Here is a 54,032-nt window from a genome sequence, read left to right on the forward strand (position 1 = left end):
ATTACAAATTTGAAATCTAATACATAATTTCTAGATGCAGATTTAATATGTAATTATACATTTGAAGAAATTGGGTATTTTTATATAGTTGATTTTTCTGTTGCTGTAGTCTCTTGCAATGATCCCTTCAGCATTTGATTTCCTAGTTGCACTCCACAGAAAAGGCTTTGAATGAATGTTGCTTGACAGTGTGTCCTTCAATGATGAAGGCAGGAAGGTAGCAATGAGGAAAAAAACGGATGCTACAAATAGGCTCAAGGGGATTGCAAGCCCCTAGGATCCCCCAGGATCTCTTTGCATTCTTTGTTAACGTCATGTTGGCAAGTTGCTTTTGTGCCATGCAGGAGCTAATGCAATCTCTGTGATATGTGCTCCCAAGCAGTTCAGCAAACTGAAGTGGCAAGAATCAACAACCCCTTGCTGAAATGACAGTAAACAATGAATTAACAGCCTGCTAGGGCACCCTTGAATCTGTGACTCCTGTACCGTATGAATTCCTGCCCTACAAATGAAACATCAGTTTGCTTCCATTGCCAATAAAAATATAATTAGGAAGTAGCCGGTACAGAGTGGCTGTACTTAGCCATATACTTACTTGTTTGTGTCATGTTATGCACTGCTCAATCCTGAGAGCCCTAAAACACATACATGTATAGAGCTACCTGTGGAACAAGAATCAAATCTATAGCTATTTGCCCCAACATTTATTATAAGTTGCATCTGACGGAAAGGCTGTCAGTGATGCTTGGAAACACATTTTAAGCTTGGGGTTTCAAACAGATCTCAACAGAAATGTAAAACTTAAGCAAGTCGTACTCTCTACTTCTTATGCCATTCTCCTTCTCTCAGCGCTTGATTTTGAGAAGAACATGGTAGCAAAAGCTCGCCAATTTTACTTTAAACTCAGTCAAAATGAGGTAACTCCTGGGCAGGCAGCTGTAGCTCTGCACACTTGCACATGAGCCCAACAGCCAGAGAGGAGCCCTCACACACTGCCTCTGCTCTTTGCACTGGGCTAGGAGAAGAAACACCTGTTTTTGTCTTTGAAGGTACCAGAGGTGCCATATGATCCACACGCCTTTGCTGTGCTGGTTTTTTTCTGTCAAACTGACACAGCACAGCAGACAAGACACGGGCTGTTACCATTACAGTGGCTGGTTCCACTTCTGCATAGAAATATCAGTCATGACCCCTTCTGCTATTTGTGAAATTGGGAGACAAAGACATATGGCAAAATGGGCTGTTGGAATTGTCATTTTGTCTTTATTTAACAGAGAACTTTTCTCATCCACTTTCTAAACAGGCAGTGTTATTTCAAAAAATCAGAAACAAAGTCATGATCAAAACCACACATAGAATAACTTAAATAAACATTTCTCCTTTTCAAGATTGAAGTATAGGATAAATAAAACTTATTATTTTGGACATTCTCTGTAAACAGTTCATATGTAATAGTTTCTCCATTAAGTATTCAGAAAATCAATATATATTGATATATTGATATATATCTGTCACTGACTGCTTCTTTAGAGGAACAAATTGGCTGGAAAAAAAGAGATTTCACTGAAGAATAAACCTATAGAAATTAGGTTTCTTAATGTTTATGCATCCTTAATCCTCTCTTCTCTCTTGAACTCAACCTACAGCAAATTGGTTTTATCTGAGTGGGACTGGAAGCTGTTGGTGCCACTGCTTAGTTTAGCTAAGGGACCAAGCAGCAGTGGAAAACATTAGGGATCATCCGCAAAGCTAACACTGAGGCTGAGCTCCTGAGAAACTATCCTCTGCAGAGTTGCTCTTTGTTCCTATAGAGGAAGGTATTCACTTCATTCAGCCCAGCATTCACTTCACAGCCCAGCATTAGCTTCAACCAGCTAAACCTAACATACACCCACTGCTTGCACAAGGAGAGGCTTTTGCTGTACTGAAGACACTGATCTAGGTCAACAGCCCAGATGCCAGTCATGCACAGACACTTATCACACAATTCCTATAGGTCCTGTCTTGCCCCAGTGGTTACTGCTCAGACTGACTTGGCACCTAAGGGAGCCCCCTGTACAGCACTGCATGGACCAGAGGAGCAAAATGTAGCTTCAACTCCAAGAACTCACAGCCTAGGATCATGTAATAAACAGTGGTCCTTCCCCACAACAGAGCAAGACTGCCACAGCTGGAGCTGTTTCCTCTCTTCGTGCCACATCCCAGCATAACCCCGATGTCACAGAAGGATATAGCTGGAACTCATAATATCTAACATTAACTAGAAGAGCAAATTTTAGTTCACTGCATTAGACATTAGCTTTTTGTTTTTAAACATTGAGTTGAAGAACTGGTTTCCTTCTGGTCTTTCTCATTAACACCACTTGTCTACAGAATTACTACAAAACACTGCAACAATCTAGTATCTGCCTAAAATAACTGAGCAGCTTTGATGATGATCTACTCCATCCTAACCTGAACCTTAATCCAGTCAATCTTTGTATTTTTTTCTTGTCACTGAAATATTGCCCACTCTATTTCACCTCACATCTTGTTTAGTGTCTACCCTAAAACCTCAGTTCCTATAGGCAAATAGTTAAAACAAAATCTTGTTTCACTTTGCAGAGTTTCTAGGTCTCATAATTGCACCAAAAGGCTTGAAAACATGAATCATATCAGCTTAAAGAAAGCAAATAAAAACCACTCAAAGGCACTTTTTAAACAAAATTCTCATCAGTTTTACAAGAAGCTCATAATCTGAAGAGGTGAGGTGGGTGCCTGAGTCACAGAAATTTCTTGGGGTTCAAATGTAAAGATTCCTCTTCTTCACCTTCCTTTTCCTCTTCTGCTTTTCTACTCTTGTATTTGGTATGAGGAACGAAGATGCCCAAATTTCTGGTAGAAATCATCTTCAGCACGATTCAGAGCTTCCTCGTCTATGTAGACAGCTGGTCTCCGGGAAACCAAAAAGTACTGCACTTTCCGCAGGCTCCATCCCATCACGTACTTCAGCCAGCCACTGACAGCAGCTGTAGACCTGCCAACACCAGCATTGCAATGGACATAGACAGTGTGTCCATTCTCCAGTAGCCCGTGCAGGAGGCAGACAGCTTGTGGCAACATCTGTATTCTTCCTAAGATTAAAAACAAGACACGTTCATTTGCACTGGACAAAGTCAGTTCATGGCTGAGATTCTGCACAGCCTGATGAACTGTGAAATGTAATGGCAAACCTGACATATATGACTTTTTTCTTTTTTCAAATGACCTTCTAGGCTATCTTGGTGTTTTCTTGCAACGTAGATCACACAAAACTGTAAAATGCCCCTAGGCTTCTCTAAATATATATTCTGATTAACATCTGGTGTGTGTGGCATATTCATTTTCAAAGGAACTGAGACAAGGCAGCACATTATAGAGAACAGCACAACTTACATAGCGTTAAAGTTAGCAGGCCAAAAATGAAATGTTTTTTTTTTAATACCAGAGTTTTGTGAAGGTACCTACATACTGCCGATTTCCAAAACATTGTAATGAAGGCCATAAAGTGAGGGAGGGAGAGCAGAAGAACATTTTACTGTACAATTTAAAATTGCTATGATTTCATTGTATACTAAGAATACAGTTAAACAACACAGAATAGCCTTTCTCACTCCCAAAGGGATGAATATACTGTATTTTCTGACACTTTTCTTCCTGCTATCCTGGGAACCACAGCTGCAAACAGCAGAGCCCAAATTCTCCTCATGGCACATATGAGGACTGACATTAAACCCTTTCAAATCCCTGTTTTAAGGTCTCCTGTCTTCCCTGATGTCCTATTGCTGATATGACAGATCTCTATTTGGGGCAGCAGTATTTAACTGAGTTGAAAGCACTCTCTTCTGCTGGCAGGCTGCTCTCTTGAAAACACACTCACTTTCTAACCTTCTGGTTGGAAACAAGACTTTGAACTGAGCATTCCAACCAAGGACTTAAAAGTACTAGTAATTGATGTTACGGATCAGGTGCTATGAGTATTTTAAATTAATTGCAAATTATTATATAAATGTCTCTATGGAGTTTCATCAGACTGGGATACTACAGTTGAAGTATTTGTTGGGAAGGGAACAGCAGACACACAACACTGTTGCTCCATTTTTAATTTGCTAGGGTGGCAAGCTGCCCTGCTGTGCAAACTTGCAGTCTTCCACCTACACAGCATATTTATATAGGCTGAATTCAAGCTGAAAGCAAAAACAGGCAAGCAGTTACTGACGTCAGATGGCTTTAAACTCAGACACACATAATACTGCCAGACACAAAGTAATTCAGATGGCCTCTCTGCCTACAAGAAAATATGAGTAATTTGTTAAAGACAGCACACAAAGAAATCATGCCTTGTATGCTGGCTATATTTTAATGCAAAATGTACACAGAAACCACCCCCCCCCCAAACTGTCATGAAAGTGACAGATTAGTAACTCCAAGTGTTTGCTATAATTTACTGCAAGAGTGACATGAGCATTACCTTCAGTACTCATGTCTGCAGTTGGCAGCCAGACATAGGCAAGGCCTTCTTCCTTATACAGTTTCATTAGGATTTCGGGGCTCATGGGTTCTGGGTAGCGGTTGCAGCCCCAGGAATTTTGAACAATGTCAGATTCAGTCTGGAAGTTCATCACAGCTGTAACACCCAGCTCATGCTTCAGCTTGATGGTCACATGCTCCAGCTGCCGAGGGCAACTTCCCAGCCAGATGTTTGGCAGAATCCTAGCATGGAGAAAACACTGCAGTGGGATTGATTACAGTATCTTAACAAGGAAACTGCCAAGTACATCGGTGTTCCAGTTCCAAACCTGCTCGACATCATCACACAAACACTGCTAAGCACAGTCTTTTCATGTCAGGCAGTAAGAAACTTCTGGTTTCATTACAGGTTCTTATTTTGTTACAGTTGAGTTGGTGATGTCTGATGCTGTGGATCAAGTTCCTAGCCTACCACAAAGAGCCAGATGAACTGAGAAAAAAATTCAGAGCATAGTGATAGCACAGGTCTCCAAGGCATCATTCATCACTAAGCTTGCAGTAGAAGCTTACTAATATCATAGATTAAAAAAGAAATCCCTGAAGATCCATGCAATTTGCACACAGACCAAAAAAAAAAAAAAAAAAAAGAAAGAATTCACATGATCAAGATCTGAATTACTTTAGTAATAGGTCAAACATAAAGAACTCTTCCAACTCTTTAGCTACCACCGTAATGAGGGAAGTAGGGAAAAAAAAACCAATTTGATCTATCCTTCTGTGATGAAACTTAAAAATTAATGAGTAATTTTCTTCTAATTTTCCTCTGATCTCTTGGAGTCTAGTGGGAATCAAATACAGAATTACAATATATGTCTAGCTATCCTCAAGGCTTGAAGGGTCAGAAATTTTTCAGGAAAACAAGAGGTTTATGTAGGATGTGTAAGTACCAGAAATAAGGTTGCTTATCTAAATCAAACTTCAAGACTTCTATGGTTTTCCCATTGCTAATTATCATGAAACTATTGTATACTTCAACAGATTTTGACATTATAAACTGGATATTAAGAAGATTGTTTTCAAATGCGGAGTTTTAATATGCACATGCAATTAAATTGGTGGTATCCACAATGAATTATCTAGATGGTCAAATTATTAGTGATCTACTTTCTTTTTTTTTTTGCTTCCATAAACTTCGATTTTGAAGGTGCAATCCACAAACTACACAAAATATCCCTGCATGTAACATTTAACAACTTTGCAAACATTAACAGCAACAAATCTGTAACACTATTAACTGAAAATTTAGCAAACACTATTAAATGCAAATCTATAGCAAAAGCAAGATCCTCAAAAATAAAATGTCTGCCATGCCTGTCTTACGATCTTTCCCAATTTTAACCTCAGTAACAAATAAGGAAAGTTTTATGTTTTTTCAGGAGCCTATAAACCACTCCTAAATTATCAGGTAGCCATTTCCATTTCACTATCACAGTAGTAAGTGCTTACTGGCATTTAATTAAGACCTGTAATTGACTGTAATTATTAAATCCTGCTATATTAGTACTGAAATATTATCAAAAAGAAAAATTCAGATCCAGGAAGCATTAATTATTATTGTTTCCCGTTTATCAGCTGCATCCATGGTGAGTTGCATACCAGCCACAAAGACACAGTCTTTGGCCTTAACAACCCCTGTTCCAGTGGGACAACACCCTTCATCTCAATATATGGTAACTGAGACCAATTTAAACAAATATATTACACAGCAAATAACCATTTCAACCATCTTCCAAGTGAGACCACTTGAAAAGATTTGACTTAGTTGTTGTTTCACATACATGTTCAAGAATTGCCCAAAATGCGACACAACCAGCTCAAGCATTCTCACTGATCTGAGGGATGCGTGAAGGTCCACTGCAACAACTGCTTCACCGGCTCCCTTCCCATGTGCCAGCCCCACAGCAACCCCCATCCCAACCTGAACGAGTGACCGCTGTCAGGATTCTACCACAGGAATCTGCCACAATGATTAGAGCATTTCAAGGTGGCAAATGTGAGTTAGAGTGCCCTAGCAGATGCTGACAAATGGCTGGAGATGAGCAATGCCCACAAAACTCCATTCCTAGGAAAGAAAAATGGCAACTTCACTAATACCTTGTCAAATTAAGAGGATATTATTTCAAGAACAAGAACATTAGTACCCTTCCTTCAAAGGCTTTCCTGAAGACTCATACATATGTAATTCACTTGATACTCTGTGAAACATCTAATGCACTGAATTACCTTGATGTGAGAAAAGAAGTGTGTTTTCTAGGATTTGATCGAATTAACAGTGACTAAAGCATTCCTGAGAGAAATAAAATTCTGGGTAGTACTCTTGCTTACTGATAAACCAATGCTTTATAACTTTTTCCCCCAATGATTTTTTAATGGGAAGACATCACAGCTGTGCTATTATCTGCAAGCCCCTGCGATACAGACCATTTGTTTATTTCATTCTTGTAGACTAACACGTCTTGTACATGACAAGACCCCCTATATTGCACAACGCTAATTGCATTTACTGAACAATCTGAAGAGTTTACCAAGTTTTTACCACTGTCTTTCCCTGTAATTACCCAAACTAGTGGAAGCATTCAGAGAATGACCTAAAAAATGTATTTAGGACAGGCAGCAACTCTTGTGAACTAATTTTATGATCAGGTCCTAAAGTTTAGCCTTTGAGAGGATCAAGATGTAGCCTTGACCTTGGTCTCCAAGCCCCTTATCTATCCACTTGCAAATAACTGTAATTAATGGTCTTGCTGGACAAGGCTTAACCACCCTTTTATCACACAGAAAACAGTACTCAGAGCTGTCCTATCAGCCAATTTATGTAATAGTTCTAGGATAATCCTACTGCATAGTACCTATATTTCTATTTATCTAATTCATACCTCACCTTTTTCTGACATCAGAAGGAAGGAATAAAAGGGGTTTGTACATGTGCAAGTACAGAGACTAATGGAGAGTTTAGCAGCTATATTTTATATATTGATTTTTTTGATAGCCCTACTGAGGGTTTCCTTATGCTGAGGACCAGGAAAACATACACATTGAACCAAGCAGGAATGTGGTAAATTCATTTTTACATCTCTTTTCTTAATAATATAACTTAGATTTCCTTTCCAATGTGGCCTTTCTTAAGTTGCCACTGTACTTCAGTAGGTAGTTAGACTTAAGCCACAAGACTATTTGACATGGGAAAGAGAACTCTTTTACCTTCCCCTCTAAACTGTCATGTTATAGTGCTCTGAGCTCTCTGATAGCCACTGCTTTCCAGCTCACATGTGGTTGTATTCCAGCAGCAGATTATATGATCCCTAAGTTCAAAAAACATTAGAAATTATTAGTGATCAATAGACCTTTAATCTTTTCAGCCATTAACCCCTTTGATGTTCCCCAAATATCAAAACAGGATGGTGTTTTAGCAAAATTCTACTTGGAATTCTGCTTTAATATAAAAATGGCACTTTGTCATTGTACATCTTAATTCTCTGCATTAAGGATAGTAAAATATGTCTGGCTCCAGAAGACATGGTCAATTCAGTCAGAGACAGTTTATAAATGAAGAAACCACCTAGAGTGATTTGAACGTCAACAATATTCAGCAATACTCTGAGATTAAGACGTGCTGATTGTCTGCAACCCCTTTCTTTATAGGTACTTTCTGTCAACTACTTTCAGCCTGGCCTACGCTTCAGTTCTCCACTAGTAATATGGATACATTAAGGGGACTTCCAGGGGTCAAACGGATGAATTAATGTGAGAAGCTTGAGTTTGTGGCAACAAGGACTAAATGTTAGACAAATGTTACTCAATTTACTTTACAGAGCCCAGACTGAAGGCTGACATATTTAAAACCTGCCTTTTGACTTATAAACTGAGAAAACCAACCATTATTTATCATTACCACAGAATAAATACAGAACACCTGCAATCACTTGTACATTTCTTTCCCAGCACACTTAAATTATTTTTAATGATCTAGACATATATTCTATTTGCTGGCTTCAGCCCCAGAACCCTGCACAGCCTGGATTAAAATATAACAATTCAGTGTGAATGCATCCAAAATAATAAACGCATTCCATTTAATCAATGCATATGCAAATGGTCTTCCCATCCCTAAGGAGAAGATGAGTCTGAGGCAATGAAAAATTAGCATTGTAAAACTTTTTTCTAATGGTGCAGACTAATTTTCAGGCTGGTTCACAAAGCATGACACACTGTACCTTTCAATCCTAGTACAGTCTGATTCCCAGGGAGGGTGACCTGACCTAGGGGAAGACACCAGGTTACTGCATCAGGCAGTCAGCTCTTCCTCCATGACACCAGTGTCTACTCTGCTTCTTCAGCAGCTCCTGTCTTGCTTTTGTTAATAATGCTTTGAGACAGATGCTAAATTCAAATTTCCTTAAAATGCTGAGTTGTAAGCTGGGATGACTCAGGTACTGCTTCCAGATCTGAGCAATCATCAGTGTGCTAGGAGGAGGCATCTTAGAATCTACCTTAAAGTCAATCAACCCTCTAAAGAGTCACAGTTCTTATGGAAAAGGATAGGATTCGGCACTTTAGGGACACATTTCATCAGAGTATCTATCAGGTACAGTATTTTAGATGTCCTTCTATCCTGCTAGTTTCCAGCTTTAATCAAAAGAGAGGACTTTGCCAAGCTAAGGAAAAATAGTAGGGTATTTGTCATTGGTTATTGGCAACAGAGTGATCTATCAATGATACCATTTGTTTGTACCACTAATATTTTTGACCAAGGTCCAGTCTATTATTTTAAATGAAAAGTGATGGATTGATTCATCCCTCAGTGCCAGGTCAAGGTGTAGCCTATGTTAAAGCTTGCATTTCACTTGTCTACACCAGACTTTCTTAGATCCCGTTAAGCATCTGATGACAGGGGGATGAGTCCTAATATATAACAGAACAGAGCAATTTAGCTGAAACAACAAACAAAATAATGATTAAACTGACTCTGTCCTCCCTCAAGACTCTTATTTCCTTAAGGTATAGCATGCAATCACAGCTACATAGAACTTGCAGCAAAACTTATTCTGCATTCCCAGAAGAGCAACATATATAATTCAGTCAATTTACCCCCAGCATTTTGTGTTGCTTCTGGGCATACAGAGTGGTTTTTTGTACCAATGTAGTGCTCTTACCCTGGTGCCACTACAAGCTAGCAACCCAGAGGGAATATAGGCCTGAAGTACAACTCAGTTACAGATGATTTTTGCAGCACTTGAACTACTAGAGACTGTTTCAAATTACACTGCATTCCTATTTCCTCCCCTGATGGCACTGAAGTAGGAACTCATTCAGAATTTTTTTATAAGGTGGATTTTTAATGGAAAATTGTGATCTGTCTGAACCAAAAGCTTCATAGAAACTTTCAACTTTCAGCCAAATTTAAACTAGTTCAAAGATCAGATGTCTGTTCCCTGTCTCATTTGACACAAAAAAAAAGAGATTTCCAGAAGTATTGCTTTGGGCAAAAATGAGAATATAGGAAATCCTACCAGCTATAGCTGAGATGTTCTTTCATCTTTTCTGTATTCTCTGCCTTGAGACAAGGCACATCACTTTAAATGGTGATACCACTGGATTATGATGACCCAGAAGTATCATCCTGCATGTACTCCTTCTTTTGCTAGCGGCATCCTTCTAACAACATATAGCAGCTTATTCTGAGGTCTATGTGTGCTTTCCCTGACGTACTGTCCTGGGGTGACATAATGAAGCTGCTTTATTCCTTACCCACCGCTCATTGCCCAAGGACGCTGTGCCTTTAGGATGGACCCGGGGGCGGGGCCGGAGCCAGGGCCCGAGGGGGCGGTTGAACGGTTCAGCCCAAGGGCTTCAGGCTCCGGGCAGGGCTCGGGAGGGAGCGCGCCGGGAGCGCTGTGCTGCTTTTTGGTTTCCTTTGGGTTCCAGCTAGCTGGGAAAAGGTTCTCTTGGCTTTTTAGCTTGTTCTTTTTTCCTTTTCCTTCCCCTTGCCTCACTGCCTCCCTTCCCTCCTCGCTGGTCCGGGGAGCCTGTGGGGTGGCCCCAGCTGGTCTGAGCCCGTGTGTCTGTTCCCTCTTCGGGAATTTGTTGTATTTTGAGGGGTTTTTTAATCCTGTCCTACCCCGTTTTGTTCGTGTGTTAATAAACAGTTTGGTTTCTTTTTCCCACTTTCACTCCTTGTGACCCATTTGTCTCATTGATGGAGAAGAAGGGGAGGAACACTCATTCCGGAGTGTTTCCTCCTGAAGTTTTGTCTCAAAGACCGAGACAAGTACCAAATTAGAAACCTCTCTTCCAGGCCTTCCTTGTTCTTTTCTCTGAACCTGTGACAGTGAGCGCTTGCTAGAAATCAGATGAGGTTCCTGTACTTTCGTCAGAGCAATCTAGAAACATTACTTAGAGTGTTGTCTAATGCCCTGAAATGCATTCACAAACTGAGAAGGATTTTCAAATGACCAAATTCTGTTCTCCAGTAGAAGATCTGAGCATGTTCAAATATTCTTTGATATGTAGAAAACACACTGATTACTATCCTCGCCTCAGAAAAAAATTTCTATTGTCCAATATGAATAGTGCAGTCCCAGGTCATAGAGACACCTTCTTGTCTCCACAATGGACACAAAGAACAGATTATATCCTTCCATTCTGTAGAATCCTTTTACTTATCTCTAAGTTACTAACACCATCCAACACAGCTTTGCATTCTTCACACATACACACACACTTGTCACATATTCAAAGCCTCTGATCATTCTTGTTTGCCTTTGGACTCCCTCTCTTTTTGAATATGTTATGCCCAGTACTGAAAAGAGTACATTTCTGAGAAGAACCAAAGATTACTTACTTCTTGTGCTTCAAAGGCTTTATCCCTCTTTATAGTTCCCTGGCAGTCCTTCTACAGCATGTCATTGCTGACCTACATTCAACATGGAATTCTTCTTTCAAGTTAAGATCTTTCCAAACAGATGAACCTACTCAAGGAGAGACAGAAGTTTGTCCAAACCAGAATTATTAGTTTCAATTGCCAGTGGTGTCGAATTAAATGCAGCAAAGGAGCAGATGAGATTCACAGCTAATGAATGCACCTCAGCAATATGTCTTGGAATAAATCATCTCACATGCACATCACTGTGTTTTAAGATAACTATATACAAATAGAAAGGGAAACAGTACCTGCTTGTAGTGATACTTGGTGAAAACATTGCTTTTTAAAGAGGTCAAAGTGGTAATTTGAGCCTGTACCAAGAAGTGAACTGAAAGTAACAGAAAATTTATAGTAATGGTCTAAAAATCACTGATCCTATTCTATGCACTCAAACTTTGAACTTTCTACTAATATTTTATTGTAACAAGAAAGATACAGAAAAATGAAAACATTCAAAACACAGAAGATTCCAGATATTTCTTGTGAAAATACTTTCATATTAGAGCAGATGAAGAATTTAATGTTCTTAAGAGGGAATTGGACCCCTGCTTAAAGATAAAATTTATGGAATGGGCAAATCAACTGGCTTTATCTACATAAAAGAGGTAAAGAATATCAAATTCCATATTGTTTCACCTATAAAGCAACTACCAAGATATGAGATAAATGGCAACATTTTAAAATAATTTTTTTAGTCTTGTGTCTTCTTCCAAAATACAGACAACATAGGCAGATATCAAAACAGAGGAGTCCCTGGTTTGGTCTTGTACAAGAATTCCGGTTTCACTATAGTCTGCTTAAACAAAGGACAGAAGAATCTCTCAGCAAAATGCCCCCTTACCAATGAAATAATAAGGTAGAATTGAGGGGTATGACACTGACATTTCATTGCATATTGCATAGAGCACAAGGGTAATGGCTGTGGTCTTAATCCCTTCTCCTATTGACTTACTGATAAAGTCTCCTTGCAGAAGACAAACTGATGGACCCTTCATGATAAGAGACCTGACTTAAGCAGGACTGACTGGGAACAGTTGGATGCACTCGATTTCCCAGCACAGAGTCAAGCAGTAGTAGCCAGAGCAGGAGAGCAAGGTTTGGTGATGCCATGGTCTAACTCCAAGATAGAATAATCGGGCTTAATAAGATCACTCTTATCAAGAAAGATGGAGTAAATGGCCATAACCTTAGCAGAAGCCATCAAAGAAAAGCACTGATTAATGATAAAACTATATCCTACTGAAACAACACAGCTGCAGGCCTTGTAGAAACTATTTATACTCTTGAACAAAAAATTGCTCTTACCTAAATGTCAAACGTAGAAGGAGCACAAGCCATTGCTTATGAATTTGCTCTGCTTTACCACTGAAAGAGTGCTGTTTATTTTGAAGTTAAGAATTCTACCTCAGGGCTTTAAACAAGGAGAATTAAGCAGACTACAATGTAGTTTCAAGGTGTTTTTTTACTTCTTCTTATTTGGCACTCTGATGAAAAGCAATTCAAGTCTGGCAAATTTTCTTCTTAGATGTAATTTGAACTACTTATCTAGCCTCTCACATGGGAGCAGACTTGGAATGTAAAAAGAAACACCTGCTTTTATCACTTTAGAACAACACTTTATCAGCTGAGCAATATGCAAAGTTTCTCAAGCCCCTGAATTCTAAGTCTTATGCTTAATAGTATCTTATTTAGTCCATGTTCACAACTCTGTGGCATAAAACTACCTCGTTTGCTGATTGCCATAAGCAAATAAGCCATTAAGGTTTGACCTCAAGCTGACAATGTGCTACAAGTAAAGCAGGTATAATATCAAACCTGTAACTGAAATACAGTATTACCCAGACATTCAGCTACAAAGTAGTTCCAGTGGTACACTGCCCTCAGGTTCTGCTGTCTCAGGAAAAGACTTCCATAGCAGCAGCTTGATGGTACAAAAGGGCTTGATCGTCCTCACTTTATCCACCAAACTGCTCTTTCAGCAGGCGCCATGGAACACTCTTCAGGTTATGAGGCACTGAGCAACCATCCTAATGCCTAAGCACAGCACAGCTTTGAATTTACCAGGGATACAGGATAAAAAGATCCACGTGAGAAGAAATAGTCAGTCACATAATAGTTCAGTCTAGACAGATCCACAAAATTTTCTCTTTATGGCCCATTTTCCCCTTCCATAGCAATCCCAAACATTCCCTTAGAAGGAGCGTAAGAGCTTTATTAGAAGAAACTCACAAAAAACATTTCACAAGGACAGATGCAGAGATTGAGCACATTCCTAACATCCTATACCCTGCCACAGCAGGGAACTTACTTGATGAAAACACCTAGACAACTGGGAAGTAAACCACATTCCACACTGCAAAAATGACAATAATACTTGGCTAAGCCGTAGCACTATGCTTGAAAGTCACAAAATAATCCTTCTATTGTGAGAAATAGAACAAAGGAAGAGAAACACCTGGAAAGCCCAGCAGAGAGTGCCAGAATAATCAGAGTTCTAGAAGACAAGTTTTCAGAGAAAAGAGTGAAAGATCCAAGGCCTAATATCAGAATGAACAAACTGAAATATTCCAAAGTCAACCACTCTGCGATTCTGGGAAAAAAGGAGTTTCCAAGCATATATGAAAGGGCTATAGAGAGGCAGGATACTAATTTGTTCTCCAAGTCTTCTGTGAAGAGAACAAGAAGAAATTAACTTAAATTGCACTAGGAAGACTTAAATTGAGGTTAGTAAAGCTTTTTAATGGTTGGAATAGTGAGGTAATTGAACGGAAGAGTAACAGGCCTATAGAGCCTCATCACTAAGATGAGATCATATTTTAGATCAGGCTGGATAAACCTGAAATGATTCAAATGTAATTGAGATTAAGTTGGGGCAAGGAAATGGACTGAATACTTTCTGAGGTCTCTTTGAGCCTATGATCTATGATACTATAATCATAAACTTTAATTTCAATTTCTGGAATCACTACCTATATCCATTTATCAAGCTCCATCTTGAAATAATTTAGGTTCCTTGTCCTTCCTGCCCTATTTGAAAGGTCATGCTGGAATTCAGACATCATTCCTTTGATGACAGAAACCTTGTTCTAATTTACACTCCAAATTCATTGAGAAGCAATTAATATCCATTTGATCTTAAAACAGGTTCAATTTCAATATTTCTTCTTCTCCCTTTGTACCAATTCCCGAATGTCTTTTACAAATATTAATAGATACTCTTTCTTAGTCTTCATTAAACTATGCTGTCTATCCCAGGCACCAGAAGTAGTCAAACTATGGTAGCACAGAGCTCCTTTCAAGCCAATTTATCTTGCTTCAACTCCAGTGGCATAAAAGCTATACATCCCATGGAAAATGCACTCATTCACTGCATGTTTGTTCTCCAGACAAAATAATAGATCAAATTTATCTAATTTTGTCTCTAAACTAAGCTCACATACTCCAGTAAGTTCAGTGGAATTGCTGTTATCAACCTTGCGGTACATTCAAATCTATACAATGAAAAGACGCACAACATAAACTCTTCTCCCCTCTTTTTCACTTCATTCCATTAAGAAGCTTAAAGCCAATTAATTTATCTCTTATAAATTTTTATAATCTATTTTGTCTCTACTCTAGATATGATCTAAAATAACATGGTCACACAAGACTTTATGTACATAGCCAAAACTAAAATGTGGAAGATTAAATTTTATCCTCCCTGTATTCAAAGTGAAATATTTTATGTCATATTTCTCTACATATTTCTACTGTGAAGAAAGAAATTATTCACAAGCACACCAATGCCTTGTGGGACACGGTGTCCAGATCCAGACTTACAGGACTTAGCCAGAATTTATTTCCAAACTCATACACAAGGTTTCACCTGATGCCTAAGGAGCACACTGTATACAGCAGAAAGCAAGGTTTGCCTTTGTAAGAAATGACTCCTCTTGTACCTTCATTTTATAAACATTCTCTGAAAGCAGACAGTATGCCAATTACAAAAATACAGCCTGAGAAGAGAATCAGGTTCCAAGGCTTGTACTGAACAACCTGGAAAGGACTCCTCCATTGGCTCGTGAGTATTAATGCCTAAATGCTCCAATTATAGAATCTTGTCTCATGCAACCGCGGTTGCCAATGGTTACTTCCTACATATGTCTCTGTTAGACTGCCAACATTCCCATTTGTTTTGAATTAGAACAAATACCCGGAAACACAAGAACAACAGGCTGCTAAACTCAGCCAGATTGCAATAAGCCATGAATCTCTTGGCATTAGGAATGAGAATTTCTAACATTAATGCTTAGCAATGGGAATGATGCCACTGCTGGCACCTGTAAGTTAAAGCATCTCAACAAAATTCACTTAAACTGCTACAAATGAACTCTAAGTTAGTGACCGAGAAGATTTGGGAATCACTGGCAAAAATATATTTTGTCTTCTTTCAGAGTTTACCTATTACCAGCTGCTTAGGAACCTAGACTGCAAAAACAGTAAAAAATAAATCCACTTTTGAAAATGTAGCATTTCAGATCCAATGGAAATACATTTCAAAGCTTCAGAAACAAGTATGTATTCATGAAAATTACATAATTGCAAAGCACAGATTATTGCTAGGTGGCCTTGGGATCCACAGGGCACCATAAGCACATGTACAAACTAATGGAATCTCTCAGAACTCCAACAGTCAGAGGAAGATGCACATTCATCCCTTGTGGTACCATCTGAAAACAGCCTTGATGAGCTCTGTATCCATGTTCATTCCAATTTATCCAGGATTTCTAAAACCATAACAGTTCATTTATTTGAATTTTAAAGAGGGACAGATACATACTAGAGAAGCACAGGCTGGGGGACAACATCTTAAAAATATGGAGAAAAATGGAATTAATGCCTCACCACAGTCAGCTACATAAATATTTAAAATAAGGTGTTCTCACAGCAAAGTCAAATCAAAGGAACGACAGCTGTATAGTGCTACCATAACAAAACTGTCAGAAAACTTCATTTTAGCTAACGTACCTGGTTACTAGATTCTAAACATAAGATTAATAACCATGGTGGATGAGTAGCCAACAACAAAGGTTGAGGCTGGGATGGTAATGGAGCTACTGAGAGGTCCCAGAAGAACCTATGTATGTCTTTTTAATTCAAAACTACAAAGTATAGTGGAATCTCTTGAAAAAGTCTTGGATGACAAAAGGGGAAAAAATCATGAGAGTTAAATTTATGAACAATCAGTGCTGCAGTTTTTATTGGAGCTCAAAGATTGACAAGAATTACCAGGGGTTCTCTGTTTTTTTAAAAATGTCTTTTTTTTTCTTTCCGATTTCTTTCTTTTCCTAGCAGTATCATCACATCTGCTTGGAAATCAAAATTCCAAGCATTTGAACAAATATATTAAAGTGATCTACAGTTACTAAAGTTTGTTTAAATGAGTTTACATTATCAGCTGAAGCTTGACTTTGTAAATTTGTTAAACATACTGGACAGCCTTATTACCAAGACTACAGATATATTTGAGAAGCTTTTTCCTCTTTTTATCTCACCAGATTGAAGCAACTCATTATTACAAGGAAGCTGAGAAATTCTTCTGCAGTGAAAGCAATATTTAACACTCTTTAGGACTGGTCTGCACATGGCTGGCAGCTGGACCACAGAAAGAAGGAACATTAGAGAAATTATTTTATTAGGGAAGCTGCATATCCTCCTTATCAGATCATCACCATGAGAAAATAAAGGCACTGGATATAACCGTTCTGGAGAGTTTTTAAACGGCAGTCCTGGAGAAGTTAGTTAAACTAAAAAACAATAATTAAAAAAGAAAAGGCTCTAGAAGCCCACCAACACCCACCCACATGTACTACTGCCCGGCATCCAGCCCCTGGAATAAATGACGGAGTCATGGAGAGTCTTGCTGCTAACCCACAGCTGATAGATGGGAGGGGAGAGGAGGGAAGGAAAGGGAAGAAAGGGACAAAATAAGCACCTATTTCATTATTTATTTTATATATATTCTACATTTTCTTGTGTCTGTATTAAAACTGAAATGCATATTTCCTCTTTATCCTCTTCTTGATGCTTAAAATCATATATTCTATTACTAGGTTTTCACATCAAAGAAAAAAGACATTTCATTTAAACTTATAAAGCCTGCTGTCTACTGAACCAATAAAGAAGAAATCCACATTTCTTAAAGCTTGGCAATGTCTATGACATTTGACTCAATTTTTATCACAGTTCATGGAAGGACACACATTAAACTTCTGAACAACAGCAGGAATTATGTACCTGACTCCCTGAAATTAAATTTCCCAAAGTACAAGCATTAAAGGAGGGAACAAGAGATTTTCAGTTCAGCCTCTTAATATGTTCCCTGGGAAGACAAATGCAGTTCATTTCTTTGGTTTTTTTTTCTTACAGAGAGAAAATTATGTATGGGAAAATACAGCAACAATTTGATAATCTCTATTTACTCTTGGGAAATAAAATACTTATGTTTCTGAGACACACTTCAAAGAACTAGAGCTATATTCCAGTTTCCTTTCTAATAAATAATTTTTTATCCTTTAAGTAGGACTCTCCATATTTTCATATGCAGGTGCATTTTTTAAATTATCTTGTAAATATGTAGAGCATTTAAGCATGAAAACTAGCATTTATATCTCTCAGCATTTACAAAAATTATTGAAGATGGAGGTAGAATTAATTAACTTAATAGCTTCAGCTTGCTACTGTTTCAAATGAAGTATCTCTAATGTTTTTCCCATTTCATTTGAAGTAACTATGCAGTTGTTTATTTCATATTTTTTTGACTTTCAGGTCACCTCTTTCAGAAATATAGTATACACTGAACAAGTAAGCAAACACCAAACCAGCTGGTGGTAATAAAACATCTGATGGTGTCACTTTTCACATTTGGGGACTAAAAACCCTCTTGTTCTGAGACTTCTTTTTTTGAAGAGTCAGCCTCAGGCCGATTGGGCCAACCTGCCCTAGGAGCTGTGCCTGCAAAAAAATCACAAGAAGGGCAGGCAGAGTGGGTTTACTCTGCAAACACACGTCCCTGGTTAAACAGGTTCACCAGGTGTAACTTACGGAGTTGCATTAATGAAGTTTTTCCAACAACAACTAGAAATCTGAATTCACTCCCTCCTGGGTAAACTAAATAGCAATAAGGATGAATACACAGTCTCTGCTTTTCAAAAAGAGTTCTGCTATCTTTAGATAAACTGTATTAAGAAATGCCAGCAATTACCCGGCACCTAATAAATGCATGTAAAAGCTGGGAGGAAATAAATATCTGCAAGACAACTGGAACATCATCTTCAGTGAGAGAGTGATGCTACCCCTTCCTCCTCATCCCAGCTGTGAGCTAAATTGCCCAGGATTTCACAATCTCAGTCAATTTCATTCACAGCCAGCAACACCAGCAAATTGCTTTCCAATGGAGACAGAACTTTACTTCCTCGCTGACAGCCTGACTGTTAAAGAGTAAAGAGGCAGGAAAAAGGGCTGAAAACCTCCAGAAGAAATATGGACAAGCGGCAGGGAGACACAGTAAAACACACAGAGAAATTAGAAGCAACAATAGTTTCTGCTCCCTAACAGTGATCCCCAACATCAAATTCATACTTACTGGACTATCAACATTTTTCTGTTATATCCCACAGAGAAAAACAGAACTACGTTTACTCCTCCAGGTTTTTCCATGGAGGGTTCCCAATCTTCTTTCTGTTTTTTTCTCCCAGAATGACACAGAACTATAAGTTTTTCTTTAGAAGTAAGGAAATCATTTTGTGCAGAGGCACACCTATGAAAAGATCAGTTTTATAGAGTAACAGTGGTTTTAAGTAAATATCATCCATTACCAGCCAATTGACTAAAGGCCTCGTCCTCTCACCAACAGCCAGTTTCTGCTTGCTGCCATTTTATTAATAAAATACTCATTCCTGAACAATCATCCTTCTAAGTAAAAAATTCTCAATCAAACACCCATTGCAAAAACCATATATGAATGGCAGAATGGTAAAGAAAAATACAGAAAAAAACCTCCAGGAAAAAACGCACAAGACTAACCAGACACCATGCTAAGATCCCCTGTAGCTTATTCACACAGGTAATGTACCATTCATGAGACACTTCAACTTCATCCCAAAGTCAAGCCAATAATTTGTGTCCCTCAGCCACTGCAGGAGGCAACAAACCTGGCAGCCTGCTGGCTAATAGCCATTCATCAGGCTTAACAGACCAGTCACCGTAGGTAGAAGTAATACTGGGAATTCAAACACTGATGACAGTCATGCAAAAATCTTCAATCTAGAAGCTCTTTGACTTTTTTCTTCTGGCAAAATCACCCTTTCTGAAGGTAGATTTTGCTTGCTACTATGGCACTTACAAGTAATGCCATTAGAAATGAGTGACATCCAGGAGCTTCCATGTCAAGTTCCTTTTGGGTGCTCAGGCCGTAGGTCACAGCAAGAGAGCCAGAGCTGTGCTGGCAAAAGCTATTTGCTAATACTCAGAAAAACAAAATAATGGAAAAACGAGTTCCTGCCATCTAGTTCATCCACAGTATTCAACTTCACGGCATGTGACTGCACTGCTGGCATATCCTAACTCTATTTCAGTTCACATTTCACAAGACTGGGATTTGTAGTTAACTCATCAATAGCGTGGCTTGGGCTATCCCAGCTGGGTGCCATCCTGCCCATGCAAGATCACAAAACTTGGAAAAATAGAATCATTTTTCCTGGTTTTAGCCTTTGTTATGTAGGGCACAGTGTGGGGAGTTGACAAAAGGAGAAGCTTTTGGTTTGGATGGACAACAAATGTGGAAGAAAAATGCATTTGTTACCCAATATAGAGATCACTCAAATCAAATAAATGAAAACAAATAAGGACTAAAAACTGATTGAATTCTAGCCTCATAATTTTTCTTCTCACTCTTGCTCCTATTTCCTCACACTCCCTCTTAATTTTCAAGAACTTAAATAAAAAATTGCCTAAATGTCACTTCTTACACTGATTTGAAACCCATTTTCTTCACAACAGTGGCTAGTAAAAGCATTTCACAGCTCCAGTGAGGGGTGATATAGAAAAAAAATTAAGATTCACAAAGGACAAAAAGTAGAATTAACCTTTAAATCATTCTATAAAAGGTGATTCCCACTGGTAAGTAAACAATGGTTCTAATTTAGATTAGTTTCAGACTATAGCTCAGTACAATAAAACAATATTCAAAGGAGTAGTCAGATATCCTAGTTTATGGGATAAACATATCAAAAATGTGCCTTAGAATATTTTCATCACTTAATGTATAAAACGACCAGATAACTTTACAGTTGGAGCCTCAAGTACTGAAATCAAAGGCTGAACTCTTATTGATGTTAAGTCCTTTTGATCAGGACTATTTCACTAGAAGACAATCAATGAATTTTGTTCCAGAGCTCATTATTTCTTATTCTTTTCTCTAATATCACAAGCATTCTTTAGGCACAGGGGACAGCTAGCTCAGCTTTTAATGTTAACTATGGTAATCTCTGTAGACATCATCACCTCTTAATTGATAATGTAGGCACAAAATATCAGTGCAGCTTTCTATTACAGTAGCATAGGTCACTGCACTCTAGGGGGTTTTTGTGACAGCTTACTCTTTAAAGCCTCTTTTATAATTCAATAATAAAAAAATTAGTTCAGAATTATATTTAAAACAGAAAGGTATTTTATTTTGTGAATGAATTACAACCAGTCAGAGAAATTAAAGACTAAAAAAAAAAAAAAGGTGCTCTCTCTTGTACTTTTTTCAAAGGTAATTCTAATTTCATACTGAACCAAATATACTCAACCAGGTTCTTGTTTTCCACCCCAATTAAAAATGCATATCAATCAAGTAAATGCTCATTTTTTCCATAGGAAGAAATTCGGTGCTCCATCAGCAAAATACTGCTCTACTGCCTCCAAAAGGTAAACAAGAAGCATCTCCATTTTGTCCATTTTGGATTATTCTTCATTCACTCACCTGTCTTCATGAACATTTAGTACAAACCAGGAACACACATTTTATGTGACTCTCCTGATCATTCCCACTTAACACCTAACTTAGGTTATAACCAATATTACTGGCAGTGTTGAAGGAAACTTTCTTACCAACAAGCCACAAAGCATTTGTAAATACTACATCATAAATTGTGTTTCATTTGCGATCATTGAGAAACAAAAATAGTATTTCCAAGCATGGGACTCAATGTTCTTTCACCGTTACCTTAAATCTTAGAGAAAAAAATTAGGGACATAAACATTGATGAGAGCAACATGTTTGTCAACTTCCCAATCACTCCATAAACATGAACATGAAATATTAGTATTTGATGGCCTACATATGTATACATAATGCAAAAAAGCTACTAAAGAAACCTGTACCTCAAAAAATTGTCGTCAGAACCCATGCCTACTCTCATGTAGTGATTCCCCTGATTGTGGATTGCTAATTGTGTATTTTCCTCCAAAATGTTTAGCAGCCATACAATACCTCAGTTACAGATTAGCTATCATTGTTGTCTAAGGAATTCACTTACAGATCCCAGTTTATCTGCATTTTATATGCAAAGCATGTAAAAATTACTTTCCTTTGTCAGATTTGAGAAATATGATTCACACAAAGCACACACCTAAAATCAATCTGAAAATAGGAAACTAACTAGATGGCTTTTCCTATCAGACATATTCATTTCCATATCACCTAATTCTGCCATCAAGCATCACTGTCTTCAACATAGTATTTAAGGATTTTGTAATTTCAGGTGTCACTCCCTCTCTTGCTCTTATGTAATGCCTTTCTTCTGAGAAATGCAGATGTTTTTATATAAATAATAAGGTATACTACATCCACAAATTAGGAACTTCCACCTTTCACAGACGGAACTGAAACAGAGATAATATGGCCCAGATTCACAAATTTTCTGAAGTCATCTCCCAGAGGAGATTACAATAACTCTAATTTACTTTAGAAAATTACTGCATCCTAAGTGAACTCTCCTGCAATTTGAAGCCATCTTATTGCAGTAATATCTAACACAAAAGAGAAACTGACTGTTATTTTTTTTTCTGAGTCAGATTTTGGTTACAGGTGTTATTACATGTTGAAACCAAGTGAATATTAATGCCACAGAGGTATCACTCGTGATTCTAGCTGTAGGAAAGCTCCATTTGACATTTACAAGAAATTAGTCCAAATCCTGCTGTGCTTAAAAACCGCATTATATACTCTCCTACCTGAATGACTGACACAAAATGAGTTCTCTAAATATAAGTTTAAATGTAAGTTCACTGACTTATGAGTGATACATCTCTATCAAATAAGAAAAATCTGCTTCCTCAGAGCATTGTCATCAGCCTCAGCATAATGCAAAATTGGTTTTAGCCCCAGCCAGAAGCAGGCCATTTTCATCCTGCAGCAGCCCATTTAAAGCAGAAGCTCATGTTTTATGAAGAAGCAAGATGGCAGCAAAGCTCAGAGGAACTGTTTCTAATTGTGATTCAACAGAGGACAAGTAAAATCAGTCCCAGGGCTCATGTGGGAAGCCCCTTTGACAGAGGAGAACCTTCCTTTCTCATTCATTCACACATGGCAACCCTATTAAGTGGAGCAACAGAAGAGAGGCTCACATCAAAAGTTTTCATTGATAAATCACTTCTTTCCAGCCTCCACCACTCTGTAAGGATCCTACAAGTGGTGACAGGACTCAGAATTTGTGGTCATTACGCTCCCCGCAGCACTGCTGCCTTCATTACAGCATGGAAAAATGTAATCATAGCTGGAAAACCATGATCTGATCATATGCTGAGATTTAACTGTACAGGCAGAGAGACTGGCTTTTTGCTTCTGTTTGGGGTTTTCTTGTTTGGGTTTTTTTTGGTTGAGATTTTTGGGTTTGGTTGGTTTTTTTGGTTTGTTTCTTTTTTTTTTTTTTGTTTTGTTTTGGGTTTTTTTTTTTTGCTTTGGGGAGGATTGGGGGTATATACGTATGGGGTTTTTTTATTTTTTATTCGATTAATATTCGTAGTACTCCTCTGAATCAATAAATCCATAGCAAAATAAAGGCATTTCCATCAGCTCACTTCAGCTGCTCTGCCAACAACAACAAAAAAAGAATCTAAAATAGCTAGTATTTTTGGGCTGCTTTATTATTAAAACCAGCAGAATGGTGAATCTGCCCCCAACTGTTAATAATTAAGAAAACATTTAAGGCTGCATATCTTCAAAGTATTAGAAGTAATTATGTGACAGGACTGTTACAGAGTATGCTTACTTAATATAGCTCAAAGAAATGAGATAAGAATTACTGAGATGTAAATATAAGGTTGCCTTTCAATGAAGGTACATGTGTAAGAGAATGGAATGAAGGAGAAGATCCTCATCTGCAAAAGACTACACAGCTCAGAAAATTTTCTTCAAATATTCTCTAGCAGAATCTGCAGCTTTTTACCTAATCTTTGAAACACAGTCATGCAGATAAGGCAGTATTAAATGGATCACTGCTGCCTCTGGAAAGGAAGATAAGTTAGCCTTTGGTACTTAGATATTCACTTTCTGACAGCTGTTCTTTCTCAAAAAATTTCTCTGCCAAGCAAAGATTATTTGGGATTGACAAATCTGTGCTTTGGAATAAACACGATCTTTACTCTGATAGGATGTTGGAAACAGATGTTTAAGATCCACATAACACTACAGTCTATCAGGCACAGTATATTACTTAAGGGGGTCTCAGAGAAAAGGTCCCACAAATACCTACATATGCCTGCCAGTGTTTATGAGTCCATGCTATTCCAAAATATATCAAGGGGAAGAAATCTTTCCCTCACACGCTGCAAGTCTAGTGAAGAGAGAATTCTCCTTCCCTCACCCTGTGAGAGGGTGGAGACAAAGAGTACAAAGAAGAGACAAGATGGTGAGGTTGGGGTAGCTGATACAGTGGTCTGGAGAAATTGACACAAAGCAATGCTAAGGCCTAATGAAAGTACAAGGTGGTGTGATTTCTTAAAAAAATACATATCCCTTTGGGATAACTAACTGCTCTGTAATGCATGTGGCATATCGGGACTGTCAGCATTCACACAACTATTATCAATCTACAAACCTGTGGCTGTATCCATTGACTGCAGAAGGGGAAAAAAGCTACAAAGGATCCCACATTCCTCAGTGCCACTTTGTTAACCACCAGTGCTCAGGCTGCTGCTCTAAACACAGCCTGCACTACATCTGTAGCCCTAAAGGGTGGGTGCTCTCCTTGATCTTTACTGTCTCCTAGTTCAAGCCAGGATGATTCACTGGTGGGACAGTGGACTCAAGTGAACACTACGGAATACTAACATTTTAAGACTTGTCTAAGTTTTAGTATTTTGTTAAATACATGTCCAGAAGCAGAAGTCATCTACAGCGGCTGTCACTAATTGCAGTTGCTGCCACACATGAGCGACAACATATCACCCTTAAGTTCTGGTGCTGGAATATATTCTTTTTGTTTCCCAGGACACATTCTTCAGTAAAATCATCCCAAACCAAACACATAACATATTTGCAATTTTACTTGTGTATATAGACAAGCATTTGAAAATGACTGTCCATAAATTGCCACAAAACTTTTTCAGATATGATGCAACATAACACACCACTACAGGGTACAGGTATCCTTGAACTTAGGATCTGCTAAACTGACATCTAATTGCAAAGAGGTGCTGAATCTTTGTTAAAGTTTACTGTTACACACAAACAAGCATTCACTACTTCAAATGCAGTTTTCTGACATGCCAGTTTAGATTTTCTGTTTGTAACATTTGACACCAGCCAAGCTCTGCACATTTCTTTTACCTGGAGTAATGGATAGCTTGATGTCCTGCAATATTAAAATAGAAATCGGTTGTGTGCTTCATCTCATCAGTATGTCCAGAGACTTCAATCCAGTGTGCTATCGGGAGGCAGTAAACTCCATCTACTATGTCACTGTGGTTGTAAACACAACTTCGATCATGATGGGGCCCACTACCTACAACAGAAGAAAGGACAATTGCAGGCTGTGTATCTGGATAGTCTTTAAAAAAAACTGCTGGGAGATTTGAACTGAGCCTCCAAGGCCTGGAGTAGTGTTTCCTGCCTCTTCAAACTGCATTTCTCGTAACACATTATTAACAACTGAAATAGTGGCAACAGAAGCACTGCCACAAAGCAAATGTTCAGCATTAAAATAAAATTTTGCATATCATTATCAGAAATGTTTTTTTAATTTAGTTATGTATCTTAGCTCCCCCCTCCCCCCCAATATTAAAGACTCCTGAATCACTTAAAATTTAAGGAATAATTAATGTCATTTAAGTTCCTCATTTGATGTCTCATAGTATGTGACCTCAATGTTTAACGTTCTGGCTCTGTGACCTCTCTCTAGGGGGTCAATCTTCCTGTGGCTCAGACATGCCACGGCAGCCTCACCTTGGTTCAGGCTGACTTCTAAGGAAGTTGCCAAGATATGGGAAAGACCTCAGAGAAAGTTCAGAGGACAGAAATGCATGATCAGAAAGGTAAAACCACAAAGAGAGTTAGGACTGGTGACACAGGATTTGCTACCAGCTTAAGGATTCAAGAAGAAAACAACAATGTGGAAAGGCATCAATGCCCAAAGCAGGTGGCAGACAGCAACCTAGAAACAATGCAGACTTTTTTAAAGGAGCAAAGAAGGGTGGCCCTCTTCCATTTCATTTGTTATATATGAAATCCACCAAATTGGCCTTTGCATGTTAAGTGCCCTGATTTTGCATGATAAGATGTTAAATGTCCTAGTTTTACATTTTGCATATTAAGTGTTTCAATGGCCAAATTAGTCTTTACATACTTAAAATGCCCATCAAACTGTTAAAGTTATTGAGTTAATTCTCAGAATCACTTAATCACACAGTTCCTAGTTAAAAATCCCTGTTAATAAAATATTTATAATAATTAATAAAATAAGTTTAATCCCTTCCTTAAGCTTTAACCTTACAAATGTATTGTTTCCTGCACATACCCAAGTTATTCAAGTTAATTAGTATGTTTTAAAAGTTCCTTAAAGTGTTTATAGTTCGGTTTTAAAAGTTCCTTAAAATGTTTGTTGATTTTTCTGTTTTAAAAGTTGGGGTTTTTTTGAAGTGTTTGTAGTGCAGTTTAATGCTTTTGTTAATTTCCTTAAGATCTACAATTTTCCAGGCCCAGCTCCAAGAGCAGACTTTTAACTGTCAAAAGCTATTTTTAGTCTCCTGTCCATTAACCGGCAACTCAGCTCCACGGCAACATGAATTTCAACGAGGACATTTTCCCGCCTTTCAAGCAAGTGACATCATCCCTAAACTTTACCCCAGATGACAGCCAGCCATTGGCAGGATCAGATGACCTCACTTCAAGACTCCACCAATCGCTCCAGACCATGGGGGCTGGATTGTGGGCAGACCTGGGCGGAGCATGGACACCATAAAACTCAGTGCACAGCACTGGAGCTCTCTTTTTGCCTCAGATTAGCTGTGGGTGAAGCCCAACACTGGTGACTCAGGCCTCTATCTCCCAGAGAGACCATTTTAATTATCTAACTTTGGACTAGCCAAAGTTAACCCAGCGTTGCAGGCTTCCTGCACTGGGGCCTTGTGCCAGTTAGGCCTAAAGGTCTCTAATCACTGTGGACCCGGGTTTTGGGATTTTTACTTGGGTTTCCTTACTAGTGGATTTTCCCAGACCGAATTATTTTAGCTTTAATTAATTTTTTCAAAATTATTCTTCTGATAAAACAGTTGTTAATTTTTAATTAACATCAAGACTAGTCTCATTCTTGACAATTCACAGCTGCCTGGCCAGCAAAGACTCTTCAGATTCCTGTTGCAGACCAGACACATAGGGATATCTAGCCAAAGAGTTCATTAAACCCTATCTGTCTTTAACGTTTGCTGACCAATAAACACTCACTTTGTTGTCTTCAAATGCACGTCACACTTCAAGAGTCTGTTCATACACAGTAGAAGTTGCTCAAGGTGACCCACAGAGAGACGATCACAATTGCAATGGTGAACGATCACAACTACCTTAAACGGCCTAGTTTAAGACTCTTTTTCTTATGATTTTCCACTAATATTCATTACCTCCTCCTCTTCTCTTAGAGCAGTAGTGTGAGCTTTAGTCTGAAAACTGGTTTGTAATACCATGCCAGAGTAAGCAACTTGAATTGACATGGGTCATGTCATCAATCAAAAGGTTATCTAGCTTCCAAAAATACAGTACACGTATATTACCCCTCACCACCATTTTTACATACTTATTGTAATACTAATTGCCATGTAGGAATTATTATTGTGCAGATCAGAAGTGACCTAGTCTATGGCTTGCTTAAGCCTGTTACACTTATACATTATTAATGATGTTAAAATTTCTGAGCAAAATCATGCCCAAAGGAGTATCTTCAATTTCACATTGCACGTAAATGCATGACCAGTTTTCAAGCACCACAGTTACGGAAATTTGCTAGAACAAGAGCATTTTGGGAGATATATTAATGCAATGATTATAGAGTAAGAATAACATTTAAGAGGAAAGCCCAATCCATCTCCTTATTTCCAAATGACATGCAGCCCATTTTATCATAATTGTGAAATATTATTATTTACCAAAATAAAAATACTAGGCAGAAAACTATCTTCTCTTTCACACTGCTGAACAATTATGCATCATATAGTTTTTGACTATTTTGATTATAAATAAGGTAAGCAAGATCAGTACATAGTTTCAGAAGCTACAAATCTTATCACTATATTTTTATTTCACATTTCCAATTGTTTATATATTCTTCCCACTTTTAAATAATATGAGAAGACAACAGCATAAATCAACACATACAACAGCACAACAAAATCTATGGATGTTTATGACATTTAACTGACTTCATGCATTCAGCAAAATACAACCACAAACACCATATCTTGCCTTCCCCATTCTACTCTCCAACAACTGTCTGTAGCAACGCACATCACCATGGCCATGTCCTGCCATCATAAGGCTGTCTCTGATCCTAACCCCCACATGCCAGGGGCCCATGTCCTGTCCCAGCCTCAGCCTGTCCCCACCCAATGCTCAGGGCTTGGGCTGCCCTCATGCCCCCAGGCTGTCTGTTACTGACTGCCAGTCCCGTGGGGTGTCCCTGCAGTCCCCAGAGTCGCCAGCCCTCACTTCACCCTGGCAGTTTTGAACCATGGTCTCAGGATCTCTGGCTTTTTTACTACTCCCAGCCTCGTGTTTCCTTGTACTCAGGTACCCACCATGTGCTTTCTACTGCCCCATTTCCAACTGCTGCTGCTTGAGATGCACGCACTTCTGCCATCTGACAGTTTTGCAGTTCATCCTCCTCCTCCAGCTTTAATTCTTGTCTCTTTTTTGCCTTCCTTCCTTTTCTATGACCTTCTTCCTTCTCTCTGCATTCTTAAAAAGGCGCAACCTCTTTGCCTTGTAACCTTACCACCTTCACCATCATTAATTCCCTTAAATAGCCTACAATCACATATGGAAATGGGGCCAAGAGTAAGTTGCCAAGAGCAATTTGTTTTATTTGTTCCCTCAAACAGGTTTGGTCAAATCTCATTCTGAAATGCTTTCTTCTGTAATCAATACTTATCACCGTTTATTTTTCTGCACCGAACAGCCTCAAGCTTCCCGCTATGGCCTACAGTCAAGCCTGAATCTCAAAGGTATGGTTCTGATTTGCCTTTAATAATCAGGTAAACAATAACAGTTTGCATTCGAATCATATTTCATGAGAATTGCCTAGCTCTTTACTACTCCTTATGTTATATACTGATCTATGAATTAAATAACTTTCCTACTGAAATAAGACATCTGTGCAACAGAATGTATATCAACATATTTTCAACACATATACATATATTCACATGTGATATAGTTTCATACAGGAAGGAGTGCTACCATCTTCAAGAAATACTAATTTAGGGGATGGTATGATCAAAGTGCACTGTGTTCAGAAAGCTGAATTCACTACACTTCTTAAGGGAGTTATGAAAATCTGCAATTACCAAAAAAGATCAGGTTTCACTACCGAGGTAATATCCACGTGATTACATAAGTGCTTCTCACCAAAGTTTGCTTCACAAGATGCATTTAAAAAGTTTCAAAAAAAGAAAAAGTTGTTGTATCAGTTCACATCATGCTGCTGCTAGCACAGTTTGTCACAGAAACTCCATAATATTTTGGATACCGTTAGACAACAATGCAATTTATAAAGCATTTCAACTTTTCTGTTCCTAGAGACTATAGTAAAGCCAAGAACATCAAATGTTTTCCATTCACCTGCTCATCTTTGCAGAAAACAAACACAAATGTCCTTTGAGAAAGGGCTCACACAACAGCAAATACATAGTTTTACAACTAAACCCATTTCTGTATCAGTAGTTTTTTTCATCTTGTTTTTATTCATATTCCAAGTGGCAAAACATATTGTTGGGAAGCAAATACACAATCATCTGAAAACATCTAAAATTCAATCATAAAAAAGGATAAGTTATGTATTTGAATAGTACTAATCTTCCCATTAATTGATCATGTTGGCTTTCCTAATTGAAGAAGAAAATAATTTTGGAAGAGTTTATTAGAATATACAGGTCCTAGTTTAACTTCTAGGATAGCACTTTTTTTCATTTATTTAGGTCCCTATTTTATTTTTATTCAAAACCCTTTTTTGCTGTGATTCTTCACAGCAAACCATTTATCTGAAAGAGAAAGAGATTAAGATAAGTTTCTAGGCAATAAACTATGAAGTTTTTCATTGCTTTTGCCCTTGTTGCTCTGTACTGCAGATGATTGTGTGGCGGAAACCACTGATGTAGGGAATTGCTGGAGAGCAAAGCAACCAACCAGCCCCACTGACAGCTCAAGCCTCACAGAGGGCTCTTTCAAAATCTGCATGACTGCAGTTTATGGCTCCTTGTTTAATGCATATGAAGGATGATCAAAGTAGTGTATGAAGCGGCTGTACAAATAACTAAACAAAAGAATAAAACCAAAGATCTCCACATAACTGATAAATGGCACTGGCAAAAGAAGGAGACCAGAATGAAGCAAAGGAAAGCTTTGTTTTGATCCTCCTTGAGCAGGAAGGTTGGATCAGATGACCCACTGTGGTCCCTTCCAGCCTGATCAATTCTGTGAAAACTAGATGAAGATACAGTAAGTAATACAAGACATGCAAAGATCTAGACTGGAAGAAGGTAAGCAGAGACTAGAAGAGGATGTTCTGAAATTCAATCTAGTGAGGCACAACAACAAAACACAAAGAAAAACCTGCAGTTACTATTTTTTTACAGCTGTACTGCAGGGGTGAAAGAAGTATAATCCAACAGTCTGCCAACAGCACAGACACATCTTGACACAGCAGAGGACTGCACACAGATTGCACAAAAGAGTCACAGTGGAGAAATTACCAGCTTGATCTTAAAACACAATAAACAAAATCTGGGTCAATGAAATTTCTTATCACCATTAAGGGTGAACCACATGAATAAATGAAAAAAATAAGACTGCCTCTCCCACTGTCTCTGCAGAGCTCTTTGCAGCAAAGGCTCTGCTCAGCCACTGCTCTTTCAGCTACGAGGTTGTTGCACACCTTGCTCTAAGTTTTAGTTTTTTCTGTTCTGTGTTATGTAAGGAGACGTATGCAGGAACTCCAGGGCACAAGAGCAGCCATAAAGGTGCTGGGTATCTCATCCATGCCTTAGCCTGACCTTAAAACACTGATATGCAACTTCCAAGCCTCTAAACCCCAGTAAGGTAAGGGCATTTCTCAGTTCACTGCTACCTCTTTAAAAACCACAGGGCTACTGAGATAACCTTAGACACACACACATTAGCTTCAACAGCAACTAACCAACCCAAACCACAAGCAGCCAGGCAATTTTCAGATTGCCTACTCACAAATCAGTTAGAGCAAAGACTAACTCCTATAATCTTTGTCATAAATTTTGCATGAACAAACACATTTTAAGTGTGTAGCGGGTTGGGTTTGTAACCGGGCGGAGACACCAATTTAGTGTAGTAGTTTGGTCCAAAATACTCATTACTGTTTACCTTCTGTGAGATAAGAATTAGGAGAAATGCAAAGCAGGCACCAATCTTGAAAGAATATAAAGAAGTTTATTAACAGACCTAAAAGAAAAAAAAGTCATACCACACCTTCAGAACTCTTCTCCTCCCCCCACCTTTCTCCCTTCTCCAAGTGACAATATAAAAAGACAACCCTTAAGGATGTTCAGTCTGTTTACCACTTCCATAACAACCTTGTTCAGTCCATTTAGGAAGAGGAGTCTCTCTTGCCCATGCTATGAAAACAGTATCACAACAAGACAGCCACCCACTTCCAAATAACTTTGTTCAGTCCATTTAGGAAGAGGAGTCTCTGCTCGCATGTGAGTCCCTTCCCCAACTTGCAGCTTTTCCCACAACTACTTTTGAGGGTCCACTCTTGAAGTTTTTTGGGGTACAATTTTAAGGTTGAGCCGTTCAGAAACAAAAGTTCTCTTCATCCATCTCTGGGAGCATTTCATCTCTAAGAACAGAAGCCCTTCTCCTTCCCTGGGAGCAAAGGGTCTTCCTCATCTTCATCTTTAGGACTATTTCTGGGAGCATCTCTAGGAACTGAGGTTTTCTCCTTTCCCATTTGGAGCAAAAGTCCTCATCGCTTCCATCTCTCCCTGTTCAAACTTCTCATGAAATTACAGCTGCATCAGCATTTGCTCATCTCAGCGCAGGTGCTTTTGCTTACGAGTTGAACACTGCACCCCCCATATCTTCATGAAATTACAACAGGATACTCTGATATATCATAGCTTCACAACAGAATTTCAGCTTTAAGCATCTCCTCTTTCTCTTCCCTCAGGTTTTCAGCTCTTCATAGCACTAAAAGGGTTAATCTCACCTAGGCCTTGCAGCTGGAATGAAGCTTATTGCTGTTGGCCACATGATCTCTGCCGGACATCGGTGCAGCTTTTGGCTGAATCTTGGCAGCACTGGAGGTGGGGGGTGCCAAGCCGGCTGTCTGCCCACAGCAGGGCTGTGGGGAGGGTTCCGCGGGTGGAACAGGACCCATCGGCTCCAGGATGGCCGTGGCCCGGCCCGGCCTGACCCAAGCAGGGCCTGGCCGGGCCCGCTGGCCCCCACACGGGGCCCGCAGTCACCTGTCCCAGCACCGGAAACGAGAGAGAGCTTGGGGGGGGTTTGTCTATTCTTAAGTGTGGATCACAGAGGTGGTCACAACTTTAAGTGGCTTAAAGACTTGTCCATATTCAAACTGGCCAGCTGATAGGTTCTGTCAGGTCATAGAGGAAGCTGTAAGCACCCCTTAGCAAGAACATCACTTCTGGGACTATGCTTGCTAACCTATGACAAAGTGTCAATTCAAAATTTTAACTATGTCTAAATATTTTAAGTAATTCCATTTGCTGTATCAAATGAGGTCCTTTAACAAGGTAAATGAGTACCTTAAGTTCATGCTTAGAAATTCCCCTGGAAGAGTTTAATTATAATAAGCACTCTGGGGGCAGAGAAACAGAGCACGGAATAAAAGACTTCTTAAAAAAAAAATAGAACAGGAAGTAAAGAAAACATACCAAAAATGATCTCCAAAATAAAGCATTTAAAAGCTTTAAGTTTTTGCCAGCTTCCTTACCTTTTATACCAACATTACAATGAAGAAAAGTCTCAAATCCTATTTTGGATACAGTTCTCAGTTATCTGAATGTACCACTGCACAGCATTGTTACCACACATCAACTCTAACTGAACTTCCTTCAGTACACTCACAATATTCAAATCTACTTACCCTTCACACCACATCCTGTCACAAAAGTGAAAAAAATTCAATCTCTGATGTTTTGAAATAGCATCTGTCTCAATCTTGCCAAGGCTGAATTGCTATTGATCCTTAAAAAACAGAAGTAGGGGAGGCTGGATTCCCCTCGCTGGAACTGCGCGAGGTCAAGTTTTGGAGAGTTTGAGCCTGCCACAGGCTCAAGAGTCCCACCTTCCTCAAGTCTCAGCAAAGCCCTCAGTAGCAGCCCTTTGTTTTCACAGCTCTGACAAATAGCTCTAATTCTGTATGCCATGTACAAAACCTTACCTGCATGCCTAAGAAAAGCATACTTTGATTTTTAATGCTGTTTTTTTTCTACAGTCAGTAAATCATCTTCCCCTTAAGATTCTGTAAATGGTAGATCAATTTATTGGATTACTTAAACACCTAGCATTAATATAAGACAAAACTGTTAATTTGCCACACCTAGTTCAGTAACTCCTTCATAACTGGTTTGATTTTCAGAAATGTTTCCTTGCATTTGCAAGCCCAAAAGAGATACCCAAAAAGCAGAAAACCACTTGCATCATATACCACATGTTTATATTTTACCAGACTTAAAGCAGACTGTTTCAACTTCCCTTTTGGTAGAGCTGATACATAGAACCATGGAAATAAGTTTTAATTCAATTAAAATTCAGGCTGAATTTGAGAATTTTTAGTCTATTCTTATAGCCTAAGAAATTATTTTATGGAACTATATTTTGAAATTATGCCAGAATTAGAACTAAATGGTTTACAAGAAAGCCATTCTCAGCACTCAAAGCTGTTAATCACCAAGGCTTTTTTTCTTTTTCTTTTTTTTAATCAGATATAAGAAAATTCAATTTTTCAAAGGCAACTTTCAAAAACATGTTTTATTTCTCTCTCTAGGTCTGCTCAGGCACAGGTGTTTCTCAGTGGGAACTTCTACTGTACTAAGAGATTTTAACCAAATGCCTGGTTTGAAGATGAAGTCAGAGAAAAGCAACTAAAAGGAAATCTATCTCATGTAAAAGACAGTTTCTTTTCTGACAGATGGTAGAAATAAGACTAAAGGAAATACAAATGAGAGAATAATGGCTGATAGCAACAAAATTATAATCTAATACTGTCTTTAATAATAATACCCATTTGCTTTGACACTCTCTACTGTACTGTCTACTACTGATTGCTACTTTTTATCATACCAGAAGAAGAACAGGCAGGAAACAAGCCACATCAAAACAGCAACCATGGCAACACCTTAACCAAAGTATCATCCCAGTTACTTACCACTTCTCTGTGTTTCCTGCCATTGAAAATATGTTGTTGAGCTCTATTGCACGCTACCATCACTTGGAAGTGAGGGACAGGAAAAATGGTAAATACAGGATTTGCATAAGCAATGCATTTATTGTAAATTTGCCATTATAACCACAAGGGCTTTAATTAGACTCTCACAGCAATCAGAACTGGCCTCTGATTATCTCTCTGGGTAGGAAAAGATACATACCTGCCAAATCCAGAGGAATGCAAGTATATGTATTTATTTTTATTCTTCTAATTTTGCAGTTTCACATAGGCAACTCTGCATTGTTTTATTGATGTCTGGTTGTCTGCTCAGTATAAGCTGACTAATGCTGATAAGCAGATAGAAAGTAATGAGAAACTTGCTACCACTTAATTGCACCAAAATGCATGCTATGCATATGTCTTGAGGGGGGCTGAAGAACAAAACACCAGGAGCTACTGCATTTCGTAACCAATTTCTTTCAGTTCCTTAAAGAGGTATTGGGTTGTAGAATTCAAAGTAACCCACTTCTACTCATTAAATTTCATCGCATCTGAAAGGTGTTAAGGTATCTAGCACTGTCCAGAAAGTAACAGCTTTGCAGGAACAAAATGTCTATGATGCACAATTATTCAACTATCAACACCCAACTGTGCTTTATGTTAATTTCTAGTTACCACCTACTTCAGAACAAGACTGGGATAGGCAAAATAAGTAAAACTGGATTACTTTCAAAACCAGAACAGATTACACTTAAATACTCATGAAACTTGCAAGCAGCTGCAAGACACTAGGCAGCCACTGGCTATACACAGGGAATATGGCACCACCCAGTGGGAACAGCACTACATGAAATACCTGCATTAAAAGAGAGATGAAGAAATGTAACTCTTCAGAGTTTGCCGGATTTTTTTGTTTGGTTTTGGTTGTTTGTTTTTAATAATGGAACTGTTACCTGTTTTGGGGATCTGTAGATTAGCTTTGGAGAAAGAAAAAGAAAAAAAAATGGATCTCAGTTACAGAAATTAGCACTGTATCCAACTGTACTTCTTAGAATGGCCTCAAGAGAATATCTGTGTATCCTGCTAAGGCTTAGCACCAAGTATTTTTCGTTCTGTTACAGTATCTCCATTGCAAACAGCAACGAGGCCTTACCTTCTCATACAGCCTTTCAAGAATCTCCTCCTTTAAATTAAGAAATTATACCTGTTTTTTTCAAAGAGCTGAAGCCAAGAAGTCAGATTGCTTGAAGTTTCAACACACTTAAAAAATGAAATTTTAATGTGTTTAACTACCACTGATGTTTTCAACCAATCAATCGGGTGCTCAACCCTTGAAACCTATTACCAGAATTTACTTCTGATATTTTCACTGACTGCTATTACAACAATATGTAAATCTTTATTACTTGATAAATGTACTGATCTTCAGGTTTATATGAACAAGCTCACAGGAGCTGGAAATGTTGGAAGGCCAACATACCACAGGCTGAATAACATAACTGTTTCTAAACTGAACTGTATTGTACTGCTTGTTTTGTCTTGCCAACAAGACACCTCCTTTTCTCTCCTCCCCCTTCCCAAAACCAGAGATGGGTTTTTTTTGGAAGGATTAAGGCTCTGCTCACCTGAACAAATTACTAGAATATAGGCTGATCCTGCTTTTGAGCTTTCATTGGCCATACTGTATCTGTCAAGCTTCAAGCAAGCTCCATCTACACCAAACTAACACCTACATGAAACTCACAGAATCACAGAATGGTTTGGGTTGGAAGGGGCCTTAAAGATCATCCAGTTCCAAGCCCCCCACTTCCTCCCCATGCAGGGACACTTTTCACTAAACCAGGTTGCTCAGGGCCCCATCTAAACTGGTGTTCAACACTTCAAGGAAGGGGAATCCAGAACTTCTCTGGGCAACAATGAATCAGCATTTTACAATACAAGTATTATATGGGTTTTATATAATTTATTTTTCTCCTTCTCAAAAATATAAAGTGTCAGCAGATAGTATTCCATCATTTCAAAATACAGTTTGGGGCATAACCCTAGTAAATTATCTGTCCTTTTACAGAGCATGTTTCTTGATTAGTACCTACAGTTTACTTAGATGAAAGTAAGGGGATAAAGGCACAGATGAGTGTTCCATCATAAACTCACAAAACCAAATTCAAGTATAAGTTTCATCTTGCATTTATTTAATTTTGACAGTTGGCACAAAATACTTTTAGTTTCCAAGCTGAGAGACATTGTGTCCAGTTTTGAAGAATCACCATCAAAAACAAAGTACACAGACAGACACAGGTACAGTCAGGGGAAAAAAGGTATATACATGAATTTAGGGGGTTTTTTTCTAAACCTGCTCCCAAATTCTAAACCTCAACATAACCAACCTGCTTCTACAGATACCACAGCATATCACAAACCCTCCTGGATAGCAGGCTTCAGCTTTCACAGTAGGTAAACAAGTACTCCACACAGCTCACATGATCTGAGCCAGAAATGCTCAAAGGCTTTAAGTGACAAGTCCTGGGTGCAGTCCAGCAACATCTCCCTGGGACAGCAGAGGTAAGTATCTGATCCTTCAGGAGCACAAGGGAGTGTCCTCTCCCACCTCCTCCTGCTAGGGAGGGGAACTTGTTCTCTCCAGGCACAAGCAACAACCCAGCGAATCTTGCACAGGCCAAGCCTAGCCTGAAAGCTTCCTACCAAGAGCCACAGAACACTGGCCTGTGACTTTGACCCTTCCAGCCCACAGAAATAATTACCCTCACTTTATCTTTCAGTCTCCCCACAGCACTGGAATGGCTGCAATTTGTACTCAAAATATATGATATGGTAAGTACTGTACTATTATAAAAACAATATGCACTGCCAGTAGAATTCTCACACACATACATGCCTTAATAAAAAAATTGAAGTAATTTTCTTAAATACAACACATGATTTCAACATCCAGTATACGTAAAGATCTGACATCCGTAACTGGAGTACAATTTCTCTGGTTACAGATGAATGCCTCAACTCATAAACTTAGAGCAAGTATCATTCTGCACTTTCCTCTATCCCTCATAACCACATCTTCAAAACTGCAGATGTTCTGCAAGTGCTAAATGTTTCCCAAAGCACATTTTAATTCTAAACACGCAGGATACTAAAGAGACAATGCACACCATTTGTTTAGCACAAAAAAAAAGTTCTTAAAAAAGGAAGTTGTCTTTTCAAATTGTGATTTTTATAAGAATAAACAGATGACAGCCAAAACTTTCATTGATCAAGAGTTACAAAAAACAAAACCCAAAAAATGTTAAAACAAATTAGATAAAAAAGAACTGCAAGATTGCTCAATTATCGGATACGAAAATATCCTTAGGCTCCTGTTGAAACCCTGGGTTTAGAAAATTTAGGTTTATGGGATATAGCGATACATATATGTGTAACAAGATGGAGGACTTGGGGTGTGGGTTTGTTCTTCTTCCCTCCTTCCTCTCCACAAATCTGGGAAGTTTGGTATTGGTTAAAAAAACCCACAGTGTGGATCATAAATGAAGAGTTACTGGGTTATAAGTAAAAATAAATTAGTTGGCATTCCATAATTGGATAGTATGGACTTTAAATGGCCTTGGAAGTTAGAACTCAGGGCCATTTTCCACCTTGTTAACTAAGAAGCACATCCTGTGCAGTTGTACCATAATAAGAAAATAATAAACATCTAAGTCCAAAGAAAAACTCCCTGTCTTCTGGGTTTCAATCCAAACTCTGAGCAAAAGAACTCATGAAACAGAGGCAAAGAAGAAAACAAAAGAAAAGAAACGGGGAAAATTAACAATTGGTGCCCGTGTGTGAGGACTCCGAGTTTGGACTCCCTGAAGAAAACGAGAGAAAAGAAGAAAAAGCAGCTTAGAGCTGGAACAGGAAAAGGAAGAAGAATATTCCCTGGGGAAAAAGGAGCTCAAAAACCCTAAAGGCTGGTGAAAGGAACCAGAACTGGACTGCTGAACAGACCCAGAACACAGGCACTGAGGAAGACTTCTGACATCAAAGTCAGGTATGATTTATATGCTTCAGGGTTAATCTTAATTCATAATGGGAAATGTTATGTCAATATCGCAGAGAGACATACTTAGTAAGTTAGAATCTATGGTAAAAGAACACCCTACAGCTCTCCTGAAAGAACAATTAAGAGATCTCAGTATCTCCGGGACTCTGTACATCTAAGACAATATAATACAACCTCTCTTGGAAATAGTCGCGCTGCAAGGCTTCTTCCCATCTGCAGAGTTGTATACGAAGTTATGGCAAGCAAAAATCAGACAGAACAGCGCAGCGAGATGCCAACAGCTTCTCACAGTGACACGGCTCACGCGGAGCCTCTGGAAGGAGCCCCGCCTCCTCCTCACGTGGCGGCAGCTAAAACTCCAGAACAGAAGGAGTTTGTAACGGATTGCGAGCTGCCCGAAATGCTAAACACAATTACCAGCGCAGAAGATACGGCAAAAGCAAAGCAGATAACATCTGAGGGAGTGCAGGGAAGCCCGGGTTCGTCCCTGGTCAATTCACAAACCGTGGCACGGGCCGACCCATGACTGGAGCAGTCAAAACAACAAAAGCTGCCCCAGACAAGTGAGAGAGAAGAATAATGTGATACTTTACCCGTCACTGCGATGCGTGGTCCCCCCCGGTTGCCTGCTTTTATGCAAAATCCTATAGAATCCCCCCACCGCGGCGGTGAGCATGGAATTTTTCCTTTCGCAAAATGGCGCACCCAGCTTACTTCCGCCGTACAAAATGGTGCCACCCCAGGTCACGTCCATAAACAATGCCTACGTACTTCTGCCTGGGCCATCTTGTAGCCAACAAGCTCTTCATCCTCCAGCTGCGATGCCACCTGTGGCTGCTTCTACTGTTGCACCCTCAAATATATATGATAAACAGACACAAAGACAACCAGATTTCTGCACAAGGGAAGAAAGCATGAATGCAGCTTTGAAGCCAAAAGGAAAAGCATCTTTACAAGGCATAAATCTACAAAATACAAACAATCTACACAATACAAACAGAGAATTAGTCACATTTTCTCCTAATTTAGGAGTATTTTCAAACAACAATCCAAGTAATTCTTCAGAAGATACACCTAGCTTTACCAACTGGGCAGACAAGCCCAAGAAGACACAACAACATCAATGAGATACAACGACACAACATCAAGCCACAGAAGATACAACTTAGAACCTGTGTCAACAACCTGCAGGATCTACAGCAGCTCTTGGGAGAAATCAATTGAATCAGGGCAATTTTGGGGATCACCAATCATGAACTTGCTCCAGTTTTTCACTTGCTAAGAGGAGACTGGGACATCATGTCTCCCAGGATTCTTACTCCTGAGGCTCAAGAGGCTCATGACAGAGTGTCAAACAGTTATCACCAAATAGCCATTTTTTGGAAAATATAAAAATATTCATCTGGCAGTGGATACATTTTCCAATGCGCTTTTTGCCTCCTTGCACACAGGAGAAACAGCGAAACATGCACGTCAGCATTTTCTGCAAGCATTTGCATCATTAGGTGTGCCTCAAGAAATAAAAACAGACAATGGTCCATCTTACATAGCAAAAGAGCCACATAAATTCTTAATTAATTGGGGTGTGCATCACTCCTTCAGTATTCCTCATTCTCCTACAGGGCAAGCAATCATTGAAAGAACACACCACACCTTAAAATCCCTTTTGGATAAACAAAAAGAGGGAGAAGGTAGAGGCTACGCCTCAAATGCGCTTGAATAAAGCGCTATATGTTTTAAATGTTTTGAACAGCTCTTTTGCAGAACCAAATCTGCCAATAATCAGACATTTTTCCAACACCACACAAGCAAAGTTAAAGGAAAACCCTTTAGTTTTGATCAGAAATCCAGAGATAGGGAAAATTGAAGGCCCATTCCCACTAATAACCTGGGGCAAAGGGTACACTTGTGTCTCTACAGGTGCTGGTCCAAAGTGGATTCCTTCAAAAAATGTGAAGCCCTACAAACCACAGGAATACCCAGACACCCCCAGAAGCAAAGAAGCAAGCACGCAGACATGAACTGCAGAAAGACCACAGCTGATGATAAACATCTTTCATACCACATGCAGAAGCTGTGAACCTTGGGTTTTGTGCCAGTTACAATAATGTTGGTATCGTAAAGCCTTGTTGACAAGTGCGTGGTGTGGATCGTGTTATGATTGAGAATTACATAAGAAGTGTAAGGCCACTGAAATTTTAATTATATTGGGTCACGAGGAAGGAAATAGTCCTCGTCTCCATAGTAATTGGAGAGAACTTTAGAGAGACTTTAAAGAGGTCCAAATTTGCAGAATTGAATGCAAAAGAAATAACTTTTGTGCCTTACACTTGGCTTGTCCCAGAACGAGACTGAGAAAAGAAACCAAAGAGAAGTATGAAACTAAATCAGATATCATACTTGTGCCTTATTACTTCATTGTTTGCCTTAAGTAACGCGATCCTGCCCATGAGTCAATCAAAAACCAGTGTTTGGGTGACCTTAGCCAATGCCTCAGGCCTGGATACCATTTGTTTGACTTACTCAAGTCCAGAAAAGCCATCCTCAATCTGCTTGGTTGGTTTACTGGTAGACAATTGGCCAATACCAAAAAATGTCTCTTCAGATCTTTCAGGATTCCTCATGAATCCCACAGAGGAATGGGGTGTCTGGACTAAATTTCTCCCTGAGACACCCTATGAACCTCAAGAATTGGAAATCCTTGGCTCAGTAAAAATGGATTTTTACATAATATTTGATTCTCCTGAGTCAGAATAAAAACAAAATCACAGATGTCACTCCAAATCATGCATTGTACAAAAATGCGACATCTTGGTGCCATTTCACCTCAGTCTCATAATCTGAAGGTCGTGAGTTCGATCTTCACACATGCTTTTTTTTTTGAATGTGTTGCATGAATCTTTCTGAGCACTCTGAGTCAGTCTTTGCTGATATCAAAGAACTGCAAATAGGTCTTTCAAAATTAAGAGAAGAAGATGAGTCCGGTTGGTTTAATGATCTGTCTGGTAACTAGCAAACTACTAAATGGATCAAAGATCTCATAAAAATGGGAGGTGTAATTATAATTGTTATCCTTCTCATTTTCTTCCTTGTGCCATGTCTTTTCTCCTTTCTGCAAAGGGCCCTCCAGAGGACCACAAACGCTGTATTTCTGGTTGAAAAACAATTAGAAGAAGGTTTCATCAAATTCAGAGTTGAAAGGGCATCATGGTTGGATGATCTGTTTGATTGGTTGAGCCTCGCTCCATTATGGAGAGAGCTTTTGAAATTGGGCATGTATGTTTTGATTGTCATTATAGTCACCATGGTACTTGTACCTTGTCTACTTCAGTGTATCCAACAATGGTTTAACAAAGCAGTTAAATCAGGGTTCATGGTTCAAACAGGCTCCCTTCTTGTAATACATGAAGAACAATAAATGTTCAAGGTTTAAGAAAATTTGTTCTTTCCTGTAAATATCAATTTAGGAAAAAATTGATGATATGAGTGACTAATTACAAAACTCTTCTGCATTTGGATGATATGCCCATTTGATATCTATCATTCCAGCTAAGCAATGAGCTCAAAACCCTGAGCATTCACAATGACAAGAACAAAATGCCACACAGGTTAATCCTAAAACTGCAAATCTGCCAAAACACAGTATGTTTATTACTCTGTCTGCATTTCCTAAATGTGCTCCCTGGAACAGACAATAATTTGACCTACCACTACTTCCAAACCAGACAGTAACCATCAGCCTTACAATTGCTGATTCTCTGTAGTTATTCTCTATTATTTCTCTAGAATTCTAATAACTTCTAATTCTATTATTATTTCTATATTCTGTGTGGTGAGGACAGCTTTATATACCAGTATCATTGTCTTATTATATACAACTTGGCACCTTCAAAAGAGACCCAATTCTCCTTTCTTGGACAGATGTAAAGATTTTTATCCCATAAATTCACTTTTCCTGCAATTCTGGAAAAGAAAAACATGGTTAAAACAGTCAGAATATACTGTTTGTTTTAGCTGCTAAATAAAACAATTACTACTGCATGACATACTTAGTCCTTCATGATGTAAACGTCTGTGAATGTAGCATTAACACGTAGTCTTTTATTAGCATAAAGAAGAACAAAAAAATGCAACAGTTATGACAACATGCATGTTTTAGTTTACATGACAGAAAGGCAGCTCAGAAGTGTGGTATGTATTCTTAAAATGGGTGAAGAGTAACTGCTCTACAATGGGTTATTTTGGTACATGGATTGTAAAGCTGAGTTAAAAAAACCCCTCACAAATTACCTAGTGATCTTCTTCCTTTCATTAGGTCAGATCCATTCCTCAGTAACAAGAGGTATATTTAGAGCTTTATTTGACTCAGCAGACAATTGTCTTGTATTTAAGATACTTAAACATACTAGAACAGCACATGGAAACTGACTAGAGTTATTCAACGCTTGACAACACATAGCAAGAGAAAAACACGGTAGAAGTACTACTGAAAGAGCAAGAAGATTGGAAAAGCTGTAACTGAATTTCTCCCTGGGTTTTTCTTTAAGAAATCACAATAGTAAAATTTACCAGCCTGAAAATGCCATCATGACATTTCACCTAGTGACATAAAATAACAACCCACACCATAGTGCATAAGATCCTGAATTCTGTACTTCTGGGGGAAGAAAAAAACCAAAACATGATGACAATGGATGCCTAAAATAAGGGGGGAAAAAAAAATGAAACCGTTTCAAATAACTTTTACCAACCTAGAAGGGTAGCTTCCTTCTGCATTCACCCGCCTCCATCACGCGGTTAAAAAATGTTTTTGTTTGCAAGAACTCACGTCACGCCACGACAGCCTGAGCGGCTCCACCTGCAAGCACAGCTCAGGCCGCCGCTGTGCCGGAGCATCGGCAGCACCCGGCTCAGGCACGGCTCGGCCGACCGGGACACCCTCCCGGCCCCGGCAGGAACCAGGCGGAGCTGCCGGAGCGGGCTGCAGCCAAAGCCATCCCTCAAGGAGAAGCGCTCGCAGCGCCGCTCCGCCCCTCCCGGCAGGGCCGGCGGGCGGGCACCTTCTCGCGGCCGGGCAGCGACGCGGGCGGGAGGGGCGGAGAGGGGGTTCCAACCTCCGTTACCTTCCCAGAGGAAGTGGCCGCCCTCCCGCCGCAGGAACTTGTACCAGAAGGGGCTGGCGGCGTCCTCGTCCGGCACCGCCACCTCCGCCAGCCACAGCGCGGGCTCCTGGGCGGGCAGCGGGGCGCTCGGCCGCGCCCGCCTCATGGGCACGGCGCGCCGCGGGTCCCACTCGCCCAGCTCCGGCCGCGACCCGGCCACCAGCAGCTCCGCGCCGCCCTCCGTCACCCGGGCGGGCAGCACCACGCCGAAGCGGAACAGCATTTTACTGCCGCAGAGAGAATGTGGCTTAATGAAGAGTTCTGGTACTGCTACAGGACGGCTGGGAACGGGGCCGCCGCTGGGAGGCCGCCAGGGCCCGCCCTTCCGCCGGGGCCGGGGGCCGGACACCGCCCGTGCCCCTTGGCTCGGCGGAGTGCGGGCAGCGGCTCCTTCGGGCGGATTTGTTCCCGGTGCGGTTGTGTCGGGCTCTTGGCTGCCGCACGCACGTAGCCGAGAGAACTCCCCCTCCGAAAGTACCAGCTGGGAGTTCAAACAACACCGACCCCCGATTGCCTCCTAAAGTGCGGACTGGGATGGAAAATCCTCCCTGCAGCTAAACACTGGCTCTCCTGGTTGCCAAAGGCTACGCATCACGTATGCTGACTTTAACAAGGATTATTGCTGCATTAAAGGAAGCCACTGCAATTACTCTGAAGAGCCCAGGCTTAATTTAGCGCAGCAAACACATCATTAAAAATTGCCATACGTGCAGCTACAAACAAGGACTGGCTGCAAATAATGCTTTAGTGTTCATGATGTTTGTATCTTTCCCGCTGACAGCCAGCCAGTCGTGGTGAGAGCAGAAATGTGAAATTCTGAGGGAGGTTAGAAAGCTTTTTAAAAAAATCTGCAGCTCACTGCACGCATTCTGTTTACAAGCAGAAGGGGAAAATTTGGCAACTCCTACGTGTAGCAATATTCAGGACTTACAAAGACTGACTGAGGAAGAGGATGCAATCCAACCATCATAGAGTGGTCCCTGCTTGAATACACGCATTTCAGAAGCTTTTAAGGACAGAAACAGAGGAGTGGTAACTTTATTTAGGTCAAGTTCTGGGAACAGGATGAAGGCCTTTCAGTGAGTCAAAAGAAATCCTGCCTCAAAAGATGGCTGTTTGTTTCCTGTATTCAAGGGTGACGACACTGAAGTGTATATGCTGCCAAATTTATTTTTAAGAGTGCTTTAGCTGATTTTCGCTGATACTCATTGAACTTGTGCAAGTGATATGCCACCACTTTTCCAGACGTAACCAAAGCTAATGGAATTCTTGCTGTCCTCCATTTCTACTAGCAGCCGTCTTCACTGTAGCGCTGCTGCCATTGTGGAACAGTGCATTACATTTTAATCTCTGTTTTTGCTCAGCCTTACAGTTGAGCTGCCCATACTCTGTCTCATAATTGTCTTTCAAATATCTATCTCTTTACCATACACCATCTTAGCAGCATGGACAAGACAGAATATAACAAGTTTGGGGTTTTATCCTAAAGCTCAAGCATGACAGGAGTGCTAAAACCACCCCAGCATATTGTGTCTACATAAAACCATATGCTTCTGTTCATTCCAGTCACAGTCTCAGCTAAGAAACTGCAGGATCCAATAGTACATCTGATTGACAGTTTAGTTCCCGGCTGTTGTCTAAACCTCAGTGTAAAGACAGACCAGCAACTTTCATCTTACATGCTTTATGCCTGTAACTGTTGAGTCCTCATATTAGAGCTGTAAGCCTTGTGGAACAATAAAAAATTGTTGCATAGACTTTGATGTGTCAAGTGCTATCTTTAAAAATAATTCAGTCAATTTCTTCTCCGGGATCTGCCTTAATCCATTTTGTGGCAGTCAATATTGTGTGTTAGATTAAGGTTAAAGATGACAGAAAGTTGCCATCTTGATTTCCTGTGGTTTCCTCAAAAACCCTAGTGCAGATTAGGATTAGGTTGAGAGAACAACAGGAAGGGCTGAAAAACTGGATCTGCTGATGGATCCTGCAAGACTGAGAAAAAAACTAGAAATGTAGATTGGCGTGGGACGTCCCATGGCTGGGGACAGTGGGAATAGAAGAGCAGTTTATATTGGTGAAATTGCAGGCTGAGTGAGGGCTGTAGACAGGATAAAATTCATTAGCATTAGATCTGAGACTGAGAAGCTAAAGGTGCTGTAAGGTTTGTGTTTAAGGTCAAGAAGCAAAGGCAAATGTATGTTTTTGCCCTGTTAGATTTGCATAGTCTGTGATTTGTCATCTTCTAAACTGGAAGTTCAGCTGGAGTAAAGGCAGGGGAGGTGGGGAGGAGTTACATTTACTGGTAATATTTGGGATTGAAGGAGTTGATGAAGTACTTCCACAGTTGAGCCATTGCCATAACCCTAAATTTAGCTTTAAGTGTCACCCTAAGCCTCTTAAGGAATTAACAATAGTTTCCTTTGCCAAAATGACCTATTATCCTAGTACTGCCTGGCCAGTGCTCTTCCCCTGCAGTCCTCAACACTATTCTGAAACCTAAAAGCTTTCCCTATAATCCAGTCATCTTTTACAACCATGAATTAAACATGACTATTTCCTTTTTTTTCCCCCACTATCGTAAGTCCTCATTCCAACTTGGCAAGCCTTACGGTTCCCATCAAAAAGCTGTGGCATAAAGGGGCCAAAACCCTAATAATCAAGTTGCTTTTAACTGTCACAAAAACTGTTGTCAGTTGTTGATTCCTATGGGAACAAACTACCATCTTAGTGGTCTGTCTGAATTGTAATAATAAACGTTGTGCATTTGTGTCCCTCACAGCTGTTTAGGATCTCTCAGTATACTTAACTTACAGCAGCCTCTTGCTGACTGGAAGCCTTGATTGACCTCAAATCAAACAGTGAACTAGCAAGACAGTGAGGCTTAGAGCCAAGTTTATTTTAAAGCCTTCAGTTTATTGTTGCTGCTACCATCCCAGGCATTTGCTAAAGCTGTTTCTAACTGGCAAAGGGGGAATTGTATGAAAAAGAAAAGCTTATTTTTTCACATTAGTGTGCAAGAACAGACTCTAGAGAATCACAGTCTCTGCAAGAATCAATTGCTTCGTGGATTTCGCCTAAATTGTGCCAATACATAGTAGCCTTATGTAATTTCCAGCTAATTAGCTGGCTTATTACCCAAAAATTGTGCAGGTGATGGGGATCTCACAGGAGGACTCACCGAGGCTGTGTACCAGCTTAACATCAACCCAGAGTTATGCCTTCAGTTTCTGCCTAATGGCTGTATCTGAAAAGATTCTAGGGAAAAGTTTGAATGTCCAGAAATTGGAGCTGTGACTTTATTTGCAGACATGTAAAACACATTAAAGGCATTTTCACTTGCTGTGCACTAAACTTTTGCAGAATCACAGTTCTAACTTTCTGCAGAAGTCCCTTTAATTTCTTATAGTGTCTCTTCCAGGCATAAAATTGTCATGATATTTTTGTGAACCTAGGAGTTTTGAACCATTGGTTACAGACAAAAAACTTGAGTAAAGTATTGCTGGCTGAAATTTTAGTGAAGACAGTAGTTGAGAAGTTTGACAATATACAGCAGTTCAAAATTAGCTTTCCAAGTGGAAAGTAATATTTTTCTTCACAATTTTCTTATTTGAAAAGTGTCTACTAGGTATAGAGACAGCACACAGTTACCTGATCAACGTGAACACTACTAAAATGACAGATGAACTTAATAGTTCCATGTTGAGGTAGCCTGTGTCTGCAGTGTACGTGTTCTTTACTGATTCCAAACTTTTACCCCATGGCCCAGTTTGCAGCTTGGAACAGCTTTATCTGTTTTTGCTGTACAGTGATCTCAAATGATAATATTTCCAAGTAGGGAAATCTGTAGTGAAGAGAGAGAGTTTGAATAACAAAAACAAAACACAAATACAGAAAGGATCTGGTTGGAGAAGGGAGGGGGTGTCCCTGATTGCAAGTTGTGGGTGATGTTTAGATTAGCTGTGCTCCTTCCTAGACTTGCCTTTCTTCCCTTTTTAGGTCATTTTCTTTCTTGTAAAGATACAGAGAAAGTGTTACTGCAATTTCCAAATGTTTCTGCTAATTATAGAAAAGAGAAAGGCAGCACATGGTATGCAGTCTTGCTTGTAAAGAGGCAAACATTTATATTATGTGATAAGCTGATTTAGATATATTAGTGATTTGGGTAAAATGTTCATTGCTGAAAAATTTAGACAGCCAGTATTTCTTCAAAGAGATTGAGATAAATATAAAAGAAACCCTATTCTAGTGCAAATCATTTAAGACCACTAGTTTAAGTTAATTATGTTGATTAATCTAAAGTAATCAATCTATGGACCCAGACCTTCTAATTGAATTCTAACTGTCCCTCTCATAACAATTATGATAGAACTATGAACTAATGCTCTCACCATTAGTTCTAATTTGACAATACAGCAGCTAAGAAATACTTTTATAGTCTGAAGACTGAAAGAAGACTGAGAATTAAAGAACTTGTTACCAGATAAGCACTGCTATTCATAATTTTTAGTTTTAAGTTGAGCTATGTGAGAGCAGTGATAACTGCATGAACCATTTTAGCTGCTTATTGCTAGGAGTAGCCTTTTGTGCAGACTAAGCTCCACAAGTTCTGTCAGGACTGACCATTTTAGGAATTGTGCTGAAAAATTATACTGCAACAATAGGTAGGACACTACAGGAGATGGTTTCCACTTTCTGCATGGGGGTTTATGCAGCATGTTTTAAAAAAAGTATGTTATTTTTAGAAGTAACTAGGCAGTATAAATATGCAATAACATTACAGTAAACATTACAGAAATACATACAGGAATAACTCATCTGGTAGGTTTCTTTTTTCAACATCCAATAAAGCCATCTCTGCATCCTGCCCAGCCTCGTACACCTTGGGAGCTGGAAAAAGTCCCAACATATTTCAGCACAGGGCCCTTTCAGGATGTCCTATCAGCCTTACCCAGAAATCAACCAATATCGCAGACTAGTCCAGCACATGGCTCCTTTCCTGCTCAGAGTGAGCCACAGTTTTTGGAGGGATGCTCCAGGCCATCTGTGGTGCATTTGCACTGGGATGCTATGTCCCAAGCAAACCCAGAGTTCTGGTAGCCCCAGCAGGAACCTGGCTCTTCTGCCGCACACAAAGGGATGAGAAAGGCCAAGTGCTTACTTGGAGATCAAAGCACCTTGAGCTTCTGGAGTGAAAAACAGTATGTAGCAGTAAATCATTACTCATTATAATACTCATTATAAATATCAACTTATTATAAGCTTCGTTTCTGAAACCAGCCTTTTACCACCAATGTTTTATCAAGCTTCTAATTAAAACATCTACATCAGGGAAAAAAGAAGTGTTTTGGCTGTTTAGAAACAAGACGGTGTAAAAACAAATACTTGACTATATGGAATAGCAAAACTTCATTTCATTAGTTAGGAGAATGCAGTCTGACCCAAAACTTACATGAAATATGACAGATTAATTTTTAAGTAGAACAATGTGCCTGCCTTTTCTCTGTGGACACTTAAATAATACTTCCACTTTCAAAAGCAGATGCTCACAGATCCTAATAACTGTGCTCCAGTCTAATGCACCCTCTGTACCTGTGCAGGGTTGCAGTGTTCTTGGGATCCCCAGCAAATTACTGATTGATAGAAAGTTCCTGTGTATTATACTCCTGGGACCATTTTAAGAAAAATTTAATTGTTTACTTTTCATTATGCAAACTTTTTAATTGCAATTGTTTTATGCATGACCAACAAAATTTCAGGAAGTCACACACAGCATTAGATATTGAGTAAAAGGTGAGAGAAGCAACCATGGGAAAGGAAGTTTGACAAGAAAACTTTCTCCTCAATATGTGCTTAAGCAATAGGTTTCTAGCTCCAAAGCTAACTGGAATTTAATACACAGCCTAGAAAAAAATTGTAGTCTTGCTGAAAAGTCTGACTAGATTTTAGGTAACTTAGAACTGTTTTATTGTATAATGATTAAACGGACTTGGAACAAAAGCTGCTTGGAACAGTAAAGAAAAACCTTTACTGTTTTTTAAAAAATTAGGCACAAACTGAAGGATATTATCCTTCAAGCCATGGCCCTATATCAGAAAAGGGAACAGAAAAAAATGAAATGTAGAAACAATTATTCATTTAAGAATACAATTCTCAGTGGTTATTTTATGCTCCTCATAGTGCAAGAAATCAAACTTACTGGTGACTGACTGCAGTTGGATCAAAAAATAAATCCAGAAGTTATCTTTAGAGCAAAACATTATTTTTAAGGTCTAGGAAAAGTGGCAGCAGAAATAAAAAAAAAATGTAATTCAGAAACCACCCTGCTCCCTACCCAGTAGTCCCACCACATATGAAAAATAAGAAGAGGTTATATCACCAGCCAAATCTAATAAAACAGAGATTTAATGCTCAAGTATATAACAGCATACAGAGTATCTACTCTCTTCTTTCCATATATGAATCTGTTGCTGTATCACTGTATCAATACAACACATTGCTGCTGCTTATATTCTTGGTTTCATGTATTTACCAAATTTTCCAACGCACATCTCTTTATTTTAAAGAAACTTTATTTTGGCTGATTTGGCAAGCTTCCCTAAATTCATGTACCTGGCACACAAATAATCCTTGCTAAGAAACAAACACTACTTTCATCCCGAAATAAAGAAACCCTTGGAAATAGGAATTGCAGTCTAGAATGAGAGTGTAAACAGCCTGCAACTTAGCAACCTTCCACAGGCCATGGCAACAGCTTGCAGCCAAGAACCAGATGTGTATGACATACTTTGCAGACTAGATCATAGACAGGGGACTCCTGCTACTTAATTTGGTGTGTGTATGTTGTTGTGTACCATAGTAACCTGTTTCCACTTGAGCTCAAGTTCTCACACAGATGCCTCCCCATTAGCACAGCCATTCCTCAAGGTAATGCCACAGAAACCACAGCTGGCTACTCAGGAGCTGTTCCTGGCCCCTAAGTCAGCAGTCGACCACTTGGTTTTTTCTTCATCTGTTTTGAAGGAATAATGGATTTTGAAGATCAGCCCAAAACCATTTCAAGTCATGTTAATGAACAGTATTACAACAGCCTTTAAGTACAGCACACACTTCAAATATTCTCCATGTAGAGCTACCCTTGAATTACACATACATTGTCTTGAACAGCTATGAGAACACTTGAAGTTTCAAATGAATCTTTCTCACTGCTTACTTTTTATTCCTTACTGAATGAAACTATAATTATACAAGCTGTCTGAAACTTTTTACATCTGCTCCCTCTAAAGTAGTTTTAAGTCTGCTGAAAAATAGCACTGTGATCTAATTCTCAGAGATTCCTTCTTGGTTTACTTCTTTACATTAAGTAATCTGCACTCTTCCATAAGCACAAATTCTCAAGCCAAGATCTTTAAGGCTTAGTGCTATATAAAATATTGTTGCCGAATACCTTTCCTATTCTGAGATAAATCTAAATAGAAAAGTTAACAAATTCATATATTAATAACAGGCATTAATTTGGCCAAATTTGCATAATTCTCAAGTATTACCCTCATGACTTCAAATTCCAGGTAAGTGGAATTATTTTCTTATCAGAATTAGTTTTTGCTTGATAGCAAAACCCTTGTCTGTGAAACTTGTAGAATAAATCCTGATCTGATCTCTCGCTTTTTAGGTTCCTGCCCATAGAACAGTAAAATAGAGTTTTTAAAAATATATTGATACAGGAATTGTTGGAACTAGTTCCATGCAAACTTCAAGCAGTTTTGAGCTCCTGTCAGCCAACTAACAATTCTTTGTAGCATGTACTAGAATATCATGTTCCAAGTTCCCAAGAACTTAAAGAACAGGTTTTTTACACTGCACACATTTATGAGTAATTTTAATTTATTACCAAATACAGCTATCTCAGTGGATAAAATGTTTCTAAGAAAGAAAAGGCAAAGAGAATAAAGCTGTTAGACTGGCAGTCTGGATTGACAGGGGCAGCACAGTGAAGCACTTGATGTGCCACTATTAGATTTCCTTTGGAAGCAGCCACATTCTAAATGAAAGCAACAATTCAACTCTGCATTTTCATTTTGACTCTAAGTATGAATATGCAAATAAAATAACCTTTTTTACCTTAGTGATCAATGATACTGATATTGTTAGTGCTCACTACCCTGAACTGCATTAAATGACACATAAAATAAACTATCCTTCAGCATTTTGCAAAGACTGTGGTGTGATAGCTCAATCTGTTGCTTCCATAATCAGAAATTCTGAGAGTATCACTCCTGGCCTAATGAATGTAACTGTTGTGTTATTGCACAGTTCCTCCTCACCAGGAACAAGAGTTTATTACTTGAGGTATTGACTCTGGGTTCCAAGTACAACAGAGCACTTGTCTTATCACCTTTGCTTTCTGAATTACCTCGCTTTCAGCTGTACACACATTGCTTTCAAACTACATAAATTCTATCAATATAAAATAATAAGCTAAAATAATTGACAGGGTTTCCTTCAACTCTATTTCTAAAGAGTGATTATGCACACAAAAAGCACATTTAATATTTGCATGTTGATCTCCATGCTCCCTTAGTCACTGCAGATACTTGTTTGTCTCTATCAACCATCCTCCTGTGGGTTGGAAGTAGAGAGTCTGGCAAGTTATTAGCGTCAATAAAAAAAAACCAAGCCTGTTTCCACGTGTGACCAGTGGAACAATCCATGCTACAGCATGGTTAAAGCCAAGCACTGCAGAAGATGTGGCAATCACAGACCTATCCACATCTGTATAAAACAACCATCTGCAGCACAGCAACATCGGTATTTGATTACAGAAAGATCTTATGCCAAACAAGCATAAGACTTAGACTTTTTTAGATCTAACACTGCAAGAGCTGAGCCCATCATTATTTGCCTCCAAAAACTGAGCCAAGGTGGCATATTGTGCTGTAACAACTCAATTATATCTACCTTTTAATGCTTTTCCTTTTAATATTTTTACGGAGAGAGACAAACCAGTATTCATATCATTCTGGTCTCCACGTCTTTGTAGGGAAAGTTAAACCAACCTTACTCAAATGAGGTTCTCTAACATTGTTAAAAACTAAACCGCAGAAGGTAGGTTTTTCTTTCTTCATATTTAAAAAGCATGAGATAAAAAGCACTGTCAGTGCCTTCATTTGCTAGTAGAAAGATTCAAAGTGACTTTAGCAAAACCATTATTTTTTGGAAGTTGAAAGCTAAGATTTTATGGGAGGTAACAGATAAATCCATATCCTCCTTTGATTTTATCACCACATAAAGAATTATGTACCTCTGGAAATACATGATTTCATTTTCTGTGCTTTCAGACCATCTATTTTAAGCCATGGGTATTTAACATAGGTGCAAGTTTTAACTTTTTATTTTATGAAAATAAAATTGCTGTTTATAAAGCTATGCAAAACGGACTTTTACGTATAATTTATGCTAATATGACTGCAGATTAAAAGGCTCAGTGGGAACAGCCAGTGAGATATTATTATTTTTGGAACAATGCCAAGAAAATAACAGAAATTAGGAAAAAAGGTAATATTGCAAAGAAGCTGTTCTCTCTCTGAACTACACAGACACCAAGAGAGACTGATTCTTTTTCTACTGCTGCCCTCAGCCATGTTTTCTGCAAAGCTCTGTGGATTTCATGAAAGCTCACAATCAATCAGCTCAATGTAAAGGGGACTATTAAACTTTAGCTACTGATTTGGGGTTTTTTTTTGAAAATTGCAATTCTCTGCCATTCAGAAATGCTTGCAAATATAACAGCTTTTTCTTTAGTGACATGTCATTGACTAGAGACCTATAAAAGGGAAAGCTACTCAATTGTTTCATGGCAGTGGACTAGAGTGATGGATGAATGGCACATTATTGCCTAGAATGGCTTATTTCAGACCTGGAGAGTTAGTACTTTGGTTTAGAACTGAGACGTATTAGAAGCAGCAACCCATGTGACCTGGATTAGAACAGCCTGAAAATTGCATGGAAGTCAAATGAATCCCCTCATTTCCCCACAAACACCTCTTTATGTAAATTTAGTAATAGTGTTGATATATGACAGAATATGAATATGTACAAACATCTATGCCATGAATATGTATAACATATAAGTTAACAAACTTCAGATTATTCTACTGAGACCAAAAACACTCAAAAACCTGTGAAAAGTT

At 39.0% G+C, this 54,032-nt stretch overlaps 1 protein-coding gene across 3 annotated transcripts; it reads right to left on the minus strand.

The window, feature by feature from the left end:
* Positions 1-1,241: 1,241 nt before the first annotated feature.
* EPM2A (EPM2A glucan phosphatase, laforin) lies at positions 1,242-44,148 on the minus strand. 3 transcript variants are annotated; one of them, XM_048297737.1, is made up of 4 exons: positions 43,807-44,148; positions 25,326-25,500; positions 4,490-4,731; positions 1,242-3,113 (listed from the first exon to the last, which is right to left on the minus strand). In XM_048297737.1, exons 1-4 carry the CDS (start codon positions 44,066-44,068, stop codon positions 2,833-2,835), a joined length of 960 nt encoding a protein of 319 aa, XP_048153694.1. In that variant the 5' UTR covers positions 44,069-44,148; the 3' UTR covers positions 1,242-2,832. The 3 variants fall into 3 exon arrangements, with proteins under 3 accessions (XP_048153694.1, XP_048153695.1, XP_048153696.1); XM_048297738.1 differs by lacking the exon at positions 43,807-44,148 and adding an exon at positions 43,435-43,742; XM_048297739.1 differs by lacking the exon at positions 43,807-44,148 and adding an exon at positions 43,435-43,740 and having other exon boundaries at positions 25,326-25,496.
* Positions 44,149-54,032: the final 9,884 nt, after the last annotated feature.

The sequence above is a fragment of the Corvus hawaiiensis genome, chromosome 3 (genome assembly GCF_020740725.1).
Source record: "Corvus hawaiiensis isolate bCorHaw1 chromosome 3, bCorHaw1.pri.cur, whole genome shotgun sequence".
NCBI classification, from domain to species: domain Eukaryota; kingdom Metazoa; phylum Chordata; class Aves; order Passeriformes; family Corvidae; genus Corvus; species Corvus hawaiiensis.

What these genes read in the sequence shown, in the direction of transcription:
- EPM2A (XM_048297737.1), bottom strand. Translation starts at nt 44,068, where the DNA reads ATGCTGTTCCGCTTCGGCGTGGTGCTGCCCGCCCGGGTGACGGAGGGC. An exon ending in CAAGCTATCCATTACTCCAG is followed by an intron (nt 4,732 to 25,325) that starts GTAAAAGAAATG and finishes TCTCCATGCTAG; the next exon opens with GATTCTGCCAAACATCTGGC. An exon ending in TGCAGACATGAGTACTGAAG is followed by an intron (nt 3,114 to 4,489) that starts GTAATGCTCATG and finishes TTTTAATCTTAG; the next exon opens with GAAGAATACAGATGTTGCCA.